This window comes from Acanthochromis polyacanthus, chromosome 15, assembly GCF_021347895.1.
Source record: "Acanthochromis polyacanthus isolate Apoly-LR-REF ecotype Palm Island chromosome 15, KAUST_Apoly_ChrSc, whole genome shotgun sequence".
In the NCBI taxonomy this organism is placed as follows: Eukaryota; Metazoa; Chordata; class Actinopteri; family Pomacentridae; genus Acanthochromis; species Acanthochromis polyacanthus.
Window position 1 is genome coordinate 19,561,775 of NC_067127.1, and position 72,089 is coordinate 19,633,863.

At 40.6% G+C, this 72,089-nt stretch overlaps 1 protein-coding gene across 2 annotated transcripts; it reads right to left on the reverse strand.

The window, feature by feature from the left end:
* Positions 1-2,089: 2,089 nt before the first annotated feature.
* On the reverse strand, positions 2,090-54,339 carry fbxw4 (F-box and WD repeat domain containing 4). 2 transcript variants are annotated; one of them, XM_022207708.2, is made up of 9 exons: positions 54,017-54,339; positions 51,767-51,862; positions 51,300-51,485; positions 50,325-50,457; positions 50,002-50,087; positions 19,691-19,756; positions 10,463-10,603; positions 2,704-2,845; positions 2,090-2,264 (listed from the first exon to the last, which is right to left on the reverse strand). In XM_022207708.2, exons 1-9 carry the CDS (start codon positions 54,199-54,201, stop codon positions 2,130-2,132), a joined length of 1,170 nt encoding a protein of 389 aa, XP_022063400.1. In that variant the 5' UTR covers positions 54,202-54,339; the 3' UTR covers positions 2,090-2,129. The 2 variants fall into 2 exon arrangements, with proteins under 2 accessions (XP_022063400.1, XP_022063398.1); XM_022207706.2 differs by having other exon boundaries at positions 2,704-2,848; positions 54,017-54,338.
* Between the last annotated feature and the right edge of the window lie 17,750 nt (positions 54,340-72,089).

Below are 72,089 nucleotides of genomic sequence, written 5' to 3' on the forward strand. Positions count from 1 at the left end.
GGGGATTTTTTTGCTGAATTTTTTTGAGGTTTTTTTGGTGCCGTAAATGAGAACGACAGGAGGGTTAAGACACCTAAGCTTGACAATCCTGGTAAAATACAGCTTAAAATAAGTTTTCCCAGCTAATTTTAAGATCTCAGTTTGCTAAATATCATATCTTATTTAAAGAAATCTTACCAAGCCGTTTTTCACTTGTTCTATTGGCAGATTTTTTTCACTTAGTTTAAGGTAAAAATTCTTTGAAACAAGTTTTTTTTTCTTGTTTTGAGAGGGGCATTTTTTTTCCAGTGCAAAAATGTGAACACAGCTCTGACTGCAGTTACATGACTGGATGGCTAATAAAAACAGCTGCTGTACCCCGTACTACTTCAATACCCACTAAGCTCATGTGGAGTCACTGGTCAAAGCTCTACGGCCCCTTTAGCAACTTTGCAATAAAGAGCTGATCCACTACTTCTGAGCCAGGATGGAATCTACACTGCTCCTCCTGGATCACAGGTTTAACAATTGGTCGTAGCCTCCTTTCCACCACCCTCGACTGAACTTTCAGTGTGATACCCCGATATTCTGAGCATGTCCTCCAGTGCCCCTTTTTGAAAATGGGAACTACAGCCCTGGTCTGCCACTCTATGGGTACTGGTCCCAACATGACACTGAAGAGAGCCATCTCAGGGTGACAGTCGTCCACATGTAGTGCCTTGCAACTCTAAGGAGCTTCTTGACAACTTCAGTGACCTCTGCCAGAGATATGGCCAAACACTGTAAACAGCTGGTGAATATTCAGTCGGTGATTTAAGTTAAGTGGTACAATATTCTTTTTTGCTCTTTGGTGTTAAGCAATCATATCTGCCATATTCCTGCACTACAGAATTCAGATGTGTTATTTACATGCTGTTTAAGGGCTGCACAGTGCATCAGCGGTTAGCCTTGTCGCCTTGCAGCCACAAGATCCCCGGTTTGCATCCTGACCTGGGCCTGGGATTATTCTGCATGGAGTTGACCTGTGTGATTTTTCTCTGGGTACTCTGGCTTCCTTCCACAGCCTAAAAACATGCTGAACATTCAAAATTGTCTGTAGATGTGAATGTAAGTGTGCTTGTTTGTCTCTCTGTGTAGACCTGTGACAGACTGGTGACTCTGTGTGTATAGATAACAGATGGATGATGTTTAAGAAATCAGCTTACAGTAGAAAAAACAACTTTTAACTGGTTTCTAAAGTGTAGGTAGACATGCTGACAGATTTTTGGACACTCAAATAGAGCATTCTTAATGTTATTAACACCTCTTTTAATGTGACAGAAGTTAAAATGCCTTCAGGAAAAAAAAGCACAACTTTTTTTTTTTTTTAAATGCTGTTTATTTTATCTGAGCCCTTCAAATCTTTGAATAAGAGACACCACAGCAAAAGTGTTTGTTTTTTAAAAATTAACCGATACTGATGATAAAAATGATAATAATGAAGTGGGGTTGGTGAATCAGTGGCCTAGATGTGGATGCATGGGTGTGATGTGGTGAGGTGTTGTTCAGCGCAACAGTGGGCCCAAGTGCACCAACCAAGTAGAACAGCCCACTCAGTCTCCAGCAGTTTAGGGACCTGAGGAAACAGACTGAATCATATAGACTTCTATGACACTGGGGCCATCACAGCCTGTATAAAAACAACTACTTTACCCTTATTACCACACAATCATTTAAAAGGCCTGATTGAAGAACTCTGATGTCATTGTTAATCAATAAAGGTTATTACAGCTTGGGCCTGTGGAACAAATTTGGAGTGTAAAGCTTGGGCATTCACAAAATGAAACAATGTCCAGTTGCACTATCTGAAACGTAGGGACTAATGCTCTTGGAGCTTAAATCATAAAGGAGACTAAAAGCCACAATTTCTCACCTTCTGCTGCTTCGATTTCAATCATTCTTGTCTTTTTTGAGCCCCCAACTTTATGCAGTAACACATACCTGGAGTTATTTATTTTAATTCATACACTGACATGTGGAAAATGCGCAGTTCTTCCAAACTTAAAAGCACAAAACAATATTGATAATGTCCAACTGATATGTGAAAACATGTACTGTGAAAACAGATGTCTTTATGGAAGTGGTGTATTTAAAAACTGTTTGTGTGGGTATCATCTGATGTAGACGGGGCTCTGCTTGAAGTCCAGTGAGTGCAAGGCAGTGGCCAGCGCTGCATACAGGTGAGAACTGCTGAACCTCAGGCAATACACGGGGCTGCTCACAGGGTCGGAGCTCAGTTGGAAGAACTACACAGCAAAGAAAACATAAGATACATGACATTACAATGGCAGTAAGCTTATTGTTAAATATCTGGCATTCAGCTAGTCCATATGTATCACGAGCGTTACTGTGCCTAATTCATCTGTCACAGCATATCACAGTGTACACCGATCAGGGAAAACATTATGACCACCTTCCTAATATTGTGTTGGTCTGCTTTATGCTGTTAAAATTCCTCTGACCCAGTGGTTCATGGACACAGGACCTCTGGGGATGCTTGACCTGCAATGTCTAGATGGGTGGTACATGTCAAACATTCACACGAATATCAAGACTGAAGGTTTCCCAGCAGAATGTTGCTTTAAAACAAGATGATTGATGTTAATCACTTCACCTGCAAGTGGTCCTAATGTTCTGGCTGATCGGTGTATATCGTAGACATGTGCTTCATTATACTGTATGTACCTGTAAGCATTTAGTCTGCCGTTTGTCCCAAAGACGTACAACGCCATAATATGAAGAACCGCTGGCTATCATGTGATTTCCATCTGTCTGGATGCAGTACAGAGTGCTGTCATGAGGCTCCTCCCACTCCATCACACACGACCTGCTGGGAAGTATGGGAGACTTTACACAGGTGTTGAGGTAAAACAAAATGCACATTTTTTTTCATTTTACCCTCGGCCACTCTCACCAAATGTCTCTTCTTTTCTTTATTTTTTCTCATTTCCTACATACAGGTGGCGCGCTTACAGCGCAACAGCCGGAGCTGCCATTGGCAGGGCAGCTCAAATGTAATTTCGTTGTATACTAAAGTGTGCAATGACAATAAATTCTCTGATTCTGATTCTGATTCTGATTTGTTTTGCATATATGAATGAACTTGAGAATATTCTAAAGAGATATGTAAAAATAATAAAACAAAAGCAGCGGGGTTACCTTAGAGAATCTTGTCAAACACAGTGAAGAGCCATTTCAGAGTCTGCAGTTTAACAGTTTTTCTTATCTTTTCATCAGAATAAATTATGTAATAAGTATTTGTCACCTCTGGTCAGACTTAGTGCTGGGCGATATGACGATACACATCGTGAGAACAATAGAAAAGTGTCTATCCTGCCATTTCTCTTCTATCGTTTCTATCATTTCTAACCTAATTTTATCAATTATTACAGCAAATATATCATTAAATAGCCTGCGATGATTGTATTAGTGTTTTCTTGTACTATGCATACTCTAAGTTGATATAAGTGAAAATAATAAGAATAAAAAACTCCGTCTTGTGGTTTTGCGACACGACACTGCTGTACGTTCTTTGATTCTCACGCGGGTTTGCGACACGCTTTACGTTACTTAACTCATGAGTGCTGAACCATGGACGCCCAACAGGTTGAAGTTTCATGCCTGGAGTCACAACAGACAGAGACAGCTACGCAGGCAGTCCAAAAAGAAGCACTTTTACCAAAAAGAGGGGGTACGTTTGTGATTTGGTTACATTTTGGGTTCAAGAGGTCCGAGACAGAGCCGAAGACGGCCATATGCAAACTATGCTACAACTATTAGCGCCCGATGCCAACACAACAAACCTCTTCTATCACCTAAAGAGGGTCCATGAAAAACTTGTGGTATTGTGGTATATCATGACATATATTGTTACCGTGATATAAAATAATCCATATCGTGATTTTTTCCATATCGCCCAGCACTAATCAGACTAACCTGTACTTTGTAAATTGTATATCTTACAGACCATGATTATTAGTCACTTAAATTGTTCCGTCTTCCTCACTGTCATGTGTGCATGTTGTTCTTGTTTGTGTCAACACATCTCTCCATTTTTACTACTCCGTGTTCTTCTATTTTTCTCCTTTAACAGTGCCTGATCCATGTGGAAGTGCTCCTTACCTACATGTTGGCATGTGTATCATCTGGGATCAACAATTCATTAAATATCCTCCATTATGAAAGTCTACAGTCAGTTAAAGGTACCAGGAGATGGTTCACCTGTAAGCAATCATCTCCCTTCTCTATAAAGACTAGCTCAGACCGTCATTCTCTACCTGACTCAGTAACCTCGTTAGGCTGCGTGCATAATCTGTTAGTTTGTTAAAGCTCTGTAGTAAGACGAGTTTGCCCTGTTTCAAGTATTCCAAATCGGCCTCCTGCCTCATCTTCCTTTTGTCACTCTTGGATTCCTTCTGGCCACGCTCCCGCCCTTGAACCTCAGCATAGCTTTTCCCTCTGGAAATGCCAGTCAGATCACCTGCCTGCCATCCTAGCCTCCACCGACCTCCACTTGACACCAGTCTATGCCTCATGGATTCTGACTGCTTTCACCACAACTTGACCCCCTATGCTAAGCTGTTAGCCAAGCTGGGTCCCTGTATCCTGTCAGTCTTTTCCGTTGTTAGCTTAGCCTGCTTCTGCTTTCTGACCTTTTGTGTTACTTCTTCCGATTACCTGTCATTGATTCAGTCCTGTTCAGTTGACCCCAAATGTCGACGGCAGGGTCAGCTCAGGTTTCAGCCCACTAGCTCCTTGTTTGCACAGTGCTGCTGGCCTTGGTTTGCTAGGCTGCTACTGCTACTTCACTGATCCTTTTGACAGTTCCCATATAGTCTAGTTTAATCTGCTCGTCTAGTCTTTTGCCCTCAATCTAATCCCTTGTTCCTTGTGTCATTTCTGACTTTTTCTGAAAATTTAATCCAAATCCGTCTGTCTGTTTGACAGATAGACAAATTTAAAAATTCACAGATGGACAAATGCACATCGGTTGTCACATAACTCTGTCGAGTTCCTTGGCGGAGTAATAACAATATCTTCAAAATCCTTCACAATCACTGACTTAAGTCGTCTGTGACACCATATTATGGACAGAAGTCTTGCTGCTGTATAAACTATTGAACATTGCGGTCATTTTCTGTATAACAGGTGTCAAATTGCATTCCTCTCAATTTACATTTACTTCAGGAAATCATAGGAAATATTGGATCCATGCAAGAAAGTGATACAAGCTATTAGTAATTTCCTAACATACTTCCAGAACACCAGAAATCCAAATGACAAAACAAAGGTCTTCAGTAATTTGTCAGGATCTGGGTCACTGATTGGTAAAGCTGCCAAAAATAATAATAAAATCCTATCAGCTGAGATGATGAGAAAGGTAACACTCAATCCAATCTCAGAAGATAAATTTATGTAAAGTTTAAAAGTGCAACAAGAGCCATGAGATTCCTCCTCTGTGTGTATGTCATTAAAGTGTACAGACAACGCTGTAACATCATTTGTTGTTTACAGGAATATACAACACTATACACCTTCACTGGTAACACTGCAAGAACGTGAATGTGCATGTTTGTGAACTCCTTTTTGGGCACAAAAATTCCCTTAACAGAGATTATTACATTTTAGTAGGAAGGCTTGTTTCAGTATTATGGCCATGATTGGATGGCTGAGCAGCAAAGCAGGGTGGTGGCTGTGGTAATGAAAGGGGATGTGTCTTGGGGGTAAGTATATTCTGTCAATAGACATCAATCCTCCATTAGTGCAGCCTCATTAATAAGTGATGCAGAGACACTAGACACACACACAAACACACACACGCAGCCTAATTTTAGCTAACCTATGTGGGGGAGGTCACACGCTACATCTTGAAAGTGATAAAGACACAAACAGTACAAAGTCACTATAGTGTGGTGTTTTTTTCCTAGTGGGGACTCATGGGTAACTCCTGTTAAGGTGGTTCAGAGTGCTTCTGGAGGATTAAGACTTTTAGGTTTTAGGTTAGGAGGCGAGGATGTTAACTGCTATCACGCTTTTTTTTTTAAAAACTCTACTTTGATTCATACACACTTTCCACGCCTAAAGACAGGAAAATACCAATTTCTTTCAAAATCCTGTTCTATATGTGTCCACTGAGTTTAGGATGGGAATACAACAAACTCTGGCAGCATTGGGCACACAACAGGGATGATCACTGACAGTCCTTTAGGGCAATCTGTAAGCAGCTGTAATGTCCTGCAGAAAGAGCAAAGTCACAGCCAGCCTTTAGAAAACATCCACAGGAGCCCTGTGTCTTTTATTATTGTCTATGTTAGAGGCAATGCAACGGTCTTTGTAGTGGATCAGAAACAAGCCTGATCCATAGTGGCTCCATCCTGCAATCCACGAGACACAAAGGATATGCTGCCACTGTTCCCATATTAAACAGAACTGGACACCTCCAGCAGTATGCATCTGCAGCCCAACCAGTCACAGCTGTTTTGGTTGCACGAGGGGAGACAGTATTAGGCAGGGGATTTTAATATTGTGGCTGATTGGTGTGTTTTCATAGTGCCTGGAACCAGGTGTGTGTCTGCTGACCCATTCATGGTCTGCATTGGTCACTGCACTGGGAGGTGGAAACCATGAGTCAATTTTTAGAATTGGGCATTTACATGTGCATCTCAGATAGTTAGAATATTTTGGAAAAGGGTCAATATTTTTTATCAGACATTGCTCATAGTGAGAAAATATATGTACTATAGACTAAGTGAACATAAACTGAAATATTTCAAGCCCGTATTTGTTTTCACTTTGATGATATTGACTTACATCTCATGAACACCCTAACCAAAAAAAAAAAACCTAGCTAACAAAAATATCTCAAAATCATATTTCAGAAGATGAACAAAGATCAATAAAAAAGTGCATCCTTGTTTTTCAACTGGTCCCTGACGCAGTGCTCATGGGTTCAAGTCCAGCCTATGGCCCTCTGCTGCAAGTCCTCCACCTGCTCTTCTCCACACTTTACTGTCTCTCTCTAGTGTCTTGCATACTAAAGTCTAAGAGACCAAAAACAAATAAATAAACAAAGAGAAATAATTCTAATGCAGAAATATCCAAACTCCGAAAAGTATGTTCATGTTTGCTCTACCAGAACTTTCTTAGGGCTCCCTTTGCTCAAACTAGTGCAACAATGCAGCATGGCATGGAGGCAATCAGTCTATGGGACTGCTGAGGGTAATGATGTCCAGCTTGACTTGATAACGACCTTCAGCTCTTCTTTATTGTTGGGTTTTGTTTGTCCCATTCTCTTCCTGACAACACATTACAGAATTTCTATGAGCTTTAAATCTGGTGAGTTGGCCAACCAATGTAGCACTGTAATGCCATAGTAAGTGAACTATTTCTGGCACTGTGGGGAGATGCCAGGTCCCGCTGGAAGACAAAATGTGCATCTCCAAAAAGCTCTTCAGCAGACGGAAGCATGTCGAGCTCCAAAATCTGCTGTTGATTTTAGACTTGATTATAGACAGTTCACCAACACCAGCAGATGACATAACACTCCAGATCATTGTGGATTGTGATAATGATTGTCTTTTTCACAACTGTCAAGTCAGCAGTCTTCTTCATGATTGTGGGTATGTATACTCAACCATACTGAGAATTTAAAGGCTCTTTGCAGGTGTTTTGAGTTAAAAAGCTGATTAGAATTTTTCTTAGGACTGTGTGGGAGTGTCTAGGGGTCCTTGACTGACATCTCTGTAACCCTTGGTGACATGTTCTAATATTTAGAGATTAACTTTGGGGAGCTATAAGCTGTTATCATCAAATTTAAAGCAAATAAAGGCTTGACATATTTCAGTTTATGTGTACTGAGTCCAGAACATATACATTTTTCACTTTGAGCAATGTCAGCTGAAAAATACTGAACCAGTTCTACAATATTCCAATAATACGAGATGTATGTTCGTCAGTATGTTTGATATTTATATTCTTATCTGTCCAGTAATACCATCTTGGAGGCCTCTGATCATCTGAAAATTTATTCTGCAGCAGGACAATGTGGCCACACATATGTCCAGAATCAAAGTATTATCTTCAGCCACAAGAAGAACAAGAAGTCCTTCAGCTGATAGTCTGGCTACACAGAGCCCTAATCTCGACTTCACTGAATGAGTCTGGGATTACATGAAGAGAGACAGATGACAGAAAACCACGGACTGTGAAGAACAAAAGAGCAAGGCAGTCAAAGCTTAAAGTGCAACACTATGATGGAGTAACAGCACTGAACTAGAGAAGCACTCGGAGAGCGCAGACCTCCGCCATGCCATCTGTTTGTCTGTCTGTTTGTTTGTTTGTCTGTTAACAGCATAACTCAAAAAGTCATGGTAGGATTTTCACCAAATTTTTACAGGATGTCCGGAAGAGCAAAAGTAACAATCGATTAGATTTTGTGATCCGGATCACCGTCTGGATCCAGGATTTTTTTGAAGGTCAAAGGACAATTGAGAGATGGCCGCCAAAATCTAATCGATTGTTACTTTTGCTCTTCCGGACATCCTGTAAAAATTTGGTGAAAATCCGTCCATGACTTTTTGAGTTATGCTGTTAACAGACAAACAGACAAACAAGCTCTGGTGATTACATAACCTCCTGGCAGAGGTAATGATCTTGCCTACAAAAATATGTACATTGTCAGGTATAGTATACGAATATAGTACATGAAAGTAATACCAAAAAGCTTGGAACGCAGCCACTGAGACTGTTGTGTGTTGATAAAGGAGGACCGAAAGACACGGCAAACAGGCTGGAGGAACACTTTCAAAGGTTGCTGGAATAAAACTTATGAACATAGTGCATAACAAAAACTAGCTGGCAGGCAAAAATGTAACAAAAGAAATGGGAAATCCAGTAAAAAAACAGACAACAAAGACAAAATAAAGGCTTCCACCAGCTTGTGATTGTATCTTTGACCACTCCTCTTGACAACTAAATCTGTTGGATTTCTGACATGCATCTGTTTCTTTAGCACAGTCCACAGGTTCTCAATGAGGTCTAAGACAGTACTTTGGGAAGACAAGTCTAAAGCCTTAATTCTATCCTGATTTAACCATTTATTTACCGCTTTGTGATGTGTGGGGTCACTGACTTGTTGGAACATCCAATTGCGTCCCAACCTTCTAGCTGCTGATTTTTGGATTTTCCTGAAGAGTGTCTTTCTTTATTTTTTGATTTACTTTGTGCAAACACCAGCTCCACTGGCACTAAACAACCCCAGAACATATTATTACTGCCATGATGCTTGATGGTAGGGTTGGTGTCTTTGGGGTCAAAAGTTTCACCTTCTCTACTCTAAACATCCATCCATCCATCCTCTATACACCGCTTTATCCTCACTAGGGTCGCGGGGGGTGCTGGAGCCTATCCCAGCTGACTCGGGCGAAGGCAGGGGACACCCAGGACAGGTCGCCAGTCTGTCACAGGGCCACATACACAGACGAACAATCACACTCGCATTCACACCTACGGACAATTTAGAGTACTCAATGAACCTCAGCATGTTTTTGGACTGTGGGAGGAAGCCGGAGTGCCCGGAGAAAACCCACGCATGCTCAGGGAGAACATGCAAACTCCATGCAGAAAGATCCCAGGCCCAGACCGGGATTCGAACCAGGGATCTTCTTGCTGCAAGGCGAAAGTGCTAATCACTACTCCACTGAGCAGCCCCTACTCTAAACATATTGTGGCCAAATAACTCAACTGTGCAAACTGACACCTGTGTTAAAGCAGAGTAGGGATTACATAGGAGTTACAATATAGTGGGATTTCAAATTCCATGTTTATATTTTTCATCCATCAACCATTCCACCTGTTTAACTGTTCATTTTGAAGAGATAGGGATGGCTAGAGTTCACAGTCACACTGATCATTTACTAAATCCATTGCCCACAATGTGCCTATCAAAACGCATTTTTCTTTGTTGGTAAAATCCTGAATGTCCTGGGTGACCCTGAGCGTCTTTTAAGACTGCTTAAATTTGATCACATAAATTATTGATATCTAAAAAGGGACCCCCCTCTGTCAGCCTTCTCCCTCAGCCCAACGCCTTTTAAAGTCCCCAGAGCAATCTGCCAATCAGATCTGATTTGTCTTACTTGACTGATTCCCAAGAAACACAGCCTAAAGCCCCTTAGACCCCTGCTGTTTAAATAAATGCTTCCCTCACAAAACATGTTGGGCCTCTAGTCCCGAACATGTTTTGCAGTGAGGGCTACTGCATTCATGCTGACACCCCAGAGGGCTGCTCCCAGTGCTGGAAATAAAATGGCAGGTTTAGAATGATTCTGTTAAGTACAAAATGTAATTTGTATTTATGATCTCAAGACGAAAAAATCCTAATAAGCACTGAGAGGTAGATCAAATGTTTAAGCGGACCCAGAAAATAAAAGAAATAGTGTCATACCGTGGACTGAGTCGGAGGTCCCACAGTCGAATGAAAGTGTCATAGCCGCAGCTGAAGAGCTGAAATGGAGACTCAAATATTATATCCAACACACCAGCACCACGACGAAACTCGGAGCCCAGACTGCACACACACGCCGACCTGGCCAATGAGAAAGGGATAGAAGAAGGTGGTAAAAAGAGGAAAAAACAACGTGAAATATGTTTTCATGTGGAATATCATTAATCATGCTTGAAATAAACTAAAAAAAACATAAATGCCCATGTGAGTTCACTAATTATAAGTTGTGGAGAATGAAAAAGAATTTTAACAAAAGCAGCGACATTAACAAAAATATATACGTAATGATAACAATACGTTGCAAACAACACTGTTCAATCTGTTGCAATGTAATGTTCTGCTTGGAAAGCTTGGGTCCTAGGACTCTCCAGACATCTAGACCCAGCACACACCCCATGGCAATGGCAATCCCAATGGGAAACAGCAGCAGCCTCCAATGCAGATCATCAGAAAGCAAACACTGTTCAGGAACAGCTTGAGAAACATGGAAAGGAGCCCAAAATGTGGATCTAGCCTCCAATCTCCTCAGATACCACTCTGATCAAGCATGGGGATGAGCCAGAGCAAGTTCCATCCTGTAAACGACAAGACCTAAAGGATCCACTTCCTTCACTCTAGAATTTAATGCTGTGTCCGATCAGTGTATATAAATCCCAGATGGGTGCTCTTTATTCTAATGTTTTTTCTCCTAATGTAATATCTGATGCTATTTTTTTTCATTGTGGGCATATATGTAAATGTATCTGAGTGACATTTGCTTGCCAAGTAATGAGCCTTGAATATCTATTTGCCCCAGCTGCTGAATACAACGATCAGCCACAACATTATGACCACTGACAGGTGAAGTGAATCACATCGATCATCTTGCTATAACGCAACGTTCTGCTGGGAAACCTGGAGTCCTGACATTCATGTGGATGTTTGACATGTACCACCCACCTAAACGTTGCAGGTCAAGCAACCCTCCAAACCCTCATGGCAACAGCAGTCCTTGATGCCCTCAGCAGGGTAATGCACCCCGACACCAGGGAACACGACAGAGCTACGGTTCCACACTTCCCAGATCCATATCTTACTTAGCATCTGTGGGATGATCCAGGATAAGCCTGATCTAGGTAGGTCCCACCCTGCAACCCACAGGACCCACAGAATTCACTGCCACCATCCTGGTGCCGCAGGACATCCCAGGGGTTCTGAGTCCATGTCACACTGAGTCAGAGGAGTTTTAGCAGCATAAAAGGAACCAACACAATATTAGGCAGGTGGTCATAATGTTATGCCTGATTGGTGTATCTTCAAGCTAAAACATTAATGCTTAACTAATGATGCTTTTTCTGGCAACAGATGACCATTTTCAGATAACATTGACATTGTACATACAATATCATCAAAGCTAACAGGTTTTGTTTTAGATTATAGTCACGGTTCATGTTGTTCTTTTCCTCAGATTGTTGGCAGTGCATTTGTAGAAGCATATCAGTAGTGCGGACACTTCAATTTTTAGTTTGTCGTTAGTTTCGTTTTCCTGCACCAGTTACAATTTCTATTTATCCACAGGTACTGGTGCTAATGGTGCTGGAGCTGGTCGCTGCTGCGAGACAATTGAAATGGTTCACATATACTGCGATATATTCAACTTTAAGTTCAGTTGTGTTGGATTGACCTCCTTTCTAGATCCAGAACGGATGTTTATTTTGTAACTTGTTTTTAGGTTTACAGATTTATAGATTAAAGGAAGCTTATAGGTGGGGTAGGAGCAATTCTTAAAAAAATAATGTAAATGAACTCACACAAATGCAGCCACTTCATACAAAAACACAACATGAATAAACATTGTTATTTTTTTGTAGAATGCTAAATTAGTAGCACTACCCACCTGATTGGAGTTAAATCTACTTACACAACCTCACCAACTACTACACACACTTAGACAGTAGAGGGAAAATAAATTAGCAGTTTACTTGTCCAGAAGAACAATGGCAAACTTAGAATATACTTACTTGACAGTTACTTGTTCTGAGTATGACTCTTTGATAATTACATGTTTATAAAGGATTATCTTATAAAGGAATAGCTTATCTTTTAATTCCTTATTTTGCAGTGGTCGAAGATGCTGGAATAATGTTTCCTCCTGTAGGATTTTCTGCTATGTAATCAGGCGTTTTGCCATCGGAACAGCTGTGCATGTAAATCTGCATTCATACAACAGCCAGTAAGAATGACACCCTCCCTCTGACAAAGACTGCTACTGGTCAGTCTTCTGGAACACTGATTGGCTAGAATGGTCTTCTGAAATTTGTCTTGAGGGTCAGTCATCTTCACCAAAATAACTTTACACACATTACTGCTGATGCCACACCTCCAGTTGTCGACCTCTTATTCTGTTTTACCTTCAACCATGAACAAGAAGCTGAGATATTTGAATTCCTTTACAAATATTTCCCTATTTTTTTGACTGCAAAGAGCAAAGAAGCAACACAGAGAAACCAGATACTCTCCTAACCTAGAGGGAGATCCTAAAAAGTACCGCTTTATCTCGTGATTGTTACTCATTAGAATATGTTTTTATTTCGTTCTATTTTTCTTTTTTAACAATATGTTGTCGCTGTCGTCTCTGTGTCTGTACTAGAGTGTGAGACTGAGAACGCTCATAAACTGTGTGCCTGTACAAGCGACAAATGAACTCTGTGTGCCTGGGCTGACGTTGTGTGACCTGTGTGTGTGTCCAGTTAGTCCTGCTCCATGCAGCACCATGCTCTCGTGATCACAGCTCTGTCCCGCTTGCTGCTCAGCTCTTGATTATTGGAGAATAACTTGCACACAGCAGGACAGATTATTGCAGAATAACTGTCTCTTTGTTGCCATTTAATACCCTCCATGACCATGACTGTGTGCAGCTCTTGCATGTTTGATACCTGCCTCGTAGCAACCATTTAAAGGAGGCTGCTGGCCTTGGCGACCAAGCAGCCCAACGCTTCGACTCGTGCCCCCCTCCCTCGCCTTGGAGCTCAATCCGCAGGCTTGGGCTGGTAATCCCCTAGCCTTACCCCAGGGTGCCTTGTTATTTTGCCAGGGCTTTCCCCACAGTGTGCCTTATTGGGTGAGAGCTTTCTCATTGCCAGGGTCTCATGACTAAGCCAGGGTTGATGGGGAGTCTGTGATGAGGCTGTATTTGTGTCTGTGTGGGGTAGTTCTGGGGTAGTGACCCCTCATTTTCCCCTTACCAATAACACCAAGGAGCTTAGCATATCCCACACGAAAAGAAACTTATTCAAGCCAAAGTCACAGGAGCCTGTTCATTTATAAGTAAATGATGATGTCTCCATCACTACCACTCTAAGTAAAAAGAGAACATCAATTCATAGCCCAAACCTGTGTTCTGAAAAAAGGAGAGTCAAAAATAATGACAAAAGCCCAAACAAGAGAGAAAAATAAAAGCTAGGTTTCCATAAAATTGACCTGACATCTGTGCAGGGATCTTAAAGGCAGTAACAGCACCATGCAATGAGCTGGTGTACGGTCCAAAACAGCAGGGAGTCTCAAATTGGTAGGTCACCGTCTTTTACGGGCTGTGAGTGATTACAGGATGGATACATCAGCATATAATCTGTCAAAGTGACTGTATCTGTTAGTGAACAGCGGCACAATGTTCTGATCTGACCATCCTTCCAATTGCTGTCTGGGCGTAAAACAAATGAGTATGTTTAAGTGCAACATGAGATAATGATGTACCAAGGACAACACGGAAAAAACACGGAGATGTACCAAGCAGAACACATAGTCATACTCTGTAAGATGTAAAAGTCACAGGTTGGTACTGTTAGAGTCATCAGCCTAACATCCCTGGAAATGTAGTAATGTCATACTGCATGTGGATTACATCATCAGTAGGGGTGTTGTCCAATAAACCTAACCAGGTCTGTTTGGAAACAAGATTTTTTAAAAAAAGGATGACATTTTTCAGATTTGATTTACAAAAAACATTAGCATGTTGTCAACAAGGAAACAAGTCAATACATACATATGAAGTAGATAAACACTGTGTTAAGATGAACTTGTAGCCAGTTTGCAATGAAATGAAGTAAATCAGTATTTTTGAACTGCTCAAAACTGGGGGAATATTTTCAGTTGCATGTTATTACTCCACCAAGGAACGCGGACGATCGGTTTGTCTGTCCGTCTGTCTGTCTGTTAGCAACATTACTCAAAAACGGACAAACAAATTTGGATGAAATTTTCAGGGAAGGTCAGAAATGACACAAGGACCACCTCATTAGATTTTGCCAGTGATGTGACTTATAGTCTGAATCCACAGATTTGTTAAAGATTTCTGTATTGTGAGATAGCGCCACTGTAACTATGACAACAAGTAAACACTACGTCAGCTGCCTGTGATCACATGATTTTGATCCTACTACAAATCGGGACTTATCCGTCGGAAATGATACAAGGAACAATTGATTAAATTGTGGACTTTTTTTCAAGTCCCATCAATTCCCGCCGCCTGCTACATATTTAGGTCATCTGTACATAACTTACACATGCCTATGGTCATGGCACGGTAATTTTTTGTTAAAGATTTCATCCATTGGAAATTATACGACTGAGCAGCCTTGGTGGTATACTGCACTCTGAGTTCTTTTGTTTTACATTCTGTGCTCAGTGCATTTGTTGTATGTGCAAGAAAGTCAGAATAAACTACAGTGTGTTCATTGGGAGCATGTCCCCCTGTGCAACAGTGTGGCTGATTGGTATGTTCTATGAATCTCAGAAATTAACATATGGATCCAAATGTCCTATACAGGCCAGTTTGGGATGAATACACATGTATAGTGTATTTAGAGCAATGAAAACAATGCACATTCTGATGCAAGACTTCCTATAGCGTTTCTGAGAATGGTTTACTGACACGGCATGCTGCTGAGATTGAGGCAACATTTGGATAACTGGGAGGTTCAAAGATCCCAGACAGACAAGAAAGGGCCTCAAGGCATGCCTCAAACCTGCCAAAGACATCACACAAGCAGTGCAGACTAGAGGAACGGAGGGAAGGGCAAGGATGAGTATGCATGCAATGTCACTTCAACTAATGTATAACTAAAGCTGCCAGAATCACAGAAAACATTATCGACCCACTATTCTGATTGACTACAGGGAGGAAATAAATATACACTAGTGTTCAAAAGTTTGGGGTCACCCAGACTATTTCATGTCTTCTATGAAAACTCACACTTTTATTCATGTGCTGACATAATTTCACAAGGCTTTTCTCATCATCAATTAGCCTTTCAACACCAGTAGCTAAAACAGCCTTAAATGTCACGTACTTACTGCAGTTATGCACACACCTTTTCTGTGCAAAAACTGATTATTTGTTATATAAAAGTGCGCACACTTTCAGTTTGACTAAAAATGGATTAGGTCTTTAGGTTAAACTGGTGGTTTGTTGATTCTGACAGTAAGACTCTGTTGCGGTTTTGTTCATCATCTTCATTTTCACAGACCCTGATAACTTCATGTAGATTATGCCATTAAAATGGCAAAGAATAGCATTGAAACCATTACTTTTTGACAGATATAATTCTGTTGCCTGAGAATGAAGCAGTATGTCAGCTACTTTGTGCGACGGGCAGCTTGGTGGCCTCGGTGGGTAAAGACTTAGTTACTGTTATGAAGGGGCTGCTGGCTGTGACACCCAGGGTCTAAGTCCTGATTTAAGCCTGTCTGGCTTCACTGCAGGAGTCAGGTTGGCTTTAGGGGCCACACACACACACACACACACACACACAAGCTGTGTGAAAGGAATCATTAATGAATTGACAATGTTGAAAAAACATTAAGATAAGGGCATTATCCTTTAGAGAGAGGATAGCCAAAGAAAGGCAGCCTGTGTGTCTGTTTTTGTGACTCAAGTGATTGGAGGCTCTTGTAAAGTTAAGTCTTAACTTTAAAACAACAGCCTGGAGATGCGAATGGGAAACAGCCTCTCTTGTGAAAAGCCCATCAGACAGGTAGAGAAAAAGGAGTCCTGCTGAGGTTTTTACTCACTAAAACAAACAGAGAGGAGCCGTGCAACCTGCTGCATGTCCACTCCATTTACCCCGCGCTTTTGAGCTTGCAGCAGCACAATTGTAGAAGGAATTTGAGCTTTCCAGGCAGAGACTCTGGAAGGGAGGGGTACTGGCTTCTGGGACACATGGACAATGAACGACCACCTTCAAAATGTCACATACACGTGTGCAGTGAAAAGACAATACTGATGCAATTTGTATTACACAGCGTCCAGGCCAAAGCAGACATTCAACCCCGCTCTTTTCAGAGCCAGGAATGTGAGGAATCCTAGTCCAACCATTTAATTGTAAGGAGGGCTGCCTTTTTGAAGGAACAGAGGGGAATGTCAGAAGTGATGGCCAGGGTACTTTCTCTTTGATGCTTTTCCCCCCTCTGTGTTTAGCCATGAGCGAAGACAGAGTGAAAAGTTGGGTTTGTGTGCGGATGGTGGATCCCCCTCTATATGGGTGATCATAAGACTTTGTCCCGCTGAGATGGAAAAAAGACAAATTAATTGAAATGGAGGGAAAAGGTGAAAGTGTTAAATGAAATTAAAATCAAAGCCCCAAGAACTCAATGGGAGCCTGACCCTTGTCCTTCTTAACTATACAATCTTTTGTTCGCCTATTGGTGTGAAATGTGTGTAAGCTAAAAGTTAACAATATACTGAGGGACAACAACTTATACTGCAATTTTTCAGACTAATTGTGATCCCAGATTTTATTAAATGCAGACCTGTAGTAGTTGTCTACATAGTATTAGAGACTATCAGTTTGCACCAAGCATTGTCAAACTTAGTTCTACATGAAAAACAATTATTTCTGCATGCTGTTCACAAATCAGCTAGTTGAAGAAAAGAAAATTAACAGGTGAATCCGATTAAAGTTTGTCTCACAGTCAATGAAGCAGATGGCTCTCTAAACTTCCAGTAAACTTATTACAGCTTGTTAAGACATTACAGCTAATAAAACTCTGATTTGAAAGTTGCACTCCTTGAAACAAAATCTCAATTTAAACCTGTCTAAAGGGAATTCAGAGAATTATCTCTAAACGTACATGTCAGAAAGTAAAAAAAAAAAAATATATGAAAAGACTAAACTAAGTCTTGCTGAATTGTGAAGTTACACTATTAAAACAGTTTTTCATTGTCGTGTTCTGGATTTTTCGGGCAGGTCAGGCTGTACTAAACCGGCACATCAGAGACAGAACACTGCTCACGTTTTCAAGATTTTCAAATTTGATTTTGCATTTATGTCAAATATATTGCTGATTGTTTAATCGTTCAAGTAAGAGTGGTTAATAAATGTTTTTGCAATGTGACAAACTTAGAATACATATTATTAACTGCTTTACTTGGAATCAGTTTATTGTTCATCATCTAACATAACAATGTTTTAACAGTGGGTCCTGACTAGAACTTGTGAAGCAGTTTGTTCATTTCTTGCTGTATCTGATATGACAAAGCAGGTAAGACTGTTATTGAAGCTTCAAATGGTGGTGGTGGTGTGTCCGATGGGAGAAGGTGGACTGTCACTGTGTTCACGTTAATGAAGTTACTGTGTGAAAGTTACAGTCCTTCTAATGAGGCATTCAAATAAAGGCGATTAGTTTCAAAAGAAAGGATACCAGACCCATCTGACTTCTTTACCTTTCTGGCCCACAGTGACATGTATACTGTTTTACTAAAAGTATGCGGACAACAGTTGGGGTACTTTGGTTCTGTGTCGGTTTATCCTGGTTTGTGTTTTAATGGGAAGAAATGGGGCGCCCCTGTAGCTCAACCATAAACAGGACTATAGTCCCGACACAGCGGTCATGGGCTCGAGTCTGACAGTTACATTTTACAAAGACAATTTACATCAACAAGAGCCACATAGTAACATAAATCTGGTACATTATGTATAGAAGACGATGTTGATTGTTGGTGGAACTTGTCCAGAATTTGTAATCAAAGCATGTTTAACCCATAATGCACCACACTAATTTCTGCTTACTTGCTAGTCTACAATCTAAAGCAGCGTGAAAGTGGGAAACACTGAACTGGGACTGGTGCAGCTGTTCAAACGTGTGAGATGAGCAATACGAGACTGCCACACTCCTTTTATTTATCACACTTTATTGCAACCGCTGTCTGAAACAACCGTGAGCAACCTGCTGCTTTGTGTTTATCTTTGCGACTGTGATTCGCTCACTTTTGTAATCTAGCACAGATGGAACAGCTTCTTCTTTAAGATCAGATAGGACGTTTTTAGAAACACTAGAATGTTCACGAGCACCAATATTGACTGGTTTCAGATGGTTAAGTTGTAAAATAAATGCCACTCTAACCTGAGTTCTGATTATTTGAACAAGGGCGATCAAGAGACTGCATGATGTTTCAGCTCTGTTACACAAATAATACACAACATTTGCTAATTTTGTTAGTTTCAGAACTGCTTCAGTTGAACCGTTTGAGGAGTTAAACAATATTTAAAAAGACTGAATGACTAAACTGAACTTTCTACTGTACAATTTGGAATGCATGATTTTGTCTTGGTGCACAGAAATACAGTTCTACCTACTAGGTGTTACCTGCTAGACAGACATGAGAGGGATTAAATGTATGTAATGTTGAATCATATTACGTTAATTATCATGCAGTTAACATCTTGCACTAATGTAATTTTGGATTACAATGCTAGTATGTGGACAGTGAAGGGGTAAAGTTGCATCACTGTTTACAATTTACAATTTTAGTTTCATTTAGCAGACACTTTTATCCAAAGCGACGTACATCTGAGAGCAGATACAAGGTAAGTAGGCAGGGCAGCACTAAGGACCTTTGCCCAAGGGTCACTGACTGGGATTTGAACCATCGACCTCCCATGCCAAAGTCATCTTGCTGGTAGGTAAAACAAGTAGTGGCACAAGGCAAAAAGTAGCCGCATTTGGTGATCTACTCAAACACTGACTGTTTTCTGGTTAAACAAGTGATCTTTAAAAATTGATAACACTTAAACTGTGAAACAAAAGTCAAGAAAAAGACTTACAGAAGCACCTGATGTGGCAGAACATCTGCTGTACAGCTAGCAATTTAAAAAAAATCTGTGTTAGAATATACAGCATTGTCTTACTTACCGTTCCACATTCCAGATGAGAAGAGGGGAGAAGCTCTCACAGCATGCTGTGCCTGTTGCAAAGGAACTGCAAACAGAGGGACAGAAGGACAGACAGACAGGAAAAGGATTAAATGTCTCACAAAATGCATTTAAATCAGCTGAATAAGCCTAAAGCAGGAGAATGGTGTACAGTCATTGTCTGAAACTTCTTATTCATATATCAGTTAGCTGAAAGTGACGGCAAGGATGTCACTTAGATGTGTACTGGCTGACAGATATCAATATGTTTTGTTGATACGTCTGAATCGCAAGTAACCAGCCTGCAAATTTCACAGTGTGCACCAAACAAAATCAGATGGGATGTGGTCATATTGGCAAAGCAATAGTCAGGGAAACGGAGACAGACAGAGGTGTGGTTTGAGAAAGCTCAAATAATCAGCTGAATATGATATGAAACAGAAATGTTTGATTCACATAGTAGATCTGAAATAACTTTTTGACTGAAATGACTAGTTTTTTTCTCTTTTCAAGGCCTACTTTGCAATTATTTTACTGACACCATTTACCAATAGTGCATAAATAATCTTTCTAATATTAAGTGATAGATTATTTTGAAAAATAACCTGCCCAGTTTAAGACACAACTGTCTGTGCTGTCTGCTCTTCCCATCAAAGAACAAGGACGAAACCACAACAAATGTGTACAATGCCCGTGGAGGCACGTATGTGTCTGATGAGACAATGTACACAATGCCCTGTAGGACTTATCTAACACTCAGGGCAGAAGATGCTATCCCATTGCCAGCTTTACAAAAATTAATTAGGAGACGGTGGAAGAAGATGAGGACAGTCTCTCCTTGTCAAATAAACTGTCCATTAAGATAAAACCAAACAACCAGATTTTACTCTCTGTTACATAGCAACACAGACAAACACACACATTCTCGTGCGCACGCTTGTCCCTGCCTCCATTCACCACACATTGTTTCCCAGCAGAAGAAAAAGAAGGAAACTACAACACTCGTGATCCTTTGATTGGAGTGGCAGGTTGGAATTAGCAGCCTAGGTATGCACAATGAATACCTTGCATGTGGAGAGGTGGGGGAGCAGTGAAAGGAGAGGGGAGGAGCGCTATGGGAGAGGTCTAGTGGGGTGTGTTTGGGTTCTACAAGCAATATAGAAGGTGGGGTGGGGACCGGGACTGCTGGTGGTAGGGGGGCTTCTGTGGGGCTGGACCTGGGTCTCAGGGCTTACTGCCCTCCTACAGGGTTGACAGACAGGAGGGAGGGCCCGCCTTTTACACACAGAGGGGTAGTTAGTGACAAATGCTGTTGCACAGATGAGGATACTATAGGTGGTAGTACAGACGCAGAGGGAAATAAAAAACACTTTCTACATCGGTGCATTTCACATTGCATGAGAAACACACAGCTGCACCATTTTTTTTACATCAGTCAATGTGATTACATGTACAGTTTTACTATAAATTGACCTAAAACCAATTACTTATTTCCAGAAACCGATATATTGCAAAGAGAGGCCAATTCCATAAAATCAAATCTACTGAAAAGTTCATAAAAGCAACAACACAAGAGAATATGATCCCCAAATATTTGATACCTACTTTTATTTGACATTTAATTAGAACAAATATTGTCATTAGCTTAAAATAATAACAATTTCAACACTAGTATGCAAAAAGTTGGTTTAACCATGGACAGAAGGAAAAACAAAGTTTTCTGAGGTACACATTTGTTGATGATGCATTTTAATACAAAGATATTTTGAGGTATTGGAAATCCAAATGTAATCATTATTTTATTGGCCTATCAAGACAGTGGCCTTGTCTGTGTACACCTCCTGTATATACACCTGTAACTTTAAAGGACTGCTAATTATATTTTTAAGGGTATAAAAGGTAAACTGACAACACTGATAACAACTCATTTGGAGCCTGCAAACCAAGCAGCCCTGCTGTAGATGTGTGGTGTACAAAATCTACACAGAGAAAATTACAGAGATTGTTTCGGGGACTAACTGTATGTACCGAAACCAGAAGCCACATTTATGCTGATCCAAGATTAACTCACCACCTGTAAACCATAGTGCAGAGAAAGGAGCTATTAGCTCTAGCTGTGGTAGAACATGGGGCAGGAACCCTGTCAGGACTGTAGTTTCATTTGATTACTTAAACAAGACAACTGCTGTTGCTGTCACACTGTATCTTTTCTGACAGTTGTCCTCTTTTTTTCTGTGTGTGGATACTGTGTCACAATCCACTGAACCACTGACAAAACATTTCACAGAAAATATTGGGACCTAAGAAGAATAAAGTACACGTATACGTATCAAACAATGATTCTCTGAAGTTTGAGATGAAGTTCTGAATCACAGATCCATCCATCCATATATCCATCCATCCATCTATTTTCTCTCTCATGTTTGTGTTTTTCCTCTGTACTCTCTCTGCCTGTACCTTTCTGCAGATATTGTTGTTTGAGGCAGGTTTGACTATGTACAAGTTGCTGCATTCTGGTAAAGGCGTTTGTTGGGCCTCCATTAAATTGATGACATGGACAGAACTGACAGGAGAGACAGTGATAATGACTATCAATAAAGATCCCTAGCAGGTACTGTCAAGTCAACCTGGAAGAACCTGAAACCTCACAGAAAGAAGAAGCATTCACACACAGGTGTGACACCCAGCTGAGGCGGAACCAATCTGTGGCTGCAGGTTTGCTACTTAAGGCATAAAAAGGGACACACACAGCACTGAGGAGGAACTGAGAAGGAATGACGTCACTCAAACAAAATGGTCGCGAGCTTCTGTTGGGAAAAGCGTGAAGATCTGCGACAAACTGTGCAGGACTGCTTTCATCTACAAATCCAGGCAGCAGCCGGTTTTTCACCTTAACCTATCAACTAAACGTATTGTCACGGGCCTTGTCTAGCCCCGCCCCCTTCCAGCCATCCTCTCCACTACCATGTGTCTCTGGTCTGTGACCCTCTGCAGCTGCTGATCAGCGGATTAGGTGCAGCTGCGAGAGCCTCACACCTGCAGCTCATTCCATTACCTGCTATAAAGACGGCTTCACACGGTAGGGGACGTCAGTTCGTACTGCCTGAGTCACTGTGAGACATCGGGATGTGCCAGTATCAGGGACACCCTGTAACCGATGGAGGAGCCTGCCTCCCCTCCAGCCGTCCTCCGGAGCGAGGACGTGGATTCACCACCTTCCTCCAGAGTGAGCAAGTGGACCCTTGCCACCCTCCTGAGTGAAGATGTGGCCCTCATTCCCTCCTGGACTGCCCCAATCGGCCGGCGTGAGCCCCTGGACTGCCACTCCTTGGAGTGTGACTTTCCCCCGTTTCCCAGATTGTAAGTGCTGGCCATAGTTTTATTATTATTAATATTGTACAATAAAATCTGTTCTGATCTTCCTACCGACTCCTCTGAGTGATCTCACTTTAGGTTAAAATTTTTCACGTCCCGTGACACGTACCAACCTAACTTTTCAACTTATGGAAGTTGTCATCGTTGTATCCCATAACTTTGCTACCACTGCAAAACAAAAGAGGAAAAAATAGAAAGCAGCTGTCTGTTCATGAGTAGCCTAGCCGCGCTACACCCATGTTTCTGACGGCACAAGGGTCTAGGGAAGCTCGACAGGGAGGGAGGCGGGCTAAAAGGTTGTCTATCAAATCCCTTTGCAGCAGTTGGGTAGGTATACAACCAATCAACGCAACGAATAGACTGAGGTAGTTCCGAGAGCACCGGCGGATTGTGGCTAAGTCCCATTAGCTTCCCAACCAGCGGAGCCAACTGGTATATTAAGGATTTGCCATATCCCGTCGGCATAAGTCCAAATACGTCTTTCTTCTCAATGAAACACTTCAGTGCCGTCCTTTGTTTATCTTTCAAGTTGAATTTTAGCTTCAAATCTTTAAGGGCTGTGGCCAAAGCCGAGTCGAAAGATAACTGTTTATTGAGCGCCGGTTGTTTCTGTCAGAATCGTCGCGCCTCTGTCGTCACTTCGTTACGCCCGTCTTCTGACTCTACACTTCATGGTGATTGGTCCGGCCAGTTTTAGGAGAATCCAGCCTCGAGCCTTATGGAGGGTAACTAGACCCACCCTGGCAGAGAATTAAATTCGTTGCAGTGGGTTGTTTAGCGCGGCTAGGCCAGTTCATGAGTGGAGTGCAGCTCAAATCCTGGGTAGATGAAACGTGCATTTTCAAGTGAAGAAGCTGCACACAAACTCTCAAAAATCATCAATGATAACAGGTACATAGAAGGTACAGGTACATAGAAGTTGCAGATCATGGTCAGCACCTCAAACCTCTAAGACACCAGTAACTGATAAGACTTCATGAGACCAAGGAAGAAAATGTGCTCAGAGTTGTAGTGACAGGAGGTGAGGGCACCTAAGGCAGCTGTCTGACTTGTTCAGTAACGTGGTTCATTGGAAGGTCCCCAGTAATTACTGTTGGGTAAACTCATTTACGGTCCAAATGGGTCGGGCGGGGCCGGGCCCAGTATGTGCAGTGAGTGACCTCTGACCTTGCTGACACACGATACAATAGGGTTACGGTCACACTCACTATCTGGACCCTATTACTCTCCATTACTCACATTACTCACCCCTCACTGGGCCGCAGCACTGCCAGAGGAAGGGTGGAGGCACCGTCCACACAATAAAAGAACGACTCCCCCGTCACCTCAGTGAAGTGCCAACCAGGCCTGATCTGGGGTCAGAGCTTGCAGTGATATTATAGCTGCTAAGGTCAGAGCCTCTCTCGCCTAATGTGGGGCAGGTGTCCCCCCTAAGCGCACACACACACACACACACACACACACGGAGAGTCATATCTGTCACTAAATAGAGTCGCCCTCTCGGCCCCTCACTCCACCTCTCATCATTAGCAGCATGCTGGGCCTCTGCTGCCGTTTGGGTAACCTCATCAGCTGGCTGTATTATCTAAAGGCCTGTGTGGCAGGGTCACACAAGCTAACAGAGTGGGAACCCAGCTTTCCAACAGAACACACGCGCGCACTTTGCTGGTATGAATAAATACATCTCTTCGCACATTCACACTTTCTCATGCGTGCAAACACACATTCATTCATACTCGCTAAAGCAAAGACGTGAGCACCAACAGCACTCACACAAAATGCAAAGCGTGCACGTCTCTGCTAGGACTCGAGTTCAACAGTAAGAACATTGTTAGCATGAAATCAACACGGTGACTGCACACCGGGCACCATACTTTCCCAAGACCACCACCAACATACGACCCACAAATTCCACATGCATTTATCTTTATACACATTGTAGGAGTTGAAGCAGCTTTTAAAATATTAATCTGGAAATTAAACTGAAAATTCTCATGATACAGAAAATAACCGTTAGGACTCTACCTGAATTAGAACTGTACTGCTAAATATTGCCTGCCAGTTCTGGGGTAAACCTAGCCTAGCCCTGCTAGACCCATGTTCTGAAGGCACAAGGGTCTAGGCACGCTCGACAGGGAGGGAGGCGGGCTAAAAGGTTGTCTTTCAAATCACTCTGCAGCAATTGGGTAGGTATACAACCAATCAGCGCAACGAATAGGCTCCTAGAGCGCTGGAAATCAGAGGATAGGGTAGTTCGGTGAAGCCTTATTTATACAGTCAATGGGTGAAGCTCAGGTATATTACAGACATGTTAACAGAAAGATTATTCAGAGTCGGTGCTAATGGAGCTCAACGACTGTTGTCGTTTTTGTTGTCGACCATGGCAGAGAATTAAATTCGTTGCCGTGGGTTGTCTAGCACGGCTAGGCTAATTGTTTCCGGTTGTTTCTGTCAGAATCGTCGCGCCTCTGTCGTCACTTAGTTACGCCCGCCTTCTGACTCTACACTTCATGGTGATTGGTCCGGCCAGTTTTAGGAGAATCCAACCTCGAGCCTTATGGAGGGTAACTAGACCCACCCTGGCAGAGAATTAAATTCGTTGCCGTGGGTTGTCTAGCGCGGCTAGGCTAGGGTAAACCATTATTAATGATGCATTTTCATCAGTTCATTATTACATGGAAAGATGAGAAATTACACGTCATTTCCTTGCATGTAGTTTCACTGCAATCCAGCAGCTCTGCAACCGCCCCACAAAACAAATAGCAGCTTACATCTTAAGACTGATTTTTGAACAGTTAGGTGGGCAGTACATGCAAAAGTAACATCCACATGAAGGTCAATGGTTTACCAACAGAAGACTGTATAGTATCAAGATGATCAATGTTAGTATTTGTTGGTAAGTTGTAATAAATTATCTTAAAAAGTCATGCTATTATGTGGGATACAGTCCTGCAAAAATACCTTAAGCTATGTGAGAGGATGTGCAACAATCTTCTATCTTGACAGAGATTGCCACTCTCTGGTAGGGATGATCAAACAGCCTTAAACAATCTTTTTTTTAGTTGCCAGTTAATCTAACCGGCATGTCTTTAGACAGAGAGAAGGAAAACAAGAAACCCATCAAGACAAGGGCACGACTTCCAAACTACACACAGAAATTCCCAAGGATCACTGACCATTCAACTAAATGATGTAAACTGGGTTGTATTATACTGGAGTAAGACCTGAATGAAGAATCAGGTACATTAAGAGGTTTAGCAAAGAGTTCATTAAAAGAAAAAAGCAATCCATAGTACTACAAAACTGCAACTTAAATTCATATACAGCAACACGTAGTGAATTACCTTTCAGTTGTGTATGCCATTGAACTTTGTTTTTCCCATTAAATGCTGGTCTATTGAACATGTGATCTGTACATGTAAGCCTGGGTAATACTGGCCAAGTTCGTTTCATGTTTTTGTATTTTTTACTGTACTCACATTGAGAAATTTTAGCTCTTGCCACCTGCAACATTTGTGACTATTCAGACTTTAGTTGTGCACAAAACAAAAATAATACAAAAACTATTCTTAGGACAAAACAGAACAAATACTTTTGTGACAAGGCCACTTTCTGGAGAGACCTAGCGCTGTTCAACTTGTCAGTTTAAATTGTTTTTGATGCACAAATGAAATTCACTTCAAATGCTTTATATAAAATCTGGCCAAATATAACCAAACTTAGCCAAGGCTGAACTGAAATAAAATATTAAGGAAAAGGTTAAAGAAAAGGATGAGAAAATTTTGTGAGACTTCAACTACTGATTGTTTACATAACTCTTGATTTCTTGATAAAATGATTGAAATCATGTTTGATTTTTGTGATCAACAGTTGAAAACCCAAGAAGATTTAATGTAATGTAAAAAGCAGCAAATCTTTGACATTAGAGAGTAATAAAATGTTAATGCTTTTTTGCTTGATACATAATAAATGACAATTAATTAAAATATATTTTATGTTGATTTTGTGACTACTTAATTAAACCAGTTAACCCTCCTGTTGTCCTTATTTACTGGCCCAAAAAATATTGCTTCCTTGTCTGAAATTTTTTTTTAAAAAATCCCCCAAAAATTCCCCAAATTTCTGAAAATTTGCAAAACCTTCAGGGAGAAAATTCCAATAATTATTTAAAAGTTTTATTTAAAAAAAAATCCCCAAATTTGGCAAGAAAATTATTGTAAATATTTTCAATAAATGAGTAAACATCTTCCAAAAAAATCGTAAAATATCTAAAATGATTACATATATGTCAGTAAAACTTCTATTTTCTTTAAGAACATTCACAAAAAAAAAAAAAAAAATCCAAATTTCACTGGATTTTGGTTGGATTTTTTGTGAATGTTCTTAAAGAAACATTTTTAACATTTCTTTTTTTTCCCCACCAAAAAATGTTTAAAGATTTCCCAAAAAATGTTGAAAATATGGACATCAGAAGTTTCACTGTCAAAATATTCCCCCCCCCACATTTTCAAACAAAAACGGGTCAATTTTGACCCGCAGGACGACACGAGGATTAACTGTGCCAACATGACATGTCACAATGAGAAAGAGAAAATAAAAAAAAACAAACAAAAACCCAACAAAGAACCTATTCACTCTATCGCTATATCCTGTGGACACAGTCGTAGATGTGATTTCTTGATCATGAATTCCAGTTTTGAGCCAGAACAACGACACAACTGCCCTTATGCCCCAATCACATCTTTTTTTTTTTTTTAGAATTGTTTGCCACATATTTGCGAAATGTTAAAGTTAAAATTTTAAAAAGATGAAGTTTGAGTGTGTAAACAGGCTGTGATGGGGCTTTTGACGGTGACTGACAAATGAATTAAATTGTTTTCCTCATAATGGCTGGCTTGAGTTTTGTTAGAGTTAGGGCAGACAAGTCTTCTATTAGGGGAACATAATACAAACAAAAAAGTAAGTCAGTATTTATCTCAGCCTTTGCCCTTTGGACCAATTACACATGAATGCAGGAGCACAGCCCACATCCTCGCTCTGGGAATGTGGAGGCATTTGGCTCTGGACTCCAGGGGCGGTTTAGCTTTGCCCATCACCCCCCCGCCCCACCACCTTCCATCAGAAAGAGGGTTGTTAATTTGTTGCGCTTGACCCCGGGCTTTGTGCCTGACGTGTATCTAGTTTGTAAAAAGTGCTTTTATCTGGTCTCTAAATATGTCTGGGCTCAAAGGGTTATGATGCTTTTATATTGGTCGGGGAGGGACACAATGGAAAAGGGTGCAAGTGCTGACCCCCACACCCCCATACACACTGCCTCTGTCTTTCTCACTCCCGCACTCCTTCTAGCCCTTTACACACCGATATGCATGGGCAAACATTTGCATGCACACAAACATGCACTTTCTCTCTCTCACAAATTCACACTGTTATGCATGGACACACACACTCACACTCACACACACACACACACACACACACACACACACACACACATATATGCCTGGACCCTGCTGTCCCATCGCCACCCCCTGTGGCCCTTTTGGCTTCTGTTTGTGTCTCCTGTGTGTAGGGTCACCAGGACATTCCTCAGCCGGCCCCTCGGCTCTGTTCAGCCGGCTGGAACAGACCGGGACCCAACACAGCCATCCATACCAGATACCAACACGGCCTGCACAACCCGGATCCCAAAATGTTGATATACGAATAAAGTGCAACAGCAAATACATTTAGGAAGAGAAGTCACTGTGATTGGATTACTTGTTGAATGAGCACAATAAGAAATGTCATTATTTGTCAATTTGGGGAAAAAAAAACATCCGTTCTAACATCAGAGTGTTTTTTCACTGAACTACAGCGTTACTAAATGTAGTTTAGGTTGTGTTTAGATCCTGGAAGCTCTAGATCAGCGGGTCCAATCCAGTCTGCAGGATGACTTTGCAAAGTGTAAAGATTACAGAGTTGACATTAACTGCAATTTTTCAGTAAAAGTAACTGCCTTTTTAAATTTGTCCACTCTGATGCCACAATTTTCATGCATTTTTTATGCATAAATTAATATATTTACAAAGCAGGGGGAAAACCTCATCTTCTTTCTTTATAGTTCTCACTTTAGTTTGTTTGGTGCTCAGGATTACGACACAGATTTGGAAATGAAGGTAAATTTGAAATAATTTCTAGATCTTGGCAAGTTGTTTTGATCATAAAGTAGAATACTATGTTGTTCAGTTATAGATGACTGTGGCTGAATGTTTTGTGCATTAGTAGACTCTGTGATCTGTAAGCAGTAATGTGTAAAGATAAACTGAGGGATAACATTGTTGAAATTGAACTTATTTTTCTCAAGAAATTTCAGCGTGTTGATAATGCTTTGCAAAAAAGATAGTTCATTAACTGCAAACATTGTCAGAACGCACTTTTTTTCCACTAAAACAAAGGGAAATATTTAGAGTTCATCTTTATTTAAAGGTTAGTTTGCTGTGACTTTACTGGTTCGGCCCACTTGAGGTCAAATTGGGCTGAATGTGGGCCCTGAAATAAAATGAGTTTGACACCCCTGCTCTAGATTAAGATGAAGGAAAGATTGTGTCCACATTGATACACAATAAGTCCACAATGAATTGAGATACAAAATGTAATTAAGTCCTTGTAGGTGGTGTATCACTTTGTTGATGCAAGTTGGTAAAGAGCAGCCGCTGTAATAAAATGAACAGTTGAACAGTGTAGCTGTAGCACAAGGACAGAAAAGGGAGAAAGTCTTTAGACTGACACAGTAATGTCAGTTGAACGTCAATATCTATTCAAAATCAGCAAACATCAACTCCTGATGATACAGCCATGGCCATAAGTTTGGACACAAGTACCATGACGCTTGTGAATCTTAGAAAATACCACAAAATTGTCACTTACAATATACAGCCATGGCCATAAGTTTGGACACAGCATGACTTATGTCTGTTTTGATGTCTATTACAGAACATAAGTATACTGTAAGTGACAATTTTGTGGTATTTTCTAAGATTCACAAGCGTCATGGTACTTGTGTCCAAACTTATGGCCATGACTGTATTAGACCAAGTCCAGCTGCAGCAGCAGAGCAATGACACTTTAGCTGGTCAGATTACTGATCCAGATGCCAGATGCTGAAAGCCATCTGATCTAACATCTCTATCCATATTAGATTCTATAAAGAAATAAGGAGAACTTAGATCTGATACGTAGATGGTTATCAAAAACTGCATTCATGTTTCAAAAAATGCTGTTGAACCCAAACACAAGTAGTGAACTACATAATGCTGTATTAAAGCCAAACACGGTCAAAAATGTCACGAACATCACAATCTGAAGCCCCGTCCACACGAAGACGAAACGAGGTCTAAACACATAAGTTTCTTGCCGAATCTGCGTATCATCCACACGAAGACGGCGTTTTGGGGGTCTGTAAACGATCATTTTTGAAAACGGGTTCCAGAGTGGAAAGATTTTGAAACGCCGCTTACGCAGCTCCGTGTGTACGGGCGATCCGCTGCTTTTCAGAAACGCTTGCGTCATAGTTTCGTATCTTCATTGACACGCATGCGCCACACGCGGCCACGACAACAACAATGGCGGTGTACAGTGTAGCAAATGTGCTGCTGAAGCTCTCTGTTTACAACTTTTGCCGCAAGTGCGCATGCCCACAGTTTTTTTCTTCTGTTTGCGCATGTTTCCGTCATATTGTTACAGCGCCCCTAGAGGTCTGACGTGTTTTACAGTGTTTCCATGCGTATCGAGTGCGTTCGTGCAGATGCACACATTTTCTGAGACGACTTCGTCTTTACGCCGATCGTTTTTGAAAGCCCTGGAATATGCCTTAATGAGCAGCGTAAAATAAATAGACTAGCTATCTAAGAACAACATGACAAACAGCATCTATATGCTCACAGACTCTAAAATTGTCATATGCTGAAGGAATTCAGTTAATTTACACTTTTAAACTTATAAAAGTTGTAGAACTGTGATTTTAGATCATCTGAGAACATCCAAATTAAACGACACTCTCGACTAATTCAGAAGCACATTTTGATCGTTGTCAAGTCTGATCAGTCTCACAGAATCACATGCTGATATTATGATGCAGGCTCATTTTTAAAAACTTAAATTTCAGATATCTCAGAGGTTAACAGGAAACATTTTCTTCTTATCACTTATTTCATTCAGTCTGAAATGACGTTATTAAAATAAAAACAGAACTGTAGATATCTTTAGAGGTTCCACATACATTTAAAAAAAGAGCTCTATGCTTCCCAGTCAGAAATATAAATATCTCAGTTACATTGTTGTGATGAGTCATGAATGAAATACAGATATCTGTCCATGTAAAATGTCCTGATTATATCAGAATGGTGTTTTTAAATATGTTGTACAATATTATTGTGGATAGTGAAAACGTTTGGATCTGAAAACTGTATTTAGTATACTTTTTAGAATGTAATCTGCACATGTTTTATGGTTTTACTTGGCTACATGAAATGACAATCAATCCAGCTTTATAAAGAAAATAAAAAATTATAACCTTATCCCTTCACATCTATCACACACGCATTAATTAAAAAATGTGTGTCATGGCCTACATTAGACGAATACACTGCATGGGGCTACTTCACTTTCAAAACCAGATCAGCGCAAAACTGTATGGACTTTCTAAAAATATATAATTCAGTGGATAGACGCTGTAGAATTCTAAGTTCTTTTAAATCAAATGACAAAGTCACAAACAACCGCAATAATTTGGTGAGATCTTCCAGTGTCAGACAGTTAAAGGAGGACTTTGTGAGAAGCGTTTGAATGACCAGGGTCAGCGAGGAGCGCGACTGACAAGTTTTAAATTGGGATCCTCCAGAGGCAAAGCTTCAGTGATCACAGAGCTTTCTCCAGCTCAAAATGTGGTGGGACTGACGCTCAGAAGGACAATGTGCCGCAGGAATAACACTGTGTTCCACGGTGCCACACTCGAACACTTAGGGTAGAGATATTTTTCTCAATAACTAGAAATATAAAGCTGGCTACACTAAATATATATATATATATATATATATATATATATATATATATATATATATATATATATATATATATATATATATTAACCAAATGGAAGAGATCTATAAATAAGCTCAGACCTTTAAATAACAACACTGAAGATGCCCACAAACCTACTTGCACTAAACAACAATTTTCAGTTTCTGAAAAAAAGCTGACAAGGACACAGCTAATTGTTTGATTCCCAACAAACTGACAATTCAGCTATTATTTGGGTCATTTTAAGTGAAAACACCAAAACATTCCCTGGTTACAACGATTTCCTACTTGTCTCTGTCCTTTATCTGTAAATAGACGACTGTGTTTGGGACTCTGAATAAACAAATGAGGCAAAGATTTCTCAATGAGCTCTAAAAAATTGCAATAATAACGTGATAAAATATGTTTTCATTTTACAAAACCTATTACCGAGTTCACCAAGTCTAATTCAGGTTTTTATTGTACTTGTTCGTAATATTTTTCTGTTTTTTTGCATTATATTTTAACCCTCGTGACCTGTTTTAGTTTGAAAATGTGGGGAAGAAAAGTATTTTCACAGTGAAACTTCTGATGCCCACATTTTCAACATTTTTGGGAAATCTTTGAACATTTTTTTTTGGTGGAAAAAAAGAAATGATAAAAATGTTTCTAAAGAACATTCACAATAAAATCAACCAAAATCCAGTGAAATTAGATTTTTTTGTGTGAATGTTCTTAAAGAAAATAGATGTTTAACTGATATATATATATGTGTGTAATCACTTTAGATATTTTTAGGATTTTTTTAGAATATGTTTAGTCATTCTTTGAAAATATTTACAAGAATTTTCTTGTCAAATTTGGGGGATTTTTTTAAAATAAAACTTTTAAGGAATCATTGGAATTTTCTTCCTGAAGGTTTTGCAAATTTTCAGAAATATGAGGATTTTTTTTTTTTTTTTTTGCAGAATTTCTGGATTTTTTTCAGACAAGAAAACAATATTTTTTTGGTGCCCGTAAATGAGGATAACAGGAGGGTTCATATCTTTTTTGGACAGCACTTTGGTCAACTTAAATTTTTCCTAAATATGCACTGGAAATAAACTTTACTTTCCACTGTATACAGTTATTGCAAATGTACAAATAGAAAATGGACTCACACTGCACAACTCTGGAGGCTCACAAAAAATCCAGAGGTATTCAAATCACAAAACTGAGCATGTTAGTCAAAAACAGGCTCGGTCACAAAAGCACAAAGGTAACACTCAGAAAATCACAAGGAAAAAACGGCTGGGACGCTGGTACGAGGGCACAAGACTAAGGAGAAACATGAGGAAATGGGTGAGTATATAAACTCTGGGGCTAGGGAGCACACAGGTGGAAAACATCAGGGTGAGGCAGGTGTAAAGACAACTGCAACGAGACAAAGCTGAGTAAAACACACAACAGGAAATGTCAAAACTAAAGTAGGAAGCAAGAAAAACGTGACCTATGAATGGGAGTTAGATGTGACAACAGTACAACACAGTTTATAGTAGCTGGAATGTCATTTTATGTGTTAGCACGGCAATTGTGACCAGTTACAACTGCATGTTTTTTCAATATTCTCATTCATTATCTGTTCACACAGCAGCAATCACATAGATATAGACAAGAGGAGTTGTAGCTGTTAACAAATACATCAATAACTACTTAGAGCAGCTTGAAACTTCATTAAAGTGCTTCAGTGATGTTTCTGTTTATATAAGCTACCATTCAAAAGTTTGGGTCACTCAGACAACTTCATGTTTCCATGAAAACCCACACTTTTATTCATGTGTTAACATAGTTGCACAAGGGTTTTCTAATCATCAGTTAGCCTTTCAACACCGTTAGCTAACACGATGTAGCATTAGAACACAGGAGTGATGGTTGCTGGAAATGTTCCTCTGTACCCCTATGTAGATATTCCATTAAAAATCAGCTGTTTCCAGCTAGAATAGTCATTTACCACATTAACGATGTCTAGACTGTATTTCTGATTATTTAAAAATGATCTTCATTGAAAAAAAATGCTTTCCTTTCAAAAATAAGGGCATTTCTAAGTGACCCCAAACTTTTGAACAGCAGTGTACATTGAAGAGTGGAACAGTGGAGCAAAAGTTTACCGCACTATATATTAGTTTGCTAATTTTACATCTAAAATTTTAGATACTGTTACATATTGTTTTTGAAATCATGATTTGGAAATATTGTTATTTTGTGATTAGTGTCGCAGCTAAAAACTGTTTTAAACCTCAGTTCATTGTGCATTATTTTTATGATTAATCAATTAACCACGTTGTTCAAAAAGAAGTGACAGCAGCCACACACAGAGTGTGAAAGGTCAACATGGCATCTTGTGCAATCATCCATCAAAAGCACAAAGATACTAATACTATAGTGATAAAAATACAACAATAAATTGTAAGGCCAAATCCATAATGATGTAATGATTTACAATGACTAGAAGCTTTGTTTTTGACTAATGACTAATCAATACTTTCTTTAATCTCTAAAAGTGATATTCATTTACATATTATCACCACTGACTGACAGAAAAAATAATCAGGAACAGAAACATCAGAATTATTTTACATTACTTACAAACACAATACATTTGCACACTCTTCAGGGTTTTCACTCACGACATATGTGCTAATCATACAGGTCTCAAGTTTAACAAGGTGAAACCCTTGCTGTTTGAACAAAAGAGAAGGGATGTCATCTGTGTGTTTCGGAACATGCTTTGAGCTTGTATCCATTTTTCTGTGTATTCATACACTACCGCTCAAAAGTTTGGGGTCACTTAGAAAGGTCCGTATTTTTGAGAGAAAAACATTATTTTCAGGGAAGATAACATTAAATAAATAATCACAGATACAGTCTACACATTGTTAATGTGGTAAATGATTATTGCAGCTGGAAACGGCTGATTTTTAATGGAATATCTCCATAGGGGTACAGAGGAACATTTCCAGCAACCATCACTCCTGTGTTCTAATGCTACATTGTGTTAGCTAATGGTGTTGAAAGGATAACTGATGATTCGAAAACCCTTGTGCAGTTATGTTAGCACTTGAATAAAAGTGTGAGTTTTCATAAAAAACATGAAATTGTCTGGGTGACCCCAAACTTTTGAACACTATTGTTTATCTAATACCACCTCGCAAGCATCAGCTGTTTAAATATTTGACTTGGACAAACGGACTTGGACGGTTGTCTGTCTCCTTTTAAGTTTGTATCATCTGAAATGTGTCTTGCAAAATGAACACACAAAAACACTCTTCCCTGTTAAAAAAAAAAGGCTTGAGAACACCTGTACGAACCCCACATGTAATGAAAGGTCTTTATGGGTTGTGTGTGTGTGTGTGTGTGTGTGTGTGTGTGTGTGTGTGTGTGTGTGTGTGTGTGTGTGTGTGTTTGTGCGCGGTAGATGTTTCTTTCAGTCTGTGTTTATGTGTGTAGTAAGTGTGGGGCATCTGCAAGGTGTGTCTCTCTTCAGGGGAATGTCTTCCTGTAATGCCTGTCTGCATGAAGCTATTTGTATGTGTAAGGAATGCAAGGTGTGTGTGTGTGTGTGTGCATGTGTCTGTGGGAGAGTGTATGTGTAATGAGGGGGTTCAGAGGGAGCTGTGATTATTCTCGCCTCCTGCGGTGCGGGTCCTCTGGCTCTGTGGGCCCCAAGGAAAGCGCCCTGTATTTAGCGTGTGGGAACGCACATTCTGCCCCCTTATCGCTGCATTGTTGCAGCCTCGCTCTTTTCTTCTCTTTTTTTAACTAATTGAATTCTTGACTCCTGAGCCACAGGAACAGCTTGGGAGAGACCAAAGAGAGAGACATGAATTTCTGGCTTTTTCTTGTGGTTGAGTGGGGCAGAGCAGTGGGGGTGAAACTGGAGTGTGTGAGGCTGGGTGGTGGCAGCATTGCTGGTGGGGGAGCAGTCAGACAGGGCCGGCTCAGCCTGGCTGGGTGGCTGCTGCGGCGTCACCCTGTACTTACTGGAGGTCAAAGGCCTTCCTCTTTGGTGGTGGTGAGAAAGTGGCAAAGTAGGGACGGTTTATCCAACAATCATTTTCTCCCTTTAAAAACTTTCAAAGGCGCTTTTGGTCCCTGCAACATCTTTGTAGTTGTGCTTCAGCAATTTTACACAAAACAATTCTAGCCCCCCTGCCTGTTCTCACCTCTCTTCAGGGCAGCTTCTCCTGTCATTGGCTTCTGTGCACCCCTTTGCTCTACACTAGTGGCCCACGTAACCCTGATGCCAATACTCACCCCAACTCCATGTCAGGACACCCACCTTATCTGGCAGGACATTGGCACTGGGATACAGTATACAAAAAGATTACTGTCTGTTGCTTCCAGGCATGAATGAGATTGTGAAATTAGCAGCAAAATCTCTGCTTTCTTATTGAAAGAAGGGCTTCAGTGATTCTTTTATCACGTGACTCCGATTGCACAAAATATTTTTTGCCATGATTATGCTCGTTAGACATAGAAGCTGTGATACTACCGGCTTCATCTCTCTTAAACTGATGGTTTCTTGTTTTTTATTCATATACACTACCATTCCAAAATTTGGGGACACTTAGAAATGTCCTTATTTTTGAAAGAGAAGCGGTTTTTCAATGGAGATAACATTTAATTAATCAGAAATCCAGCCTAGACTTTGCTAACATGGCAAATGACTATTTTAGCTGGAAACAGCTGATTTTTAATGGAATATCTCCATAGGGGTACAGAGGAACATTTCCAGCAACCATCACTCCTGTGTTCTAATGCTACATTGTGTTAGCTAATGGTGTTGAAAGGCTAACTGATGATTAGAAAACCCTTGTGCAGTTATGTTAGCACATGGATAAAAATGTGAGTTTTCATGGAGAACATGAAATTCAACAGTAGTGTATGTTCATTATATTCATTATATTCATTCATTCATTATGGCTTGACACTGATGAAAAAGCACTCAATTGTTGCATGTTATCTGGAAAAGTGAGCTGCATCAAGGGTTCAGTTAAATACCCCAATGATGCAAAACACTACGACCACTCACAAATGTGAATATAGTTGATTAATTTATTACAAGTCTGATCTGCAGCAAAACTTAGAACTTTAAAGGTCACAGAGATCACACAAATTCACTCTTTTTAAAATCCAAAATACTAATATTTACTGACCTGGTTCAATTTCAAACAGCACAAATAATGTACAAAGCAATAAACAACCAGCCTCTGTAAAGATTCAAAACTTATTTCTTCACAGAGATAGGGGTTGTAATTGCAAAGGGGATGTAACATTCAAACGTGGCCGATTTCACACAACACTAAAGCCCTTTTGTTTTTCAATATGTGGAGTGAGGTTGGAGGATTGGAGGATTGGAGGATTGGAGACGGGGCTCAAGCAATGTCCAAGCACGACACAGTTTAAAAAGCAGTAAAAAAATATGCTTTTCACGAGGTACAGGGATGAGGAGGGGCTTTGCCTTGGGTATTATTTAATATTTACTTATTTATATTATTTATTTTCTATTTTGTTTGTAAATATGTAAATAGATAACTATAGGAGTGGGGTACTGAGTGACTGATGGTCGAGATGTAGAAGGGATAGGAGTAAATACGCTTATGCTTCACCCTACTTCTTTCGTGGTAATGGTTGAATCTCAGAAAATAGCAGGTGCAAACAAGAAAAGCACTCAGACAGCATAGTACTCTGCCAAGGCTACTCAGTTGTCATATCATTTCCAAGAGCTGAAACCTTGAAAAAAATTTGTGGCGGTAATCACGGCACTATAGAATGCAGCCATTTAATCATAATTTAAAATAGATGTACCCACAAACAAAATGACATTGTGCTGAGCACAAGCATGTGTTATGTTTGTGTAAGTTATGTACGGATACCGGATCATGTGACCTAAATATGTAGTGGGGGCGTGAATTGATGGGACTTGGAAACACCCCAACAATTCAATCAATTGTTCCTTGTACTATTTCTGACAGATAAGTCCCAATAAGACTGCAGCGGTCAATTTGTAGTAGGATCACAATCATGTGATCGTCAATAAGCAGCTGACGAAGTGTTCACTTGTTGTCATAGTTAAGGTGATGATGTGACGCTATCTCGCAATGATACAGAAATCTTTCACAAATCTGTGGATCCAGACCATAAGCCGCATCATGTCCAAAATCTAATGAGGTGGTCCTTGTGTCACTTCTGACCTTCATCCAAATCGATTTGTCTGTTTTTGAGTAATGATACTAACAGACAGACAGACATACACTGATTATCACATAACTCTGCGTTTCCTTGGTGGAGTAATGAATTCAAAGTTAAACTGGGACAGAGGTGTACTAATTTGGTACTAGCATGGTAAATTTGCCATAATGTACATCTCTACTGTACTAATTCCATTAGTGATGAAAAGGCTCATATCCCACTCACCACTTGGCTGCTATGAGTTTCTGCTTTCATTTTGCACTTGCTAACATCTCAGAAAAAACACTGAAGCCCATCGGCAAGGTTTGTGAAAGCACCCTGAGGGACACATCATTAAACTGATCCACCTGTATAGATGTGTAGAGATGGCTGGATGGCGCAGTCAGCTTTATAGTTAAAAAGCATGGCTGTACCAGCATGTAGCTACTCTTGGTGTATAAGGTGCCACCAGCGTCAATTAAGGCACAGAACAGGAAAATAAGTTCTCGGGTCCAAATAATTAGCTGAGAACAATATTGAGGAATCTCAGCAGAAGAATTCTAGTTGACGAGACCTTGATTTGTTGTGCTAAAGGTGGTTTAAGTTGGAACTGAGGCGAGGACTGGTGAGCAGTGGAAGCCCTTCAACAAGCAGAGTCGAGGCTGCACCAAAGCAAAGAGGTGGGAATCCAGAAAGAAATCCGAGGTGGACTTGAATCTCTTCAATAATTCAGATTGACTATGGAAAGGAGAAGCGCTTTCTGGTTCAGATAGAGCAGCAATGGAGAATGAAAGGTTATGCAGGAAGGTGGCTAAAGGACAGCAGGGTACCTGACAAGGTAGGACAATGTACTGGAGGTGGCATGGACTGAGCTGTGGAAAGTGAAGCTCCATCATGTTGAGTTCCCTGGACGGGCAGTGAATGATGTGCTTTTCAGGCAGCAAATCTTCTGGGCAAAGTTAAGATATTGGCATTACCAATGGTGAACCCCAAAAGATATTCTGAATTTTTGCTCAACACACTAGAAAGGAGATGATACTCTTGGTGTCATGATCAAGTCCTGAAGGCCACCACAGAAACAATCAGAGCCAGAGATCATCGATGTAAGTGATCAGCTGTCACCTCACACCTAGAAGATCCTTGGTTTATATGCCGGCTTGGATCTGGGGTCTTTCTCTGTGGAGTTTGCATGTTCTCTCTGTGCACCAACTTCCTCCCACAGTCCAAAAGTATGCTGAGGTAAATTGGTGATTCTAGATTATCCATAAGTGTGTATGTGAGTGTGATTGTCTCTATGTGCAGCCCTGTGATAGACTGGTGACCTGTCCAGGGTGTCCCCTGCCTTCACCCTAAGTCAGCTGGGATAGTCTCCAGCCTCCTGCAACCTTTAATGAGGATTAAGCGGTAAATAGATAATGGATAGACGGATAAATTTTATTCCTAGATTTGTCTCACTTCCCAAGAAAAATACCGTTTTAAATAAATTACAAAACAAACGTTCAACTGAATAACAAAATGTACATTGCAACATATATTACATCAGATGTTATGAACAACTGACTACAGTGCATAGATTTGATAATTATCTTCAGTTTAGTCCATACAAGGACACAGGAATAAATAAAGAAATGGAAAATAAATAGAAACCCGATGGCACAATAAAGTCAGGGGTTCTCTGACCAAAACCTGAATAATATTTATATCAACAGTTGTCTAATATTAGATTTCACTACCAATCTGCCTGTTAATCAAAATGTATCACACTGTAATTGTTTTAGTTATATTCATTGTGGTAAACTTAAAATTAGCTTTCAGACTTCTTCTTTTCCTTTTGGTTTTTCCCTTCAGGGGTCACCACAGCAAATCATCTGCTTCCTCTTCTCTCACACCAACTAACTTCATGTCCTCTGTCACTACATTCATCAACCTCCTCTTTGGTCTTCCTCTAGGCCTCCTGCCTGGCAGTTCAAAATTCAGCATCCTTCTACCGATATATTCACACTCCCTCCTCTGTACATGTCCAAACTATCTCAGTCTGACCTCTCTGGCTTTATCTCCAAAGCCTCTAACATGTTCTGATGTACTCATTCCTGATCTTATCCATCCTGGTCACTCACAAAGAGAACCTCAACATTTTAGTCTCTGCTACCTCCAGCTCCACCTCCTGTCTTTTCCTCAGTGTCACTGTCTCACCACTGTTTTCTACACCTTTCTTTTCATTCTTGCTGATAGTCTTTTATTAAACCCGACACTTTCCATCTGTTCCAACTTGCTTGTACACACTTCTTTGCATCTTTTCCACACTATCCATTGCTCTGTACTGTTGACCCTAAGTACTTTAAAGCCTCCACCTTCTTCATCTCTACTTCTTGTAACCTCACCCTTCCACTTGGGTCCCTCTCATTCACGCACATGTATTCATTCCTCTTCTTTCCAGGGCATACCTCCACCTCTCACTACAGATCACAATGCCATCTGCACACATCATAGTCTATGCAGACTCCTGTCCAACTTCAGCTGTCAGCCTGTCCTTCACCACAGCGACCATGAAGGGGTTCAGTGCTGATCCTTGACATCTTTCTGCGTTCCTATCCTGAATACCAGGCCTGCCCATCACTTCCTCGTCACCTCTGTTTCCTGTATCAACACGTCCATTGAAGTCTGCACCAATCACCACTCTCTGACTCCTGGGGATAATTTGCATCACTTCATCAAACTCCCTTCAGAATTTCTCCTTCTTGTTTAGCTCACATCCTACCTGTGGGGCAAAACCACTAACAACACAGAACATCAAAAATTAGCTTTTATCAATTTTGCTGAAAACTACATCTGAAACTAACTAGGGTAAAAAAAAAGACAACATTTATTGCATTATGCATTGTTAGAGCCTTTTAATAATGTGGTTGAGGGCTAATTATAAACCACATACAACTGAGATTCACGCAGAGAGGGACAAAAAGAGGCAAAACAAACACAGACAACTCTGAGCTAAATTTAGGTGACCCTATTTCACCCTTGCAACCACCTGTAGCGGCGCCTTGTCATATTTCACTGACCCTATCCAATATGAGCTCCATCAGTGGGTATGCAGTGGGAGCACACAGTGTGGCATGGAAAAAAGAGCATGAGTAAGAAAGGCAATCTAAAAGAGGAAAATAAGCCAAGGTCTATAGCCACGGATGGGATCAATCTCTTTTCTGAAGCAGCAGAGAGCAAATATGGGGGTTGCTGTCCTAGCCTTGACATTTCATCTTAGCCACAATAATTCCCACTCACAGACCTTCAGATGATATCCAGTGGAACGACATAAACACAAGGATGGAAACAGAGGTGGAATGAGGTTTGTGCGGCAGATGGAGGAGTGCTAAGTCTGTAGATGATCAGCTTTATACAAATTCTTTTCCCGCAAGCTGTTCGACAATGTATTGCATGTAATCAGTGCCACTTGAAGCTCATCAATTGACACCTACACACACACACACACACACACACTGGATTCACTGGACAGACAAAAGCAGCTAATTTGCAGAGTGATATGATGCCCTCAGGTCTTCAGGAAAGGTTTACTGTGTGTTCACAGAACCAGAACCAAAATAGTGAAGCAGCATTCAGTTATTATGCTCCTCACCTGTGGAACAAACTTCCCGAACACCTGCAGCTTTCTCTGGGATGCTCGATCCATTTTCTTGACTTTTAATGCACTTTTAATTCTATTCTATTTCTATGAGTGTAATGTATGTCTACCTTTAAATCATTTTTACAATTCATTTTAAAAGTCTGGGCTGAATGTATTTCTTTGCCATTGTAAAGCACCTTGAATCGCCTTGTGTATGAATTATGCTATACAAAAAAAAACATGCCTTACCTTCAGAAAAAAAATTTCTTTCTAGATTTTTGAACTTATCAGGATCATAAAGTCAAGTATTGCCAATTCCTTCTCTGAGTGAGACGTTAATTAGTAATGTAAATTAATTCTGAAACTAGATTTTATTTTTGTTTCAGAAAGCAAGATAAGGTACTGTTGTCTGTGTAAGTTTCAAGTTAAGTATACTTTATTTGGCTCTGAGTTAGCAAGTGGCTATGGTATAAGCAGGGCAAATTTGTTGTTTACTAAGTTTGTTCCATGTTCAATGACTGTAATGGATATCACAGAGAGAAACTACATCATCCTTATTTTAACATACAACTTCTTATCTGTCAAGTATAATTCAGATCTCAACTTGAACTAGTTATGTGCATTCAGCTGTGGCTAACGCACACACGTGCCATTGATCAGAGCTGTTCACATCAAGCTTATACAGGGCTTGCAGAGACAAATTCAGGTGATGTAGCCTGACTAAATTCACTAATGAAATTCCTATTACATTTAAAGAACATTCACAATCAGTGTACGCCGAGTATTGATTAATTCGATATCACACATAAATACTGTCACTGCATCATATCAGAGAATCACATTATATCGTAGAAAAGTAACTATCCAATACACTCACAGAGTCATACCCTATTATTTTCAGTCCCAATATTCTTTTAAGACTGACATAGACATTGATTTAACCCCTGGTTATACAGCCAGGTCACTTTTTCAGCTGCTTGATACAGTATGGTTTGTACTTTTGCATGCTTTGTGACTTTTAGCTTGGCTTATGATTAAACAGCTGAGGTGAAAAAAGTCAATTCTGCTTTCAGGAACCAGCAGGAGGCATAAGTTACTTGGTGTGCAGGGCCAAAGTGGGTTTAACAGGTTTATCAGCAAGTTGACACCTGGTTTCCCAAAGAGTTTTAATTACCCAGGCTGCTGGTCAGTGAGAGGTAGGGAGCAGGTTTCTATTATGAGGGGGCAGTGGGCTGAAACACGGTCTGCTATTTCAGCCAGCAAATTGGAGAATTAATGATGTGGATAATCTGTCTGTTGCTCTCAGATCTGAGGGACACTTTGAGGCCAGGACCAGACAGACCAGACCACCACACATCTATGCTGATATAGTGGATTTCTCACTAGCTTGTTTGAAGGAGCTACAATTCTAGGCTGAAAATTAAGACACTATATGATCCTAACTTATTTATAGGTACTATGTATGAAGGTATAACTGGACTAAGATTGGGTTTTAAGAATTAAATCAGAAGACTACTTTTAGTAGAAGGGATTTACGAACGAAAGATGGAGAGAACAGAATCGTACACATTCTGTCTGATGCTTTAGCTGCGTACATTCAGCATCATTGCACGATGACTTGTGTCCCACAGAGATACAGTCTCGGTTTGGAGGTAGGTGGATGGGTGTGTATGCATCTGGCTTTAGTAGGTGACCAGAATTTGCATCCTGTCAAAAATTCAACAGCTATCAGATGTTCCTGTTTATCCTAGTAGTCACTGTCAACAGGATTTTTTAAATGGAAAATTATCAGAATAATCACATTTTGTATCTTGCCGTGAGCAATACATGTAATCTATAAAACATTTTCCCTTCTTACATGCTGTTATCAATTTTAGAAACAAGTGTTTTAATTGCCCCAACACCAGACATACCTCAACCATTAAAGAGATAAAGTGCAGACTTGCCAGATCAGACATTTCTGACCAAGATGAGAGACATACTGACTGCAAAATTAGACCCTTGACATAAATGAATTAAAATACTTAACTGCATGAGAATTTAGTTATCTTTGTCTCTGAAACAATGTCCTTACAAGACACTAGTTTCTAAATAATTGTATTAGTAAAAAGCAGAAAATGATAGAATTAAGACTGTAACCTGATTCTGAAGTTTGACTAACTCAACAGAATGTCTGCGGAGACCATTCTCTGTAACAGGTTACAATCTTATAAGTTGCATTAAAAAGGAAAAAATAAAACAATATAACAAAGGCTGAGTCCTGCTATATGGAAACCACAGGAGCTAACATTAACTACTCGACTTTGTTTTAATCAATCTTAAGGCTGTATAAAGAGTAGGAAATTATTTAAAGATATTGGAAGCCATAAAATCCTGTGATTTTTTCTGTGTGTTTTCACTCTGCAGCCAGATGGATAAACACCTGCCTCTCTGCTGAACTAGCAGGTGATGAAGCAGATACTGTTACAGTGCTCTGCACCTGTCTGCCTGCATGTGACCAATGCTGTGATTCAGTGTGTCTCAGTGTATGTTATTAGGTGTCTGGGTGTTAACATGGCTGAAAAATCAAAGGCACTTCTAAATAAACATTACAAAGAACTGGATATTACTTTCTCATGCTTATTTCAATCCGTACTTTTACAGATATTTCACATCTCAAGCTGGTTATATGTAAACACTGTGCAAGAAGCCTTATTTATTTTCTGTACTTTGTTCTTTCTTTTTTTTAGAATGCTTATCCTTCACAGGTGTTGCTAGGGGTTGCCTGACCTGCAATGTTTAGGTGGGTGGTACATGTTAAACAAGATTCCCAAAGACTCAAGGTTTCCCAGCAGAACATTGCATTATAACTAGATGATTGATGTTATTCACGTCAGCTGTCAGTGGCCATAATGTTGTGGCTGATCGGTGTATAGCTGCAGGCAACAATGAAAAGTAGTTAAGCAATGCACAGTTACCATGTGAACTTGATCTGATTATGTAAAATGCATGGCTATAAGCAGTGATCACAAGTTTAATGTCAATTTACCAAAGATTGGGTGCAAGACACATATTATTAAGGTCATTTACCTGCTTGGGACAATATGATATATGTCGGATACCGATCTGCAAGCTAAAAGGACTGCAAATGAGCAGGTATATACACTAAGACACTGTTTTTGATGTTTGACAAGGTTTTATAACCACTAGAAACTTTTAAATAGTGTTTATCAGATATTAGATCCAGTGTTACAAGGTCATAAAAAAGGCCCATCACCTCTTCCAGGGAAGGATCTGAAGCTGGTGCTGGAGGTAGAGAGGTACCAAATAAATATAGTTGGGTTCCCCTATAAGCATAGCATGGGTTCTGGAACCAAAGTTTTAGAGAAGGACTGGACTCCCCCCTTTTTTTAGAGATGACTAGAGTAAGAGGTTCTGGATCGAAAGTGCCCAAGTGCTGAGTTGTCCCCAGGGAATAAAGGTTGGTTCTCTGCAACTGTAAGTCACTGGGGAGAAGGCTAACTGCTGTATGTGCTCATACACTGGACAGCATTCCTGCCCTTTCTGGAGTCTTTGGGTAGCATCCTGGAAAGAATTTCATCTGGGGACACCATAGATCAGCTGTGGAGGTTTCAATGCTCACATGGGCAATGATGGAGAAACACTGAGGAAGGTGTTTGGGAAGAACAACCTGCCTAGTTAGGATCAGAGTGGCGTTTTGTTTTTGGAGGTGTGTGTCTGGCATGGAAGACCATAACAAACATTGCAAGCATAATTGCTGGTTTATAAATGTAACGGTATCAAAGCATATTAGGCAAAAAATAGATGATCAACTTTGTGGTTGTATCATTTGGAAACATGGAATCCAAAAGGACTATGTTTAAAGCATCCATTGCAGGGTGGCTGGTTAGAGCTGTGGTCAGAAGGTCATTGGTGCCTGTTGTGGCAGCAAACTAAGAAGCCACTGGTGCATACCAGGGGTGAAGGAAACCGTCAAGATGAAGAAGGCGCCTTTCATACCAGGGTGGCTCAGGAGTCTTCTCAAGCAGGAGACATGTACTGTGAGAGGAAAGTAGGGTTTGGTTTAGGCTGTGTACAGCCAGGAAGGAGAACTGCTGTCCTGGAATACTGATGCTGTCAGATAAGAAAAAGAGCAGTTTTAAAAGCTCCTGAAAGTGGCCAACAAGACCTCACCTGTATCCTTGGCAGAGGTTGCTGAGGTAGTGAAGGAGCTCATTTGAAAGCAGTGATCTCAGGATCATGTTCATCATTGACTGTAAAATCGAGCATGAGATGGACAGACTGATGCAACATCATCAGCAATATCAGCAGTATGCCAGACAACAGTGGTAAAGATGGAGCTGAGCCAGAAGGCAAAGCTTTCGATTTACCACTCAGTCTAAGTTCCAACCCTCCCCTATGATCACCTGCATCTGGGTAGTGACCAAAAGAATGAGACTGCAGATACAAGTAGATAAAATTAATGGATGGACTCAGCCTTAGAGATACAGTGAGGAGGGTTAATTTGTCTAACAAAAAATGCACAAGCATGCACATGATACAAGCTCACACAAGAGTATCTGCAAACATAAAAAGATTATCACGAGGGAACATTTCTGGTCTGTGATTACACAGGACAGTATGTGCAACGAGAAAACCATTATCATGAGGGAGCACTTTTTCCATTGAAGGTTTTCTGGGAACACATTGTATATTACATATCTCTTCTGGCCTGGGAATTCATCTGGAAGCCCCTGGAAAAAAATAAAAATATCACTGGGGTAAAGGACAGTGAGAATACCTTGATTAGCCAGCTGCCATCACAATCCAATTTTGGATAAAAGGAAGAAAATGGAAGGACAAACAGTTTTGAAAATCTAAAATCGACCCAATACCCTTTGTGAGAGTTGGTGTACGGGTCATCTATGCTAATTTTGATAAAGATGGAAAATACATTGTCCCAAGCAGACTTATACTACATCTGCTCACTTGCTACACCCTTGCCATCCCTTTTTCCAGACCAAGACCCATACAGTCTTCACCAAGGGGTGCAACTGCAGGGTACCCCAGAAAAAACAGACAACGTCCCGATAGACTGCCATTGACATTGGAGCAGAATAACCCTCAGAGTTCACTCTGGGAGTGGAGGTAGTTTACTCTTGTTCCCCATTTCAGGTGCAAGTTCTATAGCCAAAACAAGTGTGCAAATTGTTACGTAAAGGAGGATGAAATCCATACAATAAAGACAGTGACATTGAAAAACTTCACTTTTGTTAAGCGAAATTCAAAAATAAAGGTGGAGGGACATGTTGCATATTGACAGGTTAAGTTTTTCCCTTGTATGACATTTTCAGGGATCTCCTTGGTTTGCGTGCCTATGACTGTTGGGCCTTAACATCTCTCTCTGAACAAAGAAAAAGCAAAAGCCCGATAAGGAACACAGGGACAAAGAGACAAAGAAATGCCGCTGGGCCACTCAAAGTCACACCTGATTGCGACCTGGTTTGAATCAGAGTCCAGGCTCCTCACTGGACGGGACCCCCAAACACACCAGGGGAACCTCGAGATACGACCATGACATCACCGAACCTTTAACTGCCATTGGTTGGCACCACCTCCTCGCATCCCCAGTGTGTCGAGTTGTTGGAAAGAATTCCTGGCTTCGTGCAGGAAGTTACTATAAGGGAGCACTTAAATCAAATGTTTGCACTACTTCCAAAGTAGCCACAGCGGCCCGCGCGCATTCAGACTGATGGATCAGTAACGCAGTAGATCTCACACTATTCGCTACTACAACTAAGAGAGCTGTTGTCTGGACAGAGACTAAATAGTTAGTTAGCGTGTTTTGCTCTGTGTTTTAAGGACTGCTGTGTCCTTCTGTGTGCTTGACTTTTTGTACGTTGTTGTTTCTAGAAGCTGCTTATTCATTCATTGGATAATTGCTGCTAGTTTGTGTTGTCGTGTGTATGCTTGCAATATGTCGCATTTCTACAAAGATCAAATACCAGAGGGTGGTAGAAGACCATCAGGCCATTTACTGATCTGTGACAGATAGAAATGTGAATGTTAGGGACTCCTGTAGCTCAACAGGTTGAGCAGGCGACCCATATACAAGGACTATAGTCCCGACACAGCGGTCATGGGTTCGAGTTCGACCCATGGCCATTTACTGCATGTCTTTCCCCCACTCTGCTCCCGATGCTTCCTGTCACTCTCTCAACTGTGCACTATAATAAAGGGGAAAAGGCCAAAAAAAAATCACTTTAAAAAAACATGAATATTGCATCATCCACAGCTGTTCACCTCATGCCCTTCTGGAGCAGACCTGCTCCTCTCTCTCTTCTCTTTACTAACCCACACTTAGACTGACACACATTATACACACCATGAGGACCACCTCCCCAGGAGGACACATAATCCTTATTTTTCACAGGTAGTGCATCTATTTAAACACACCTGGTGTTCAGTTTCACTGTTTGTCATCTTGTGTGCTTTAAAGGAACACGTGAAGCCAGCTGTGTTGTAGTGTTCAAACCTAGTGGTCATGTCTTTCCACACACGCACGCACACAAACATTTGCACTGTGTTGTTCTTCTGTCCTTATTTTGCTATTATTAGTTGCCTGGTAGTTACGCAGACGTTTACTGTATAAATTCATTGGCAGATACATTTGTCATAAACATTATGGCAGCTTTAAAAGAACAGTGTTCTGTTAATATTTGTGCATGGGTTACTGCGACATCAGTGGGTGACACGGTCAGGGCTCGATTTCACACATTCTTCTTTTTTTTAATTTTTCATTCACAAATATTAACAAACTTTGGTTATTCTTTTTTCCTTTGAGATTGATGACACTTTGATCATTGAGCCCTGATTCCAGGGTGGTGCCCCATAATTATGAATTCATACTAAGAATTTTCATTGTAACTATATTATTCACATTTAGTAATTAATTAAATTCTCAATAATCACATTTATCCAAGACATTTGGCTTTGTCCTATATTGTTAGAATAAAATATCCTGACAAGAACAATTTCAACTAAATTAAAGCAAAAGAAAACTTGACAGTAAAATGAAAAATATTTGAATCAGTGTTGAATGAGGCGTAGGAATGAGGGACCGCAAGGCTGGTTTTGGAATGCAGGCATTCATTACAAAAGAGAATAAGTAACCAGCATCACACTCAGTAAAACCACAGCAGCACAATAGTAGCGCAATAGCTTGTCATACAGCAGCTTTAGCCCCAAAAGAAATGTCAAAGAAATCATTCATTCCTCATAAAGCTGAAATATTCCTTTAAAAATGAACCACATTGGATTGTAAGGCCAACTTTACTCATGTAATCCAACTAGATTTAAGTTTAATTACTAAAATTAGAGAAGACATTTTTTTTTACACCAAACTCAAATACAGGTTACTGAAATACATGGAATTCAAAATGTGGTTAAGATACAGCTGTCTAATATTACAGCAGTCAAACATGGGCTACCTGACAGAATAGCTAGTAACACACTTCCTCACACAATACTTAAACACACTAATGACTGAAAAAGTTATAATGAAAGGTACCTTCTGAAAAAAGCAGGGCTGCAATATTTACCTATTTACCTTGGGTTTTGCCATTCATGTGAATGACAGTTTGACCTGTTCCACCAACTTAAACATTGTTGCAGACCAAGCTTGCCCCCACATGGCAATAATACTCCTAGAAGGTCGCAGCAGGACAATGTGCCCATGCAGCTACACTATAAAAGTTGCTCAGGAGCAACACAAGAAACATGACTAAGTGCCCAAAGCATTAACTCAGCATTCAGACTCCATCCACAGCGATGATCTGACGAAGCATCTGCCTCAATCCACAGAGGAGTGAGGCGACATCAGGCTCACGTTAGTTTGATAATCACTATCCGGATGTAAATCAATGTGATCTGTCTTGAGTTAAAGTTAAATCTGGCATGCCATTATTCCTTAGTGTCAGTAGTCTGTTCCAGCCATATCAGTGACTGATTGAGGCACCCATCACCATCACATTCATCAGCCTCTTTGTGGCAACTGATAGCCAACTGCTTGTAAATGATTCTGAGCAGATCCTTACCTTAATGTGGGACTAATAGCAACAGACCACACTCTGTCATACATGGGAATTGTATCTCTGGGAGAGCTGGAAGTCAAAGTCCAAATCTAGAGGAACAAAAGCAACCAGTAAGTATATTTTATATTGTGACATTGTCTTTTTTTTTATAAATGCAATATACATTTGCAGCATCAATAAAATTTAGGATGAATTAAAAACAAAGTGAAATGTAGCTTTTTTTGTTCTGAAGAAGAAAGATTACAAAGAAATTAGGTTCAGTATTATTATTTGTGAAACAAACATGGATTGTAAGCATAACAATAACAAATCAGAAATGTTCTGACCCGGACTGTTCGGTCTCTGGATCCACTGATAATGAGTCCATCTTTAGAGTCTATGCAGTTGACCTCCTGGTTATGACCTGATAACTCCAGGGACACGTGGTTTCTTCTGCTGTGGACCAGGATCTTACCATCACTGGCAAACACAAATGGAATTCATTATCAAACTTTTTAGCCTGATATCATATCTCGCCAATATATTGGAAAGACATAACCACCCACAGAAACCTATAAATCAAATAAAACTACCTGCTGAATACTGTTCAGATTCCTGTCATCCCTGCCAAACCAGCTCTAAGCTGTTGAGTTCAGCGCTTCACAGATCTTTGAAGGTGTCCTGTGTTATCAAGCACCTAGATGTTTATGGTCGATTCTTTAAGTTGTTGAAACTGGATTGGACTTGTTATTCCAGTACATCCGACGGATGTTGATTGGATTAAGGTCAGCGGAATTTGAAGGCCAAGTCTACACCTTGTAGTTTTTGTCATGTTCTTCAAATCTGAACAATTTTTAACTTCTCTCTCATGTTCTCCGCTGATTCCTAACATGACTACTTTTTTCACTTTCTATGTCAACAGCTGAGGACGTCATGAATTGCTTAGTGAAGAAAAGATGTTTTGCCCTTCCTATGACAGGACAGTTGTCAACCCTGCCTTTCAGTGTGGATAGCAATAAACATGTTTGCCAACATAGTCCTAAGTTTGGCTCTTCAAACTAATTATCCAGAGCGTTTGCTGCTGCACAATATTTAACATAGGTCACAAGATTTTTTTTGGAACTTTGAGGTGTAATTAAAACAGAGAATATGTGAAAAAAAAACTTAAAAGCTGTATTGGCCAATAAGAATTCTAACAGAGTCACGTAACAGTTCTTAAAGCTAAGATAATGATTACTGTGTTATTATCATTATGCATTATTGTTACATAATAAATGCATGTCAAATGAAGTCAGCAGCAGTACAAACAGTGTGTGAGCTACCTTCCACCACTGATCAGGTTAGAGTCTGTGACAGCAAAGCGACACACATCACCCTGATGGCCAGAGTAGATCTGAAATGGGTTACGCAGGAGCCTCTTGGTGCCTTGATGCAGATGGTATGCTCCAATATTCGCAGCCTGAGACAGAAACAGTATATCCCCGTCCAGCTGCAACCACGGCAAGAGTCTGACAAAAAGATACATGACATGTAAGTGATTTAAAATGATTATAGTAGAGTTAATATAAATAAAGTTTGTATAGTTGCAAAGGACGATATAAATAAACTTTGAATTGATTTAATGTCAGACAGTGAGAACAAATGTTATGTGTCTTTTTATACAGTGTATGGTAACTGCTGATTTCAACTGGACATATTAGATTTCTTGTCTTAGAAGGCATATTGCTTAGGTTATATGGAGCAAAATGAGAGTGTTTTTAAACACAGTATAGGCAAATGACACACTAACTTGGTTTTCCATTTGAGAGGACTCGCCCTTTTGCAGACCCCATTGAACCAGTTTTGAGCTGTCCTCACTCTTTCCTTCAGCGGGATGTGAGGATATCTGCAATGACAGTGACAGTTTATTACCACCATGCTTTGACCAATGGAGAATTTGAAGGGCTGACTGTTAATTTGCTTGTTAAGATGAAAACAATTATTTGATTCTTTTAAACCATCCCCATTCAGCTGGAGTTTTACATTTATCCATTACACTCAAGCCCATGTAAAAGAAGTTCACACAGTGCTAATTGAGATAATCAGATGGAGGTAAATCTGTTTGTATTTTGCATGTCAGAGTTTTAAATCTGGTGACTGTAGTGACATTTCTGCAATGGCGGACCTAGATTTTTAGTCTCCAAAATGAACACACACAGATGTTTTTGTATCAGTGTTACTTTTTGGGGTTCAAGGTCATAAAACAGCAAAAAGTTAAGAAATGTGATATTAGATGAAGTGCCTGATATACAATAAGTATTTCTGGCTCAGCAGATAATGTTTTATTTACACCTAATTTTAATGCTTGATGTCTATTCTAATTACTTGCATCTAATTTAGGAGCAATCCTGATTCCTCATCATATGTTGGTAACAAAAAAAATCACTGGTCATACATTTCATTTACTTTCAATCAGGAGTTACAAAACTATAAGAATGAGACAAAAACAAAATTTCTAACTGCTGTAAGCACAAAAAACATGTGATTCACCTTCATTGCAATCTATCTGCATTATTCTTCACACCTTCCTGAACTTTCTGTCTAAACAACAGTAATTAAAAGACAAGATGGCAGCTGTCAGTGAACAAGGTCAAAATATTATTTCAATGCATCCGACAGAATCTGCTGTACTGACAGAACACATGGTTGTTTGAGGACACAGGATACACATTTACAAAAGCTTTACTTCTGTTCACTTTCTTGGGGGGAAAATGATATTTTGTGCCTGAAATCTACTAATAGATTTAAATGATCTAAAGTAGAAAGATTATTGCATGAGACAGAAGCTATGGACAATTCACATGGATGTTCTAACACTGATGATGATTGGCTTGTCAGACCCTAGACTGTTATGCTTTCTGTATCGGTGAACATGTCTGCCAGCACCCACGTAATGTAAAGTTCAACATCTGCCTGAGTCTGGAAGAGGCCACGCGGGTCCGCTGATGCTGCTGATGTCCGTGTGTACTCACTATGCAAAGGCAGGACTCAGCTCAGGGTTCAAGTCCAGAACAAACAGATGCTGTAGGGAATGAAGTGGACTATAAAGGAATATAATACCAAAAGCTATACAAATGTGGCGTTCGCAGCTATCCATATTCATTCATTAACTTTATGTCACCCTGAATTGGCCAAATACTAGAGTGATTACAACATATACACTGATCCGGCATCACACCATGACCACCTGTCTAATCTTGTGTTGGTCTCCTGTATGCTGCTAAAAGTCCTCTGACCCAGTGGGGCATGGACACAGGACCTCTGGGGATGTTCAGATGGTGGCAGTGAACTCTGTGGGTCCTGTGGCTTGCAGGGTGGGACCTACCTAGATCAGGCTTATCCTGGAACATCACACAGATGCTCGGTAAGATTTGGATCCGAGGAGTGAGGAACCCAGGTGAACACTTTAGCTGTTACCCGGGCCACTCCTGAGCAGTTTTTTGTGGTGTGTCGGGGGTGCATTGTCCTGCTGAGGGTGGAAACTGGCATCAAGGACTGCTGTTGCTATGGGGAGGGTTATAGGGTTGCTTGACCTGCAGTGTTTAGGTGGGTGGTACATGTCAAACATCCACATGAATGTCAGGACTCAAGGTTTCTCAGCAGAACATTGCATTATAACAAGACGATCGATGTTATTCACTTCACCTGTCAGTAGTCACAACTCTACGGCTGATGGGTGTAAACATCATAATGGGACAGTGCTAAATTTAAATGCACTTCTTGAGTAACATGCTTAAATGTATTCAGTTTGATGTTTCACAGCCCTAATGTGTGGACGACAAACGTTAGAACAAGCTATGAGAGTTAAAGTAAACACGTAGCTAGAGACTCTTCCAACGCGCTAAGGATGTTCACATGAGTGCCAGCCCACTAGCCCACGAACAGCTGATGACACAACGTGTCAGCAGAGTTCATGAATGACTGTCAGCACAGTCACACAGCTTAGCCTAGCGCCAAGCTTAAAACACGCTGTAGCATCGGTGAGCGACTGTTGTCTTACATGTCTGTCCCATCCCGAGTAATTCCGGTGTTTAGAAACTCCTTAGCAATCTTCCTCCACACCGCGTCTCGGTTTACAAAGCGGTGCATGCTTTTACAAACTTGAGAAAGCCGACAGAGAGATTTGTGGTCCAAAAAAGACACGACATGATATAGGACATCCTCTGGCAGCTGGGAAAACAGCATAGCGAACTCTCCACATTCGGCTGTCGGCGGTGTGTTGGTCTACACACGGCGGCAGTTTGTAGAAGCGAATGAGAAACAGAGTGAACAGCAGTCCATCTTTCAGAGCAGCGGCACAAAGTAAACAGGAAGTCATTCAAGCAGTGGTCGGACGGCTGATGACGTCATGACGTACGGTGTTGCGTTTAAGTTTTGCTGCGTGTGGTTTCCTATTTGAACAAAGACGCATAGAAATCTAATTTTTTATGAAGTTGACATTTCGCCTTGATAATTTGCTTTCCTTCTATCAACACATACTTAACTGAGGTTAGTGCTGCAAAACTATCTTTAATAAAATCGCATAGTAATTGAAATATCAAACTCATTCTAACAGATCATATGATAACCAACAGACTGCAACACTCCTAATTTGTTCCTATTATGAAAACATCAATATATGCAGCTAGCTTTGAAATAGTATTTCCAAAATAATTGCTGAGAAGTTGGAAATGTGTCTAGCTCCTTCTTAAATATCATGACCAGTACATTGTAAAATTCCTGATAGCATGTCCATTCAATGCAGTTCAGTGTCCCACTTTGATAATGAAAATAATGTACTTTTGGCCTTTTTGAACAACAGCAATAAGAACTAAAGTGTTGAAGCTTCATGAATGAAGAATTCATGAAAGAACTGTTGTACTGCATTTTATTAGATTTCATATGTGCATGTGAATTTAGCCTACACTGTGCAAACACACACACAAGCATTGTCTGAGTTGCTCTTAGCTATTAATAATGCTAATAAAAACATTCCAATAGAACTTTTCTGATGAAAGGTGCAAATTTATTTGCAATTAAACAAGACATACAAATTGTTTTCATTCAGTTTCTTTACAAGTTTGGTAGCAGCATTTTGGGATGACCAGAGGAACGATGCTGACTTAAGCCCTTTCAGACATGGAACATTTCTGAGTTCATCAATCTATTTTAAATTGATAACATCCCATCATACAAGCCTTTTTCAAGCAGAGGTCACTCTTCTGTTTATGTTACTCATGGCTGCATTCACATATAGCACATACAGTTCCACAGGGCGTTGTGGTACACAATATTTGTCATTCATACAAGACTAGCCAATACACCAAATTATGTATAATGCAAAATAAAACAAATAAATAATAATAATAAAAAATCTCAGCTGATCAAAGTGTCCAAATAACTAACAGCCCAGTTTATGAATGATTTCTTAAACAGTGAAACCAGAAGTTCAGGAGTTCAGCTGATAGGACTCTGTGTGACAGCTCACCTGTCTGAGGAAGTTCATAGTGTGACCTACTTTTAGATCCTGATCGGCCCTTTCTTCATGTCTGAGCAATTTACAGTGAAACCCAAATATTGAGACTGCAGGTTTGTAATACACTATGAAGACATAGTCAAACTGTCATTCTGTCTGTGACGGAATCACCTGTCTGATGTGAAGACATGTAGACCTACATAGTGATCTGGTCCTGGTTTGCACTCCATGCTCACTAAGGGTTAATTTAGAATCGAAGGACAATAAAACGCTGGATCCGTTGTATGCAAATTCCCAGGAGGCGTACATCTCTTCACCCCTCCCTCTGCTTGGTTGCTCAGACCACACGTATGGTGAATAAACAACCCCCTAACATTCACAGTATATGGAAATAGTATGTTGAGACCAGTGAGAGACTGAGGGACTGCTTTGAATCAACAGGCTGGGAAGCATTGTGTAGACCTCATGGGGAGGACATAGATGGCCTGACCCACCGCATCAATGACTATATTAATTTCCGCATGGAGAACACTGTGCCTACCAAGAAGGTACAGTGTTTCTCCAGTGACCAACCATGAGTGACCCCTGAGCTGATGGATCTGCTTAACAAGAAGAAGAGGGGCTTTGGATCCGGACACAGAGAGGAGATGAGGAGGATCCAGAGGGAGCTCAAGAAGAAGATAGGGAAGGCAAGGACAGCTACAGGAGGAAACTGGAACATCACCTCACCCAAAACAAAGCCAGAGAAGTGTGGAGAGGTCTGAAAACCATCTCAGGACACACCAACAGTGGGGGAAGGAGGCCTGCATCTGGAGACCAGAAATGGGTAAATGACCAGAAAAGGCTTCACTCCTCCCTGAAAACAATACAACACTATTCCTTTTTCAGTTTCCACCATTCTACAATTCTACAATTTCATTTAGCAGACGCTTTTGTCCAAAGCGACGTACAACACGAGCAAGAATTCAGACATAAGGAAAAACCTTTAGTAAGTGCTTCAAGTGCGATTGGTCAAAGGTGTTTGCCATCAAGTTGCAGAAGAAGTGCCAACCCCCCCCCCCCACCCCCACCCCCCCACCCCCTTTTTTCAACTTTGTCAGTGCTAAATAAGTGCTGGGTTTTGGACCACCTGACTTATTCTACCCCTAAGGTGGAGTCGGATTAAGTGCCTAGGTGTTCTCTGAACAATTGAATCTTAAATTGTCTCTTAAAAGTAGAAAGGGACTCAGCAGAACGCACAGAGTTTGGTAGTTTGTTCCACCATTTGGGAGCAACAGAGGAGAAGAGTCTGGTTAGAGATTTCGAGCTGTGCTGGGCTGGAAGCACCAGGCGTCTCTCACATGCAGAGCGAAGTGGGCGTGAAGTGGAGTAGACCTGGATCAGGGAATTCAGGTAGGCTGGGACTGTTCTTGTAAATGTTTTGTAAGCCAGGAGGAGAGTTTTGAATTTGATTCTGGCTGCAACTGGAAGCCCGTGAAGGGAGATGAACAGGGGAGTGACATGAGCTCTTTTGGACTGGTTGAAGACCAGACACGCTGCTGCATTCTGGATCATCTGAAGAGGTTTGACTGCACATGCAGGGAGACCTGCCTGAAGAGAGTTGCAGTAGTCAATGTGTGACATCACAAGAGCCTGAACCAGAAGTTGTGCGGCCTGTTGGGTCAGGAAGGATCTGATCTTCCTGATGTTGTAGAGGGCATGACGACAAGATCGAGAAACTGAGGCCATGTGAACCTTAAAGGTCAGCTGGTCATCAATCATGACACCCAGGTTTCTGGCTGAGTTTGTGGGCACAAGTAGGCTCGAGTGAAGTTGGACACTGATCTGAGGCTGAACAGATGGACAAGCTGGAAAGACCATGAGTTCAGTCTTAGACAGATTTCGCTAAAGGTGCCGTTCCTTCATCCATGTGAAGATATCAGCCAGACATGCTGATATCCGAGCTGAAACTGTTGTGTCGTCAGGTGGAAAAGAGAGGAAAAGGTGAATGTCTTCAGCATAACAGTGGTAGGAGAGCCATGGGAGCGGATCACTGCACCAAGTGAGGTGGTGTACAGAGAGAAGAGTAAGGGACCAAGCACTGACCCCTGAGGGACCCCTGTTGATAGGCCATGTGACCTTGACACCTCCCCTCGCCATGACACCCTGAAGGATCTGCCTGTGAGGTAGGACTTGAACCACAACAGGACAGAACCTGAGATGCCGAGCTCAGAAAGTGTGGAGAGGAGGATTTGATGGTTCACGGTGTCAAAGGCAGCAGACAAGTCCAGCAGTAGTAGGACAGAGGACTGACCAGCAGCTCTCGCCAGCCGCAGAGATGCTGTGACTGATAGGAGTGCAGTCTCAGTGGAGTGGTCGCACCTGAAGCCTGACTGAAAAGGGTCAAGTTGGTTGTTCCGCAGATGTTCAGAGACTTGGTTAAATACTGAGTACTCCAGTATTTTCGACAGGAATGGTAGAAGTGAGACTGGCCTGTAGTTTTCAACCTGGGCTGGGTTGAGATGAGGCTTTTTGAGCAGTGGGGAGGCACGGGTTTGTTTAAAAGTAGCAGGAAAAATACCAGTTTCCAGGGAGGAGTTGACAATGTGCGTGACTGCAGGTTTGATTGTGGGCAAGATGGTCTGCAGGATGCTGGTGGGTATTGAATCGCTCTTATTAGTCACCCTATGTTCCTGCCTCTTCTGGAAGAAACTATTCACTCCAGATCTCCATCCTTTTTGCAAAGTCTACCACCAGCTGTCCTTCTGCATTCCTATCCTGGATACCAGACCTGCCCATCACTTCCTCATCAGCTCTGTTGCCTGCACCAACATGTCCACTGAAGTCTGCACCAATCAGGACTCTCACTTCTGGGGATACTCTGCATCACTTCACCAAACTCCCTCCAGAGTTTCTCTTTCTCTTCTAGCTCACATCCTACCTGTGGAGCAAAACGACTAACAACACCGAATATGACTCGGTGAATTTCTGGCCTCAGACTTGCCACTCTATATGACACTCTTTTTGCCTCCAGGACATTCCTAACAAACTCTTTCTTCAAGTGAACTCCTACTCCGTTTCTCTTTCTATCCATGCCGTGATAAAACAGCTTGAACCCTGTTCCTAAACTTCTAGCCTTGCTACCTTTCCACCTGGTCTCCTAAGCACACAGTACATTCATCTTCCTCCTCTGCATCATGTCAACCAACTGTTTAGCTTGTCCCGTCATAGTCCATCCATCCATCCATTCTCTATACACCGCTTTATCCTCACTAGAGTCGTGGGGGGTGCTGGAGCCTATCTCAGCTGACTCGGGTGAAGGCAGGGGACACCCTGGACAGGTCACCAGTCTGACGCAGGGCTGTCCCATCATAGTCCAAGATTCAAACTCCCTGTTCTCAGTCAATAGACTCTTGACTTTAATCTCCTCTCTCTGCCTATGAACATACCTTCCTCCTCTCCTTCTTCCAACAGTAATCCAATTTCCACCGGCACCTTATGGGTCAACAGCACTGATGGTGGTCGTTGCTAACTTGCGCCTTGACCGACTTGGTATGGAAGTTGTAGGATTGATTCGCATATTGGATTTGATGTGGATTGTACATTGGATGCCCTTTCTGACACAATCCTCTGAATTTATCTGGGCTTATGACTGGCACACAGAGGGCCCTTGGTTGTGTCCTCTTTATGCTGTGTTAACTCATACATGGATGAAAGTGAGTAAAATGAATATACCTTCCTAATAGCACTTGATTTTGATGACCCATGACCCAGCTCCTGCATCAGCAACCTCCAGCTTAACATCACCAACACCAAATAACTCCCTCCCCCGGATACCATCAACGATGCTGCCTGGGAAGCTCCTTTCTGGGGGACTCACCGAACCATCAAGTCAACCTTTGGTCGACAGTGAGGTCTCCCAAGTAGAGGAGGCTCCAAGACATAGAGGAGTCTCACAGTCACCCTTCATCTCCATATCCTCTAGCACCCCGCAATTGTTTCTGCTAGACAGAGCCCTTCTTGGACCAGATGCTCTCCACAGTAATCTGACCATTTTCCTGCCTGAATCTGCTCTTTGTGAGTCAGAGAAGCCACCTTCTGGAAGCCTATCCAGAAGGAGACGTGGCTCCCAACGATGCCAGACCTCACCACTCTCCAGCGTTTTGGAGGTCCCATCAAGTAATGCATTCTGGCCTTCTCCGACAGGGTCAACGCCACCACACCTGTTCCTGAGAGGGTTGACACCACCTCTCCACTTCCTGTCCACACCAGTCTGGGGACTTTACAGAGTCAGGTGATGATTTTACTGAGAAAAAGACTGCTCCTGAGCCTCTACGCAGAGGCTACCCTGGCTCCTGAAGGATTTGTTCTCTGCTGCCATCTGCCTACTACCTGGCCCTTTGAAGGACTCCATCTTTGTTGCCATCCTGTATAGCCTCACCTGTCCAACCAGCCTCCAAGAACAGTCTCTATATATATATATCTTCACAGTCTGCATGCAAATCTCAGTCCACCACACCACCATCATTAGATCCCTCCTCTGTTGTTACACTTTTTCCTGGGATTTTGTAGTTTTGCTCCTTTAATTGAATTGGGTTTGTTTTGCTCCTGTTCTGTTTAAACCTCAGCTTAGTTTCCCCATTCTGAATTGGTTTGTGTGTACTTTCTTGATAAATAAAACTTTTCTTGAGTAACCTGCTTGTGTCCGCCTGTTGCAGTTTTCAAACTAAGTCCAAACATCAGTCGTGACATTAATAGTGTTATTTTAATGGTCATAGTAGTAGATACTCCTATTAACTTCTAGGGTGTACAACAACAACCAACATCTTCAGTGTCTGTTAATTGTGTCTCAAAACTGCATCCTCTGAGAAGACCATGAGTTGTGATTGAAAGCTGCAGATATATAAATAGACAGACCTTTAAATTATCAAATTTATTTGTGCTGAAGTTACAAATGAATTCTCCACAAATCAACATTAAACCTTTTCTCTACACAACAATTCAAACAGTCACATTTTTAAACCCTAAACCTAAAATTTGGCATAATATTTTACAGTGCATAATAAATCTTTTTGTGACTGGACTAATAGGTTCAGTTTAACCAAAATTATCTGATTAATGAAAATGTCTTTATCAGCAAACACATCAGTTTTCCTTCTACATGTCAAACGGTGATTTTTACAGACACTCTGCAGCAGAGCACTGAGGCCTGTTTAGCCACTAAAACTGATAGGGTTGTGTCACGGTCAAATGACTACCAAAAGTTGATTGACCTTATGACATTTTGCGAGACGCTTAACCGTTTAGCATCAGTAGCATCAATTTGTGCTCATTCACATCATGAGGGCCCTCAAGCCTTCAGCTACAAGTGGCATCCCTCGGGCTCTTTGATCAGCTGAGCAAAACGGCACATGATTAAAATATGCAGATCGTTTTTCTTTCTTTCTTTTTTCTTGTAAAAGATGTGTCCCCTTGCTGAAAGCTGTGCACTCTAAAGGCCATGTCCCAAACACTGGGCCGTCTAAAAAATCATTTATGGTTGGCTATCCAGCTGTACTGTCATGCCTAAAAGGAAATGAAGAGGTTGGGAGGAGGAATAAGGGGAGTGTTTGGGGGTTCCGGGGGGGGTGTTTCAACGGGGGTGCGGGGGGTCCTTCCCTTTTGATCTTTTTAGGGCAGCAAAGAGGGAGGGGGGCTCTGCTTGAGCTGGCAAACACATTTAGCTGATAATTGTTCAGATCAGACTGACAATCAGTCTTGGAAATGCATGGACAAACAAAAGTTTCTAGCCCCAATTGGAGAAGTCAACAGGTCTTGCCTAAGACCCGTACATAAACAATGAAACTGTCGAGCTGGAGCTTAGGTTTGATCAGTTGTTTGCGTTTCAATTATTCAGTTTGGTCTAACTGGCTTTTGTTAACACTACTGAATGGGGCCTTGTATATAAGGGGTCATTTTTGATAGAGAATCCATCCATCTTCCTGCTTCTGTCTTCAGTACGTCGGATCATTCACAGACAATAGTTAGTCATGTAATACTTGTCAGATATATGATTTCATCACATTTCAGAAATAAAACAGAGTACAATTCTGCGACCGTGGAATGTGCTAATAATAAATACAAAGTGTCATTTTGAAAATCCGCTGTTAAAGTATTTGAAAATCTGATTTATTATCTTCATTTTCCAGTGTAAATGTTGATTGAAATTTGTTTAATGATAGCATAGTAAACAGTATTATAATTTAATTACACTGTTTTAGAAATATATGTGTGATTTTGATCTTGAACATAAACTTCAAAGACTATCCTTCATCAACAACATATCTGCATAATTACTGGCAACTCTTGCTTCTAAACATTAGGGCTTGGTATGGGATTTATTATTTAAGCTTGATCACTTCAGCAATGAACAGTGCACCCCACAAAGCAGCCTGATGTGCTTCTCTCCAGAAATCTAGCTACAACAGTTGTGATTAGTCAGCTGAGTAGTAATATAACAAATAATACCCTAATTATACTTTCAAAACCTTTTCTAGACTGCTTCCCTTTATCTTTGTTATATTTTCAGCCAAAAAAAGTTTCTTTAATTCATGTGCTAAGCCATGAAGTTCTCAAGAAAGACTTTGAAGAAATAGGTAATATTTTTGTTTTTGAACAATATAGGACGCTATTGTACTGAAACTCAACTTTTGCTACAAAAAATAAATAAAAAATGCATGTATTCATGTTTTTGGTGTCTGCATGCGCATGCCAGTAAGCAGACCTGGGATGTGGGCACTGTGGGTTCTGCTCCGTAGCCAGTTGTCCTCATATTGGACACGAGGAAACAGCAGCTGCTTGCAGTTTAGGCTGCAGCACAGTTTCAGTGATTATTCCTGAGGTGTGCAGGGCACAGTGTATGAACATAGCATAGGATTTCTGGAGAAATGAGGACTGCATGTGTTTGAGCTCCATCGATGAAAGCGTATACAAACAAACCTCCTCTGAAGTCCAGCAGCAACTGCTTTCTCTTTTTTTAATGATGAATTAGGAAAGTGAGGAGCCACTTCAGTCCATCCGTTGTCCTGCGCACACGGATGCAGAAACCATGAATTGCAAATGCACTGAAATTTAATTCAAACGTGCAACAACTAATGTATGTTAGGAATGACAATAAAAGTGGCTATTCTATTCTTTTCTTTTCTATTAATTGGCTGCTAATGGGAATACTGCACATCCACTGTGCTGCACGAGAAACCTCTGAACACATCTAAGAGTACACGTGTAACTTTTTTCTTAAGATCAAGCAATTTGCATGCAAAGTAAATATTGCGAGAAATATAAACACACAGAAATTTTAAATTTTGGCACACAAAGTGTATACAGTAAGTATTAAAACAGTAAATGCCAGAATGCAAAGTGTATCTAATGCATAAAAACACAACCCAACTGTGGTAGACATATTACATAAAAATCAAATATTTAACTTAGAGGCATTTCTTTTGATTAATTTGGTTTGAACTACCCACTTTGATATTAATTTAGTTTTTTTCCCCCACAAATTCATATAAAAGCTTACCCAAATTTCAAAACATATTCATGTCACTTCAATTTAGTTTATCACAAAAATTCAAGAAATGTGATTGATATACACAAAAAAGTTTATTTTTTAAAATACTAACTTGGATCAGCAAAGAATCTGTCTGTTGTACAATTCCTAAAAGAGAAATTAAGCTGGATTGTATTTTAATTTGAAGATAAAGTTGGTAATCATATGCAACAACTGCATGTTCAGCTTCTGTTAATATTGGAATCAGTACTGCCTGTTTTTGACAGTGACAACTTCTATGAAGGCTTGTGGCATTCAAGGCTGCTTAGGGACATAGCGTCGTATCTCTCTGGTTACCTCTACTACTCTACGGTCTCCACAGGGGAGGTCAAGGCAGGGGTTAAATTGCTCCCTACGCAAAGGAAAAAGGTAGCTTTGTTTGTTTATCTGGGGTTAAGGATGACGCTTAAGAAAGGATGAAAGCCATCTTACCCCCCGTTTTTCTGCACTGGATTGCTTCACATTTGCATGGCAGCATTATAGAAGGTGTGATTTTTCCCACAATCCAGTCCTTCTCTGAGGTCCACTCTGAAATTACACACACTAGTGGCAGTAGTAGGGGTTTTAGGGGCTTTAATGGTTGTTACAGAGAAGGGCCCTAATTCAATCACTTTTATTATAGTCTACTTGTCTTCCAGGCAGTGTGAAAATGTTGAATTTCCGAAACAACATCATAAACCCACTGATTCCCCTGCAAAACCACATTCTCTCTTTAAAGCCTTCAAGCTACATTTTATCAGTGTTTTTGTTTTGCTATAAGGTTACATAATTGTCACAAAGCACCAGTTTTAATTGATGATTCTGGTATAATTGAGTTCTGTGGGAAATTCAACCATCCATCCATTTTCTCTTCCTCATGCCACTAGTCTATCATGGGGCCACACAGAGAGACAGACAACCAAACACACTCACATTCACACCTACAAACAATTTAGAATCACAAATTAACCTCAACATATGTTTGAACTGGGAAAACATAGAAACTCCACACATGGCCTTTTAGCTGTAAGGTGACAGTGCTAGTTCATGGAAAATACTCAAAAATATATCAGTCAATCCACTCATTATCTATACCCTGCTTAATCCTCATTAGGGTCGCGAGGGGCTGGAGTTTATCCCAGCTGACTTAGGGTGAAGGCAGGAGACACTCTGGACAGGTCACCAGTCTATCACAGGGCGACACATAGAGACAAACAAGCACTCTCACATTCACATCTACAGACAATTTAGAATCACTAATTAATCTGAGCATGTTTCTGGACCGTGGGAGGAAGAAATCCATGCTTGCACTGTGAAAGCAAACTCCATGCAGAAAGGTCCAAGGCTGGCATGCAAACTGGGGCTCTTCTAGCTGCGAGGTAACAGCGCTAACCACCGAGACACTGTGCCGACCAAATGTGGACATATATGTTCTTAACTGATGGTATGGTTGACCACTGACCTTGTATCTTAATTTACTTCTCGAACTTAGCAATAATTTCTGAGCACATGCAGGAACTGTGTGCACACACCACGTTGTACATAATTATTCTTGTTATAATCCTTAACTTAATGGACTAATGTAGATCTGTAGATCTTCATTATTGTTAGACTAAAATCAGTTCACCACAGTGTGAACTCTTTCTTGATCTCAAATGACCCAAATTGAGCTTATATATTAAAAAACATGTTTTTTTATAAGTTTGTAATTACCTGGGAACATATTCATGTAAAAGCCCCAGTATGACAGTGTAAGCAAGAAGAGAGAATGTCTGAAACAAATGTCCTCTTTTGTTGCCAGTTTCAGTTAGCAGTGATGCAACTATTTGCTGTCCTGCTGGCAAACAAACACAACCCACACATAAAGACTAAACAACTTATACACGTCACACTGGGACTTAGCAGAAGTCCTCAACGGGACTCGTGTTTCTTTGACTGGCTGTTGTTCATTTTAAGCTAAAGTATATCAATCAATCACACAAAATAAGCAAAAAACCATCATGTCAAAGTCTGATTATATCATACCCATATGCTGTCAAATTAATGTAGTCATCTAACTTTCTTTCACACATATCTGCCTAATCATACACTAGTGCATGCTGGGATTATCTAATCAGATTAAGATAAGATAAGAGAAGATAAGATAAGATAAGATAAGATAAGATAAGATAAGATAAGATAATCCTTTATTGATCCCCAGAGGGGAAATTCAGGTATTGCAGCAGCACAGAGCAAGTACAAGGATACAGTTTTAGGACAAACCAAGGGTGACATATAAGACCAAGGGTGACATATAAAAAACAAAACAAAATGGGGAAACAATAAACAGCAAACAGTATGAGGTGTTCACAATGTCGAAAGTGTCATCCAGGCCAACTGAGCTATGCAGTGCAGTGAAGTAAAGTGACAGTGTGAAGGGTGACAAGAGTTAAATACAGTAATAATCAACAGGACTTAAGTACAGTAGTTACAGCGGGGGTCAGTGCAGTGATGTACTGTGGCCTCCACTGCTGTTTAAGAGTCTGATGGCGGTGGGCACAAAGGAGCGCCTGAAGCGCTCAGTTCTGCTTCTGGGTGGGATGATGCGCTGGATGAACGAGCTACCCATGTCCCACAGCTCCTCGTGGACAGGGTGAGAGGGGTTGTCCATGATTGCCCTGATTTTGTCCGTGATCCTCCTCTCTGCCACGGTCTCCAGATTGTCCAATTGAAGGCCCACAACAGAACGGGCCTTTTTCATGATAACAGCGGAGATACTGAGAGTTACAGAACGTGAAGGAAACCAAAGCCTTAAAAACAAACACATTGTCATCTCCACTTTGACACTGACATACTGCTATCTGCTACAAAGGTGATGGTGGTAGGTGGGTGGGGGTTGGTGGGGACTTCAAATGACCTTGTTATTCCTGTTGGGATCAGACTAAGAATACCCGCTTCGCTGGCTTTCCCTGGTCAGGTTTCATGTGGGGAGAAACCAAAGGCTACAGTGTTTCCTTTCTGTTCAGCTAAGGCTGGTGCTGGTGAGTAAAGGTTCATACCAACACTACAGAAAAAAAACATATGCATGCATGTGTGTTTGTTTGTTTGTTTGGTCAGTATATGTTTCTCAAAAAACCACCGTAAGAAAATACAGCTAAAGAAAAGGAGCATTAACAATGATCCAATTAAAAGTGCAAAGTTTTGCTTGAGATGTGAATTCTGACTTCAGTGGCATTTATTCCACTTTGAGGCTAAATACAACAAATTTCCATTTCCATTCGGCCCAGTGTCAGTTGTGGTGGCTACTGAGCTTCTGCTTCAGTTTCCCATTCCTGGATAAATTCACTACAGACTTTCTCATAATTTTTAGTTTCTCACAGACATACGTAACTATATAAATGACACTATTTCAAAACACAGACATTTGTTGAAAATCTAGTTTCTCTTGTTCTGGTTAGAAAAAGGTTCAGTTTAGCCAATTGTGCACAAAAAGTATTTGAGCTGCAGGTGCGATTTTAATTGACAATGATCAGATAGTATGACAACTAGACAGACGCTGGTTTGACCAGTGATCATAAAAGGCCACCTAAAGATGTAGCTTTATTAAAATGACACAATGCTACAGATGACAAACGAAATATGAGAGCGGGCTGTTGACATGCTGGATGCTCGAATGTTCACTGGAGTCGTAGCCAGATACGTGGATGTCCACCTCCACCATTTGTCATCTGACAAATTGTTTCAACCTCCACGGTATCACAACCTGCTAAAAGATGCTCTGGGTTGATATCTTTATGAATATGACATTCCATGATGCTGCCTCCCAAAATGTCTGCTAACTTTGCCATGGCCTTCAGGAAGAGTGAGACAACATACCACAAGCAACATCAACAACCTCATTACTTCCCTGCCAGATGTGTAACTAGTTACTGACTTGTGCTTTCTGGTGTATAATCTCACTCGGCATTTGCCGTTCGTAATTTCCAACATTGTCACACTTGGTTGTTTCATGACATCCATTGTGTTGTGGAGAAGCTGTGTGACTGAACATCAAACACTTCAGTTAAAAAGAATGAACAGAGTTTTAGAAAATAATATATGCTATGTATGTATGTTTGTTCATTGTAGTTTCTCTTCCCTATTAAAGGAAGCATAATACATATCTTGCTTTAATTCTCTGATGGATAGATTAACTGGATTACATTTGATACATTTTTGCCACACAACGCTACTGTAAGCACTACAAATTACCTTTACAAAACAAATTAAAATCTGCATGGAAACTGCCACACCAAAAGACAGAAGCTATGCCTTAACCTGGTAAAGACAGGCCGAAGGTTTTGCAAGGGAAAAAGCAGATGAGCAAGTGTTGAACATCAACTCATTGCTGCGTTTACGGAGCACTTGACTGTCACATTCACACTCACTACAGTTTAGGCAACAAAAGCCATTTGGGTAAAGAAAATTGTGTTTTTGCTTTAAGGTCAGTAAAGTCTGGGTGTCTGGTCACCATGGGTTTTTCTGTATTAGACAGTGTGTAAAGAAAACCATAAATAAGCTTAAAAATGAAGTAGTTTTTATACTTGGATATCATGCTGCAGTATATTTTGTCAGAAAATATGGTTTTACGTAAGCATTTTACTGATATTTGGTATCAACATTGTTAGGATGACCGTTTTGGTGTTGGACAAAACAGGAGGCTTGAGGAGAGATCAGATGCAGATCAACATTCACATTGAAAGAACACAAACAGCAACGCCAGCTAACTGGTTTGTTGTTACACCCTTTCCTCTGTCCTTGCTCTTACTCAACTGCCAGCCTTTTATAGGCTAGCCCCAAATCATTCCCTCAGACCTACCACCATAAGGGTTAACCGAAAATAAGAAAACACAAGAAATTCGCAAAAATAGAACATATCTTTAATTTTAACTATAATAGCAGATACTACAACTGACAATCTATTTCCTAAAAACAACTACGGACATCCTCATCAAGCAATGTATTTATTTTACGACCTGAGGAGATTACTACTCACCCTCTCCTCACCTACACTTGGTTCCTCCCGGCACTTTTAAAAAGACGTGCAAGTGAATGGGGACTCTTTTGGCTGGAACACCTGTGATACAAAAGATAGGTGAGTCATCTCAAACTTTTCAATTTATACTTCTCAAAACAATGCCCCATACCCACTTATATGGTCATTCAGTTATAAATTAAGTCCAATCCCTTAATCATGGTACTAAAACTGCTATTTCCTGTCTAGTAGGCCTCGCCAGGGTTTTCACCCAGTGCTGTGTAGCCTAGCCAGCTAGACCCATGTTTCTGAAGTCACAAGGGTCTAGGCACGCTCGACAGGGAGGGAGGCGGGCTAAAAGGTTGTCTTTCAAATCACTCTGCAGCAATTGGGTTGGTATACAACCAATCAGCACAACGAATAGGCTCCGAGAGCGCCGGAAATCAGAGGATGCCGCAGTTCGGTGAAGCCTTATTTATACAGTCAATGGGTGAAGCTCAAGTATATTACAGACATGTTAACAGAAAGATTATTCAGAGTCTGTGCTAATGGAGCTCAACAACTGTTGTCGTTTTTGTTGTCGACCCTGGCAGAGAATTAAATTCGTTGCCGTGTGTTGTCTAGCGCGGCTAGGCTAGTTGTTTCCGGTTGTTTCTGTCAGAATCGTCATGCCTCTGTCGTCACTTCGTTACGCCCGCCTTCTGACTCTACACTTCATGGTGATTCGTCCGGCCAGTTTTAGGAGAATCCAGCCTCGAGCCTTATGGAGGGTAACTAGACCCACCCTGGCAGAGAATTAAATTCGTTGCCGTGGGTTGTCTAGCGCAGCTAGGCTAAGTGCTGTGAGGAGAAGCCACCAAACAGCACATGCCAGCCTCAAAGGTACACTCATTAAACCCATCCAGCAGTCATTGTCTTGTGTGTTGTGTCTTTGTCCCAGAATGTGAACTCCATCTGGGCAATGTTGACTTTCATTATGAACTTATTAGCAATTTGGCTAGCATGTCCTCATGCTTAGAAAATGTACTGAATCAAGTGATTGAAGAAGCACATTATGGTTTCTTCAAAGCATATCTGCAGCTGAAATTGTTAATTTATAGGAGACATGGTTTGCCACTGACTCTGCTGTTGCCCTAGGTCAGGCTCCAGCCTTCCTGCAAGCCTACAGAGGATACAGTGGTGTATGGATGGATGGTTGTCAGGCTTCAGTCTGATTGGAGGAAGGGCTTTTGCCCACTTGCTGGTTGTTGGTATGTTCATGTTTGGTTTGTATTTCAGTTACCCATCTCTATTTTCTTACTCTACATTTAAATGCACTGTGGTACAGTGTACACATGCCCATTGGAAGTCCAAGTGAAATCTGCACGCAAAGCAATGACACATGTAAAACTGATACTCTGTGCCTACCGTTTAATCTATTTCTCCACTCACAATTTCTGGCCACCTTGTGGATTAATGCTGCATTATAATACTTACTCTTCCATACTGTTAGAGATCCTAGGAAGACCCTTTGTTTTTTGCATATACTGCTGCTCTTGCTTCTGCAGGAATAACAAAAAGTCAGTGACGGATAGCCGATCACACACACTTCTTTAAAAAAAAAAAAAGCAGATGAAAGAAAAAACTTAATGAACAACTGGAGCACAGCGGAGATTATTTAGCAGCTGAGGTGAGCATAGTCAGCATGATTATTAGTTCAGTAGTGACCTGTACACAAATATCACGACCTCTAGGAGGCAAAAATGTTCAAGATGGTGTTTTGAAACAAAGTTTTGATTACAGCATTTTTCATGTTGTCTACATTTGGGTATATACCATGTGTAAACACATCTTTTTAGTATTTCAGGAGGGCATCTACAAACTGGCTAACAGTAAATGGTCTCACAATATCTATTCATTTAAACAGAATTACTGACTAATAATGTTTTACTTTGATTTTTGTCTTGACTGCACAATAAAGTCATACACACATGGACAAAATTGTTGGTACCCCTCAGTTAAAGAAGGAAAAACCCACAATTCTCACTGAAATCACTTGAAACTCACAAAAGTAACAATAAATAAAAATTGATTGAAAATTAAATAATCAAAAACAGCCATTACTTTTGAATTGTTGATTAACATAATTATTTAAAAAAACAAACTAATGAAACAGGCCTGGACAAAAATGATGGTACCTCTATAAAAGATTGAAAACTATTTGACCAGAGTGACATGATTAACTCAGGTGTGTCATTTAATTGACATCACAGGTGTTTCCAAACTCATAATCAGTCAGTCTGCCTATTTAAAGGGAGACAAGTAGTCACCCTGCTGTTTGGTGAAAAGGTGTGTACCACACTGAACATGGACAACAGAAAGCGAAGGAGAGAATTGTCCCAGGACATCCGAAAAAAAATTATAGACAAACATCTTAAAGGTAAAGGCTATAAGACCATCTCTAAACAGCTTGAAGTTCCTGTGACAACAGTGGCTCATATTATTCAGAAGTTCAAGACCCACGGGACAGTAGCCAACCTCCCTGGACGTGGCCGCAAGAGGAAAATTGATGACAAATTGAAGAGACGGATCGTTGGAATTGTATCCAAAGAGCCCAGAGCAACCTCCAAAGAAATTAAAGGTGAACTCCAAGGCCAAGGTACATCAGTGTCAGATCGCACCATTCGTCGTTGTTTGAGCCAAAGTGGACTTCATGGGAGACAACCAAGGAGGACACCACTGCTGAAAAAAACTCATAAAAAAGCCAGACTGGAATTTGCAAAAATGCATGTTGACAAGCCACAAAGCTTCTGGAAGAATGTCCTTTGGACAGATGAGACCAAACTGGAGCTTTTTGGTAAGGCACATCAACTCTATGTTCATAGACTCAAAAACCAAGCATACGAAGAAAAGAACACTGTCCCTACGGTGAAACATGGAGGAGGCTCAGTAATGTTTTGGGGCTGCTTTGCTGCATCTGGCACAGGGTGTCTTGAAAGTGTGCAAGGTACGATGAAATCTGAAGACTATCAAGGCATTCTGGAGAGAAATGTGCTGCCTCGTGTCAGAAAGCTCGGTCTCAGTCGCAGGTCATGGGTCTTCCAACAGGACAACGATCCAAAACACACAGCCAAAAACACCCAAGAATGGCTGAGAGAAAAGCGTTGGACTATTCTAAAGTGGCCTTCTATGAGCCCAGATCTGAATCCCATTGAACATATGTGGAAGGAGCTGAAACATGCCATTTGGAGAAGACACCCATCAAACCTGAGACAACTGGAGCTGTTTGCTCATGAGGAGTGGGCCAAAATACCTGTTGACAGCTGCAGAACGCTCATTGACAAATACAGAAATCGTTTAATTGCAGTGATTGCCTCAAAAGGTTGTGCAACAAAATATTAAGTTATGGGTACCATCATTTTTGTCCAGCCCTATTTCATTAGTTTGTTTTTTTAAATAATTATGTTAATCAACAATTCAAAAGTGATGGCTGATTTTGATTATTTAATTTTCAATCAATTTTTATTTATTGTTACTTTTGTGAGTTTCAAGTGATTTCAGTGAGAATTGTGGGTTTTTCCTTCTTTAACTGAGGGGTACCAACAATTTTGTCCACGTGTGTATTATGCACCTACCAACACCTATGAGGCTCACTAATTAATATGTGCTCTCTTGTTTAATTAATCCGTACATACACAGAGATGTAAAATTCACAATATATGGTTATAAGGGGACATACTGGCTGGAACTGTTTAACAACAGCACAGTGCAAGGACTATCTTGTCATTGACATCACACCGACTTTCAGATTTAGTCCTGAATAGAAACGAAACATCTGGCAACCAGTGCTATAGCTGGTGACACTAAACTGATGTCTGGGTGGTTGTTTGTCATCAAGCAACGATCAAAAAATTAATAAGGTGAAAAATAACTACAATACAATGCACTTTCGATTGAACTTAGTTATTGGTAATTTTCTCACTCAAACCACTGCTTCAGAAATTTTTAATTAAAATGAATATACTGAAAAACAACAACTAGAGCAAATGCAGAGATCTGAGGACATTTTACAGGTTTGACACAGCTGCTGAGACCAACAC

Bases quoted from the DNA above. Each gene is read 5' to 3' on its own strand.
- fbxw4 (XM_022207706.2), bottom strand. From the start codon at position 54,201: ATGCTGTTTTCCCAGCTGCCAGAGGATGTCCTATATCATGTCGTGTCT. The intron at 51,486-51,766 runs GTTAGTGTGTCA...TCTTTTTGTCAG, and splicing joins CCTCTCAAATGGAAAACCAA to ACTCTTGCCGTGGTTGCAGC. The intron at 50,458-51,299 runs GTAGCTCACACA...TGTGTTTGCCAG, and splicing joins AACCTGATCAGTGGTGGAAG to TGATGGTAAGATCCTGGTCC.